This window comes from Camellia sinensis, chromosome 7 (genome assembly GCF_055761805.1).
Source record: "Camellia sinensis isolate YWXY chromosome 7, ASM5576180v1, whole genome shotgun sequence".
In the NCBI taxonomy this organism is placed as follows: Eukaryota; Viridiplantae; Streptophyta; class Magnoliopsida; order Ericales; family Theaceae; genus Camellia; species Camellia sinensis.
This window is the reverse complement of record NC_138967.1, coordinates 113,758,488-113,830,576: the sequence shown is the minus strand read 5'-3', so window position 1 is coordinate 113,830,576 and position 72,089 is coordinate 113,758,488. Positions and strand designations below refer to the sequence as shown.

Genomic DNA, 72,089 nt, shown 5'->3' with positions numbered 1-72,089 from the left:
GACGTTGTTTGAGCATTTTAGTATGTCAACTAGTTCAAAAAAAGAGTTTCTAAAGGACAAGTATTCATAAATGGAAATTAGGCTCTAGATTAAAAATCGGGAATCGGTTTCCAGTCCCGCCTTTTCCTACAACTCATTTATGCCTAGTTAGTCACGTGTGTCAAGTTTCATTGACATCCGAAGAAAAACGTTTCGTGTCTAGTTGAAATTCCTAAAAGATAGGATAATTCCTCACTAACTTACACCCACTTCGACCGCCACAACCATCTGTCCCACAATTGTGACCTATGATCCCATCCTTGCAACCCAACCCCCACCACAGCAACCCAGGCCCTCTTCAACTTCCCACCACCGCGTGGGAGAGATAAAGAGAGAATTGACCTAGGATAGAAGAATGAAGAAAAGCAAGTGGGTCACAGCAGTGGTAGAAGAGGCAGCAAATCAAGCAGAAGGGTGACAGGGAAAGGGCCATGCCGTGAGGGAAATGGGAAAGTGTGGCAGGGGAAGGTGTTGCATGGATAGGGAAGGGAATGGGGAGAGGTGGCAGGGAGGAACAAAGAGGAAAGCTTGTATATTAGTTTTGTGTTGAACTGAATCTAAAACCACACTTATACAAGAAAACTTTCATGTTTAGAGATTAAAATCCTTTTCATTTTACACTTTTATCAGCAACCAAACAAACCACTAGAAAATACACAAGGAGGATAAATGTATACCTTGGTTAGAATGATGTCAAGAAGCTATGTATCTGATTTAGAGTCAGAAAACTCAGTTTGATGATTGGAATCTATTTGATAAAAACAACGAAATCAGAAGGCTTAATCATAACAATAAAGCGAAAGCAAAATAATAATATCAATTAAATCGTTGTGATAAAGGTCAAAGAACAAGGAGCAAAAACTGACACAAAAATCAACAAAGAAAAATGTTGTTAAACAATTTATTTAAGTGATAACAAGTGAAATTTTTAAGAAGTATGTATTCCCTAAGCCAAATCAAATCAAAAACAGAACAAACATAAATATGGATGGAGGAACCCTCATATGATCCAAAGAGTAACGCTAAGAATACAGTTATTTTGAAGAGCACCAACCAATTTCCTTTCTTAGAAAGATGCCAAAATAAAATCCTTCATAGATCTCATTACATTATATCATTCTTAGCTATTAGTTAATGTACGCGTGAAAAAGAAAAATAATGATGAAAAATTCATTATGTAATGAAAAAGGCACAAAGAAGCAGTGAATAAGAAAATCTATAAAAATAAATAAATAATTTTTTTTTTTTAAAAAAAAAAAAGGCAAAGCAAGTTGTGTGGCCTAGCTAGAGATTGATGAAATTGTGAAGGAAGGGGTCACCAACTGTTATCTCATTCAAACTCGATGTCATTACCTGCACAATTAACCAACTTTTATCATTAAAAAAATTTTAAAAAAAACTTATATATAAATAATTAAAAAAAAACAACCATGCACTTGATTGAATAAATTTTGAAGTCTATTAAGCTTGTTGTTTTCAAGAAATAGGCAATTCAAACATTGACCAAGAGAAATCCAATTAAAATTTCGGTTATGTATAACAACTATAATATCGATTACAAAAAAATTTATATGGAAATTGGGTGATCTTTATTCAAAGAAAAATCAATTTAAAATAATGTAAGATTGAGCCACATCTTTATTCAAAGAAAAATTAAATCTTCAATAAATGCATCTAAAAGCAACAAACAGACTAAATTTTTTGAGTCACTAATGAAGAAATTGAGTCGCTGATGAAGCATCAAACTAATCATAATGAAAATAAACAAACTAATACCCCAAGAAATGATTGAGATAAATGCAATTGAGTAGATTGAGACGAATGAGATTCCACAAAAAATCACTACCAAAGGATTCAATGTAATTTGCATGCAATATCCAAAGATAGATGGAAAGACTCTGAGCCTAAAAACAAACTGCAACAACAAATGATAACCCTTGAGTTTTGTGGATCTCTAATATTCTGCACCAGCAAATTTAGTTGTCAAGTTCTTCAGAAAACAACAAACCATTCCCTATTTCAACCATAGCTAGATGCAAAATCTAAACTAAGCGATTAAAAAAACACAGCTATTTTTAATTAGAATTCTTTTGTTATCAATAATCAACAGTTACAAATAATGTACTCTTTTATAATGAACTCTTTTGTATGAATAAACCACCTACGTTGTTTGAATTACTAGCGAAAGAATCATTCATATCATACGAAATTTGAACGGTTATTTCATTGATAATGAACTCTTTCTTTTATGAATAAACCACTTACGATGTTTGAATTACTGGTAAAAGGATCATTCATATCATAGGAAATTTGAATGGTTGAATAACAGCTTGTCTAAAACAAATACTAATGATTTTTACCAGAAACTACTAAATCAATCTAAATGAACAATGAAAAATTATATTAAATAAGAACTTGGTTAAAACAAATACTAATGATTTTTACCTGAAACTACTAAATTATATTGAATAACAGCTTGTTCAATCTAAATGAACAGTGAAAAACTACAATTTCTTCTATTTTAATATACATTTACACATCTATCAACATTAACCACCTTTCATTGAGCAGTAAATTAACATTTCCCATATAATAGAAAGCCCCATTTGAAATTTTGACCACAGCCCCAGAAAGTACTGGACCAGCCTTGCCGGGAAAAAAAAAAACAGTTGAAAATAAATAATAATAATAATAATAATAATAATAATAATAATAATAAAAAAAAAGATAAGAATTTGAAGTAGCAAAGGCACCCAAAAAAATTGTATGCTTGTAATATTTTCTATGATCTTAAGCTATTTCACTACTACCATATTATAAAGCACCCAACAATTACCCATCATCCGATTCCAACTTGCTAACAACCTTCCCCTTTATCAAAAAAAGTGGACGTAAAAATAAAAATTATTAAAAAATAATAGAAAAGGCAACCAAAAAAAAATCTTATTATTTTATACTTAGCATATTGAAACACTCACCCATCTTCTTTAATCTTCTCCAAAGAAGCAAACAGAGCCTTCCTTTAATAGACACAATAACAAAAGACACAATAACAACAACAACAACAACCAAAATAGATGAACACCTTAACCGTAGTGATGCCTTCCGTTATCACATTCACTATAATAGCAAACACCCGACCACCCATGAACATTCACAGAAAAAAAATATATAAAAAAATATATATGTTTAAGTATAAAATGTAGAAAATGTAGAGTTTAAGCAGAAAATGTAGCAGAAAAAAATATACAGATGGAGGCATATAGGTGTGGTTCTCATGATTGTTTATTTGAAGGAAGATCATATGATTTTCCATGTCTTAAAGATTATTGGAGTAAGAATGAGGATTATTAAAACAAAATGGGCTTATCAAGAAAACAGATCATCTACACGTCGTGATTTTTTTTTTTTTTTTTGGTCTATGAGCAATCAATTTATTAAACTAGGCTATGAACAAAATTAGATCTTTGATATAATAAAACATCATCAAATCCAAAAATCAAATAATAAAAAATCTATCCTCTGTTTGCGATTTTTTTTTTTTTGGTGCTATGAGCAATCAATTTATTTTTATGTTTTTTTGATAAATAACAAATTTTATTAAGAAAGTATCAAGAAGATGCAACAAAACCAAGACAACAAAAAAGAAGAAAACAAAACTCGCCTAACCAATTACATCATCTAAAAAATCTAAGAAATAAAATATATCCGGATTCACTTTACATTCCAACCAACTATACAAAGTAACTAAGAACCGATCCTCCAACACGACACTAAACGCTCAAGTCCTTGGAAAATTCTCCTATTTCTTTCCAGCTAGACCAACCACATTAAACAAAAAGGCACCAACGACCACACCCGTCGCCGATGCCTCCCAACTCGGGCCCCCCTCCAACTCCACAACATGTCCACAACCCCCTTTGGCTGCACTCATGTAAACCCAAAAAGAGAACAAGCCAACCCCCAAAGTCGAGAAGCAAGAGAACAATGGAGAAATAATTGGTCAATGGTCTCCGCGTCTACACAGCACATACAACACTGATTCACTAACACGTGCCCTCGACAAACTAGATATCAATAGTAAGATTGCGGCCCAAAGCAGCCATCCATAAAAAGAAAACCACCTTAGAAGGAACTTGAGGCACCCAAATACTCCGCCAAGAAAACACACCTCCCATCTCTCCCACCAAACACCGATAAAAGGACCGAACAGAGAACTAACCTTTAGCACCCACCACATTCCAAACCAACACATCTTCCCCCTTATGGAAAAAGCCCAACCCATACAGAAAGGCAAATAACTCCCCCAACTGATTCACTTCTCGATCCTGAACCTCACGCCAAAGCTGGATGTCCCAAACCACCACCTCCCCTGCCCCCAAATAAGAAGCAACTGTGGCCTCCCAATCCCTGGCAATGCTAAAAATTAAAAGGAAACGCACCACCAAAGCCATCGCTCCACACTATTTATCCAGCCAGAATCTAACCTTCTCCCCAGTACCCACACAAAAAGTCACCCTCTCCCAAAGCTTCCCCTTTCCCAAGCAAATTCCTTTCCATAAGCCTCGTCCATATGATCCCATCACTTCCCCCGACCGCCAATCCCCCTCACCAACACCAAGCTTAGAATGATCAGTTCAAATATTAGATACCCGAGAGCAAGTGCTACGGGGAAAAACTATACCGTTGGTAAAGGTGTTATAGAGACATATGGGGTTGAAGAAGCGACGTGGGAACGGGAGACGGAAGTCCGCTCTAAGTATTTGGATTTGTTTGAAAATGCTTAAGTTGTTTTCCTTATAATATTCCCTAGTGTTTGAGGGAAATGTGTTAAAATTGTTGACCACATGTTGTTATGTATGTTGTTATGTTAAGCATGAAGTAGTTACGGATTGTCATTTCTTTGCTTCATGTTTAGGTTGCTGTGGACGGTCGTTGTTGATGAGATAACTATGGTGGAAATGGCAAAAAAAAATTGGTTGAGAGTTAATATTGTGATTTAAAAATAAAATAGCGTGGTTTTAATCGCTAGAAACCCCTTTGTTTGGGTAGTTTGATTTGAAATTTCGGGGACGAAATTCTTTAAGGGGGGAGGTTGTAACGATCTTAATTTTGACCCGGTCAACTTCGGGGGTCGAGCTGCCAGCCAGCTCGCCGAAAGCAAAAATGCAAAATGCATTCGAAATTGCTTACGAGAAAGTGTATTTCACGCTCGAGTGACCTTGTTATATCAGTCCGTAAATTAGGGTTTCAGATCACTTTTTGCAGCCCACTCTCTCTTTAAAACTCTCCAAATTTCCAGGTCTAGAGCTTCTCACTCTAGAAGTCATCTTCTCTCTTTGATTTCTCCAAATCCATTGGGATTTAGGCCTAAGTTCTTCACCAAAATTGGTTATCACCTCGAGGGCTTCATTGTGTGCGATGGAGATCGAGTTTCGACACCGTAGATTTTGGAGTTTCATCTAAGATTCTCTTCAAAACTTGAGGTAGGGATTTTCTACACTCTAATATAGTTTTTATCTTAGTTATTTGCTATTGTGTATAGATGATGAGATTTGGTTGTGGTTTGGACAAATCTAGGATTTGGGTGTGAAATAAAAAGAGGGGTTTGATGAATATGAGGTAAATGAGTATGAGGCTTGAATATAAGATCATGTTGTGTCAAAATAGTTGATTTTGGTGTTTGGGTTGATATTTGGTGAAAAGGGGATTCTGCCTAATTTTGATTAAATTATTATTTTGCATAAATAATTGGGATTAACATTGAAAACGTGAAATTGGAAGGTTGTGATTATAAATGGTGATTTGGATATGTATTATCTCACCTATGGAAGTTTTGAATAAACTATTTATTTTGATATTGAACATCTCTTTAGAAATAATTGCATTGGGTTATCGGTGTAGGATAGCTATGATTATTGTAGAAATTACATGAAGATTAGGCGATTTAATGCTAATCCATTGTTGGTGTCATTGAATATGACCATGTTATAGATACATTGTATATGTATGTTTATTGGGAGGAGAAAGGGGATGTACTCCATATGTGATTATGTTTATAAATACATTGCATATGTATATTTGTTTGGGAGGAGAAAGGGGATGGACTCCATTTAAAGCAAGTTGGCCGGAGTGTCCTGGGTGAAAGACCCGAAATTTTATATATAAATGGGTGCCAATTTCTTTGGACGAAATATCCGTAAAATGGCAGGTTTGAAGTGTTTATGTGAGTTTTGCATAATTGGAAAATCATTGAGTTGTAGTCTCATTTTGATTGTTGAAAGATAATGAATTTAACTCATGAATTGAGTAGCATATATGAATTGGAAATGAGATTAAAGGAAAATGGAATAAGATTGGTCTTAATGGCATATGGATATGTAGGTCTTGTGGATGTTTCAGGATCGGTATTGTTTATGTACGTGGTATTTATAACTTTGCTAAACCTCATAAATTGTGTTAGATTATTTCCACTGGGTTGTTGGCTCACCCTATATGGGAATACCATTTTCAAGTACAGGTGAGATGCTTCCTCTAAGGCAATAGCATGGATGGAGTTTTGGGAAGCATGAGCTTCTTAATTATGCCTTATGTGTGTATGTTTGTTATTTGTAAAGCCAAGGGCTTAAGATGTGATGAGCGAGACTCAATTTGTGTAACCAAAAAGGTTCTTGGATAAATTTGCAAGCCTGTAGGGCACTTATTACCTATTTGGCTTCCATTTCATACTTGTTGTAAAATGCATGTTTGGGATTCGAACTGGGGCATTGAGATGTGAACAACATGTAATTGGTATTTGGGATTTAATGGAAATGGGTGTATGGATTACTTAGCAATATATATGTGTTTGTCTATCATGTGGGTTTTGTTGCATAAATAGATATATCCTGCCCAAACTTTCGAGGCGTTACAGGTTGCTAGCACCCCTGTGAAGCTAGAGTATAGTGGAAAATCTCAAGTGAAACTTGAGGAATGGACGTAGGCTGAGTTAAACTGAACCATTATAAATTTGTTTATCTCTCTCTCCTTTATCTCTTTATTTTATTTAAATTGTTGTAGCTATATTTCACATTTTCACTGGGCTAAAATCATTAACTGACATGGTTGTTAGAACACTTGTTTTAATTATTTTTATTTCATTAACTATATTTATCTATTGTGCTAGTCATAATTTTTATTAGGGTATTATTAATTTTTAATTGTAAAAACTTAATTCACCCCCCTCTTAGGTTGTCTTTTGGGTAACAATTGGTATCAGAGCCTAGACTCTTGTTTTAGATTTAACCATCTGGGAGTGTCGATCCATGGCAACCTTAGCTGAAGGACAAGCCACAAGTAGGCCACCATTGTTTGACAGAAACAACTATAGTCATTGGAAAGATAAGATGACCCTATACCTTCAAGCCACTGATTATGCCATGTGGATTATTGTCACCAAAGGTCCAAAAATTCCTACTAAATTAGTAGACAATATTAGTGTACCTAAAACAGAAAATGAATGTGATGAAAGGGATCACAAATCACTAAACAGTAGCTAGTGATCGATAGGCGATCGATAGTCGTTTAAAGCGATCGATAGTTGTTTAAGTGATCGATCGGTCAGCAATCACTAAACAGCAGCTTGTGATTGATAGGCGATCGATCACTTTTCCACTTTTTTTTTTTTTTTGGTTTCCTAATTCTATTTGTCTAGGGATTGTTTTTTCTCTATAAAAAGCCCATTCCTAAACATGAGATTAGGGATCTCAACTATTGATCTTTCATTATAAAAAATAAAATTATTCTCTTTTGAGAGTTAAGTTTCAAAAATCCACAAAATACTTTAAACACTTTGCATTATTGCATTAGTCATTCTATACTCTTGGCCGGTTGAGTAATCGGAGCCGTTCGTGAACGGAGATTGGAATTGAAGTTTTGTGGAATCCTGAAGATCAAGAAGGCGTACTGGGTCATATTGTGCTCATGGAGTTAATACAAAATATTGTCTTAGGTAAACCTAGGTGAAGGTTGTAAGTCTTCTCGGCTTTGTGTTTGTTTTCTTGGCTCTTAGTGAATTTTCTCTGAGTGTTGGGACCGTAGTTTTTCATTCTTTTGGATTTTCCACGTAAAATCTTGTGTTCATGTGTTGTTTGTTTATTCACATGTGAATCTATAGCGATCCCGGTTTTACCCTTGTTGTACAGTAATCCGGACATGTGTCCGTGGATGTTGGTAGTTGTTTATTATTTTGTTTGCATCCTTTTTACTTTGTATATTGAGTTATAGGATGTGTTGGGCAGGTTTGTTACAGGTTGGTTGTGTTTGGAAGCCTAGTGCTGTTGCCCAGATTTTTGGACCTTCGCTCGAGCGAGGAGTTGGTCGCTCGAGCGAGGAGTTGAGTTCATGTCTGGTGGATCGAGCCAGAGTGGCTTCGCTCGAGCGAGCGATTGCGTCTGGTTCTGGACCTGAGAACTGCATTTCTTGGCTCGAGCGAGTTTTCTTCGCTCGAGCGGTCTTGTTTGTTCTTCGCTCGAGCGAGAAGTCTGTCGCTCGAGCGTGCTTCTGGTTGCAGACTTGAGGGTTTGAGTTGTTGGCTCGAGCGAGCATTCTTTCGCTCGAGCGCACTTCTGAGTTTTCGGCTCGAGCGAGAGTTTTCTGTGTCTGGTCGCTCGAGCGACAAAGTCTTCGCTCGAGCGAGCGTGTTTTATATCAGCGGACAGTAGCATTTTTGAACATCAGTTTTTCACTTTCTTTTTCTTTCAAACCCTAGATCCGAGACTCTCTCTCTCTAAACTTACACTCTCTCTAAGATTTGATCTCCCTAGAGTGTGAATCTAGCCTAGGGTCTTTGTTAAAAAGATAGAGGGCGTTAAGAGCTTCGACTTAATCTGAAAAAGTTTGGATTTGGAGCACGTTGATCTTCGAGTCTTCATCTCCTTTTTGGCTCAAACTTCGAGGTAGGGATATCCTACTCCTCTCTATGGATTTTGTCTTTAAATTTTAGTATTTTGAGATGTTGGAGTTGGTTTGGTAATTTGGTGAAAGTTCGGGGCTTTTGTGTAATTTTACAAAAGTTGGGGTTTTATTTATAATAAACCTAGATGCATGTTCGGCATAGAGAAATGGAATAAATGTTGAATCATTGATGAAAATGGGACCTAAGGGTTGAAATGTTAATTATGGAAAATGACCTAATTACATTGTTTGATTAATTGGGATAATTAATTGTGAGAAATGAGGAAATGAAATGAGATTGTTGAGAGTGGGAATGTATGGGGTTAAAGGGTGTAGTTGAATTATTTATCACTCACCGGAATGAAATGTTGATTGAATATCCATTTGTGCATTTACTTTCTGTTTAGAGATAACTGCTTTGGGCTATCGGTGGAGGATAGTCGTGATTGTTGTAGACAATGCATGATGATTAGGCAAACGGAAACTAATCAATGGAATGTGTCATGAAATTTGACGGTTGATAGAATACATTAACTGTATGTATTGAGTGATTGTATATAGAACCAATGTGTTTGTATACGTTATATGTAGAGGAGGAGATGGGGGATGTACTCCGCGGTTTAGGGGAAGATGGAGGATGTACCTCTAAACCGGATAGTAGTGGGAGAAGATCGGGGATGAACTCCGTAGATACAGCTCATATGCTTGTCTAGAGAAGTGAAGATAGAGCTTATATGCTTATCTGTGAAATTGGGATATTGTTAATATACATATCTGTTGAGAATGTGGATAGAGCTTATATGCTTATCTGTGAATGTGAGATATATTTTTTTTACATATCTATTGAGGTGATGATAGAGCTAATATGCTTATCTGTTGAAAAAGGGAAAATGAAAAGTAACTTGGACTCATAAGTCGTATGACATAAATATGTGATTTATGTGAATGTATCAGTGTTGGCCATCTATCAATTGGTAATCTTTTAGTCATTGTTCATGGTTGGTTTAGTGTATTTCTACTGGGCTGTGGCTCACCCTATATGGGAATATCATTTTCAGGTACAGGTAGCATGCCACTTCCAAGGACATAGCTTGGGAGGCTAGAGGCGGGCATACTTTTGTCGTTTTATTTTTGATGTATTACATGTAAATTCAAGCCAATGGCTTAATGTGTAAATGAGTTAGTACTCTTTTGTTGTAACCAAGTGTTAACTTGGAAAGCTGTAAGCCCATAGGGCATTTGCTTTTGTTGTTAACATGTAATACTTTTTGTAATGAAACTCTGATAAATGGAAGAATGTGGAACTTTTACATATCAATGCATATCTTTATTGATGGGTTTAATGTTGTTATTTTGAGGGCGTTACAGAATCTATTTAATCAACTTAATTTACCATTAAATTTATCAATTTTGTTTGACTAAATTATATTGGGACTTCATAATTTCAGATATAAATAATAAATTTGGTTACTGCTAAAAAGCTATGGTTCTTTCATATATATTTGACCTAATGTCTCTCTCAAATTCCTTTTTCTTCATCGTATTGAACGTTAATCTATCCTTGATTATTTGATTGAATTTGATTGGAACGAAATCGAATATAATGAAATAATCATTTTTTAAAACATGGTAAATAATAATTATATTTATAATAGATTTTTGGATAAATTACATTTTGTCGCTTTTATGTTTGGTCAGTTTCTTACTTTGACTCTTAAAGTTTATTTTTTTCTCATTTCGACCCTTATTGTTTCAAGTTTTCCTAATTTACTCCTAAAGCTAACTTCTATTAAAAATTAGATAGAAAATGACATGTCGGTTTTTATTGTGGTTTGAGAAAGTTGAAACTGAAATTTTGAATCTTTTCATGGAGTTGTATGTGGACATTACTGCTCATACTGTTTGGTAGTGTTTGGTTGACTAGAATGTAATATAATGTAACGATCCTTCCATCAAATTGTTTATTCTCATTTGCTGACTAAAAAAAGTAATGAAAAATGTAAGGTAAATTACATTTTGCTTTGTTTTTATTTTGTCACTTTCTCACTTTGGCCCTTAAAATTTGTTTTTTTTCTCACTTTGGCCTTTCACATTTCTAGTTTTTTCCCAATTTACTACTAAAGTTAATTTATGTTCAAAATTAGGCAGAAAATGTCATGCAACTATCACATAATATAAATATATATATAAATATATATATTATATTGGAATGTGAATTTGTATCATAGATGTAAGTTATATATAATAAAATATTTTCCAAAAAAGGGTTTCACATGGGTAATTTATTTCTACAAGTCCCCTCTAAGTTCACTGGAAGATTGAAGAATCTCATTTCTTTCATCCAAACACACTATAAGATTGTCTAACAGTGTATTTGTATCTTCGATTTGTTATTTTTAGAATAGTAGAGAGAGAAGAAATAATATGTATTGTATTCAATGAAATTAATCATATACAATAGAAGGCATGTATATATGTATTGTATTGTCATAGTTAGGTTTTTTGTAGGATACTCTTTCTCAGCCTATATACACAGGCTTTCTATTGTATAGGATTAATTTCATTGAATACAATGCATATTATTTCCTCTTTCTCCCTATTATTCTAACACGGTATCAGAGCTATAAGTTAAGCTCTTGGTGTTCTCCGCCATACCCGTGAGCAGTAACCTTAGCTTGGCCGCCTGTTGGACCTCAACTCATTCCGCTGCCATATTTTTCTTGCAGTATCGCTTTGTGGTGATCTCTTCCTCTGTTCACTGGTTTATTCCTGCCCCAAATATCTCTATTATATTTTTTTTTTTAACTCGTAATCTTTTTTGTGTGTTTGTGTGTTTTTCTACTCCATTTTGTCTTTTCCTCTGTTTCAACCTCAAATAGGTTTCCATCTTCAAACCTATTTGAGTTTGAGGGGGGTATTATACCTATATCATGGTGAGCATGGTGATATATCATGTGAACCACCTAGCCCCCCCCTCTCCCGGCACACAACATATTGTACCTATATCATGGAAGCATGGTGATATACCATGCAAACCACCTAAGCCGCCCCCTCTAGCGCACCATCCAAGCCGCTTCCTAGCGCACTCAGTCATCTGTTGCTATCATTGTTTAGCACCATGTCATAAGTTATGCGTGTGCCACGCTTGTTGGTTCAACATCCATTTCTCTACATCAGTCTAGCATGACCACTTTAAACTGTCCTGACATTGATTCTGGTCAATTCCTACAACAGTCCGGCATGACCCCGTAAATTGTTCCGACATTGATTTCGGTCAGTTCCTACAACGATCTGGCATGACCTTAAACTGTCTTGGCATTAGTTTAGGCCAATTCGTACAACAATCCGACACGACCATAAACTATCTCTCGGCATTAGATCTGGCCTCGAATGTATCTCAAACGCCATTGCGCTCCCGTTCAAACTTTTCAATCTATTTGTTATTTATTTTATTTAGTTTTATTTCATGTTTTTGTTTCTCTCTTCATACTCAAGATGTTTATCCTCCTTGAGTTTGAAGGTATAACGATTCCAGTTTAGACCCAACCAGTTTATTGTTTTAGATCCAGGATTTCTTGTCTTGAATGATAGTTCATATCTTTATTCATCTTATTCCTTGTTGAGTTTGGTTGTTGAAGTATCGTTGTTGCGTTCAGAACAGGTTGGGAGTTAGTTTTTCAAAAGAGTTGCTATCTAGAATTTGGCCTGTTTGCTAGAGCGGTCTTTGAGACCTTCCAATATTTTTGCAGATCTGCAGAAATACTGGGAGTGTGGTATTCTTCGCTTGAGCGGTGTTTCTTGCGCTCAAACGGTATTGGCTCGATTAGTCCTTCTTGTGCTCGAGCAGTTAGCCTCTATCTGTAAAACTTCTAGAAGTGTGTCATTGTGTGCTCAAATGGTGAGTCATTCGCTCGAAGGGTCTCACTTATTATGGTCGGTCACTCGAGTAGTCTGTGCGTATATCAGTCTGTAAAACTCACTTTTTTGATCACTTTTTCATTTCTTGTGTCTAAACATTTCAAAAACCTAGATCTACTCTTCCTCTCTCTAAAACTCACCTTTAAACCTTAAATACACCATCACCCTTTGATCTCTAAACCTTTGTCCTTTGGAGAAAAGATAGAGTTCATTCTAATCTGAAAAGTTCATGTTTTTGTCAACGTTGACTTTTGGGGATTTTGGGCTTTCTCCTCTTCTACAGTGAAGGTAAGGATTTTCTTAACGGTGTGCATGTTGTTTAGCTTTGTTATATGTTATTTTGTTAGTTATAGGTTTTTCAAAAAAGTAGTTTTGAAGATATATTTACTGATGCACAAATTTGGGGAAAAAGACTTATTTTTGGTTATGGTTTGGGATTGGTATCCAAGTGATTGTTTTGTTATGAGTTTTTTAAGAAAATTGGGTTTTAAAGGGTTTTTCAAAGGGTTTTTCGAAAGTAAATCGAAAACTAGGGTTTTGGGTGTTTTTATGGAAAAAGAAGGAATTTGAATGGTTATGGGATTTTGATTGAAATGAGGTTTGGTTGAGAAATATTTTGAATTATTAGAAAATACCAAGTATTATTTACTCTTTTGAAATGGTGATTTTGTTGGAAACGAGATGAACATTTTTGGAAAAATTGTATATTTTTGGTGAAAATTCATAAGGCTCGTGAGAAGTGGGAATGTTGTTTTGGGAATCATGAGATTTTTTTATAAATCATTAGGATTCCAATTTGGTTAGGATTTTAAGAATATTATTGTTGTTGCTGTCTTTTACTTAAAGATAATTGTTTTGGCAACCGGTGAAGGGTTGTATTGATTATTGTAGAAACTGCATGGGATTAGACAATTGAAATGTTTATAAATCATACATCGTATTGTGTATATCATGGATTTGTAACTGGAGATTTCATGTTTCGGAAAACATATTGTTGTTTTGAGACTCATGTATTGTATTATTGAAATGGTAAATAAAATGGTGAAGCTGTAAAGGGGTGTTAAAACAGTATTAAGTTGGTCTGTGTGTCCTTGGTGTAAGACCTAAACCTGCGCGGTAGGTGCCGAGCTTTCTAGTTAAAACCGGTAAAAATGGCATAGTGACTTGTATAGTTACTATTATGAACACTAGCCCTGGAGATTAATTCATTATTTACCACATGATTGTTTTGAAAGAATACCGTTGACTTGGAAATCTCGCATTACATTGTTTCAAAGGGAGAAAATGCATGTTTTACCATGACATTTCACGTGTATTCCTCTTATGACTTTGTTAAGCTTCATGCATGTCATTAAGTTTATATTTATTGGGCTTTATGCTCACCCTACAAGGGAAACAACTTTTAGGTGAACTAGTGTGCCTTCGACAAGGTGATGACTTGGGAGGATCTTGGAGCTTGAGGCTCGTACTTATTGTTCTCCTTGATTATTTGTTAGAATTTAAGCCATTGGCTTCTTTGTGTTAAGTTGTGACTCATTTGCTGTAACCGGGCAAGGCCTTGGAAATTTGTAGCCTTTAAGGAATTAACATGTAATAATTTAGTTTTATTCGTCATAGATAGAATTCATGTTGTAGAACTAAAAGAATATACAGAGGCATCTGTACAAAACAATGTTACATAATCATGTTGTTGTGTTCCACATGTTAGCAATATTATAATGGAGTACAATGTTTATTTACTTCGGGGTGTTGTAACTTGGTATCCGAGCGTACCGGATTTGAATATTTTGGGTACGTGGGAAGTGGTCCTTACCACAATGGGTTTGTCTCGCTTAATAGAGATGTTATATGCTCAGTATGCTAAATGATAACATGTTTATGTGGGTAAGTGGGTATGGAATGGATCCTTAGGATGTGATTTGTGTCTTTTAAATGCTTGGAGGTTTTATTAGGACATTTGATCAATGTTCATTCTAATAGGAATTCTTGGGGTGTTGTGGAACAAATCCTATCTTAAGGACATGATTCGTATATGACTATGTGACTGAGTGCTTATGTGGAATGCATTGTGCGTTTTAATACTAGTGTATGAGATTTTGCTGGGGGGCACCGTAGGTGTGCACTAAATTTGTTGCATTTGTTTTGATTAGGATGTCTATGCGAGGATGTCACGACTTTCCTCCTTCCACACGGGAAGAATTAAGGAAGCAATTCTTGGAGTTGCGCCAAGGTACTACACCTTTGGCACAATTTGAGACGTGATTTATCAACCTATCAAAGTTCACTATATAGTTAGTGGAAACCGAGGAGCTTCATTGTGCGGAGTTTGAGAGTAAGTTATGTGATGATGTTCGAGGAAGGATTGCCAAGTCTTGGCATAGGAACTATCATGCGCTTGTGGAAGCGATGGCTCACGTGGAGGCTATAGTTCTAGTCATGGGACAGAGTGGGAAGGAGACCACTTCGGCAACTCCTGAAGCTTAGGGTCATGGTAGACCTAGTAAGAACCAAAGGAGAAAGACAAGATTGTTGCCTCAACCAATAGTTACACCAACGGGATCATCTAACCAACCAGGACTTAGGGTGATCAAGTGCTCACCGAGGGAGCATTCATTGGGATCCTTACCAGTTCAAACTTTGAACCTGTCACGTATTCGGGGACCACCTATTTGCTATGAGTGTGTAATCAACCAGGTCATACTAGGCATTATTGTATGCAACTGGGGACTTCCTTGGGTGTTTCGCAATCTAGCAAGGTTCAACCTTATCCGTCTGGACAAGGACGATACCAATACCAGAACTGAGTAGACCAGACTTCGAGGGTCATTGGAGGGCCAAACTTTTATCCTCAGAGCGGGGAGATGCGTGCCTGTTTCTAGTGTGGCTAGCTGGGTCACATCTTTAGCTCTTGTCCATGGCGTCAGAATTCTGGAAGTGTTCCAGGGGCTAAGAATAACCAGTCTCCATAGTCTGGTTAGAAATGTGATGGTGGTGTTGGCGGAGAGATGGCTGTTTTGGGTAGTTAGTTTTGGTTATCTTGTTTTGTGACTAGAGGGTAAACGGTTGTAACTATTATGTGTTCGTTTTGTTTTGTAACCGATACGGTGTGAAACGTTGAAATGTTATGACTTTTGTTTATGTATGTATGTATGTATGTATGTATGTATGTATGTATGGTGGGTTGTGTATTCTATGAGTTGGGTATGTTTTAATGTTGAGTTTTCCTTAATGTGATGAGTTATTTTGGAATTTGAAAATCTTCATATTGATGTGTACGAACTATTACGTTTTGACTTGGGAATGTGATGGCCAGAGAGCCTTATTTTGACTTAGGGATTGTTTGCTATGTTAACTAAATTGTTTTTGGCTGAAATTGATTTAGAATGAGTGGACAATAGAGTTGGTTGTGGAAGATGGGTATTTTGAGGGTCATTGTGACTAATTGGGCTATTGCGAGGGTAGAGTTATACCAATCAGTATGTTCAGTTTGGTTGATGTTGGCTATTGGCTTAAGATAGAAGTATAAGTTGTAATTTATTTACAGTGGAGGCTTTTTAAGGGAGTAAGAGGGTTGTGTCTGGTGGTGGCAAGAGCAGTGTTGTGGTTATTAACGGATGCATGTGGATGGGTATGGGTAGTGAGCTTATCATGGACCTTATCGGTCTTTAGTCTAGTGTGGTTGTATGTGATTTACGTTAGAGGTGTATATTGGTCTGCAATAGAAATTATGGGTTTTGGCCTCAAGAAGTCCACTTTGGACTTAAGGGGGTGTGGGAGAGGTTGTAGAATCCCATATAGAAGTGTTTGGTGTTGGAATATCGTTGTTTTTGTGCTAAGTGAAAAGAGTGGTTGAATGGATAAAGTGTTTGAGTCTAATGGGTCGGTATAGAGTACGGTGTTGTTGTTATCATACCAAGAAGTGAGTTAGATGAATCAGCATTCTTCGTACATCTTTAAGAATTCCTTATCAGGTCATTAGAAGTTTATAGTGTTGGTGTTTGAAGTAATTAAGAGTGGTTGATGCGAAGATGACTTGAGTTTGGTTTATGGAAATTTCTTCCTAGTCTATTGAGGGTAGTTAGTTTTCTTTTGTGGTGGTTATCATAATAATAGATTCACATTTCAATTTGGATTGGCAGTATGCGAGAGTGTGTTTATGTGGTTTGTTGTGTGTTTCTTGTACTAAAGGTAGAGTTCTTTTTGCAAGCTTTGTCCACGAAATAGGGGTATTTTGTATCAATGCGATGGAGGTTGTGAACCAGGGAAGTAGACTCCTGGTTTGATTAAAATCGGGAGGTACAATAGTTTGTAGTAGAGCAGTTCATTTAACAAGGATATTTTGAGATGGGTGGTAGTGAGACACTAAGAGAATTAAGGGAAGTGTTGAAAGTAATTATAAGAGCCGAGTATGTGATACGGTGACCTTTTTGTCCTAGGTTAACAGGGTCCATTGTAAGTTCTAGATTTGGTAAAGATTACTTCCTTTGCCTTGAGCATGTGAACAATTTGTTAGTATTTGCATTCTTGATTAATTAAGTTTGGGAAGTGTGATTTTAGACTCACGAGGTGAAGTTTTTGGGAGACGTTTGGCTTGTTTGGTTTGAGTTTTAGAAAAAAATTTCCAAAAAATTGTTTGGTTTGAGATTTTTCTCAAAAAATTTTCAAAATCACTTCTCTCTCCTACATATCAATCAATCACTTTTTCTCTCACACACATCTACTCAATTCTTCCAAAATATCAAATCATCCCAAACTCCCACAAAAAAATTTTCTCTCAAAATATACAACCAAACAAACCAAAAAAATTTCTAAAACAACTCTTCCAAATTTTTTTCAAAAACAACTCTCCCAAAAACAAACCAAACAAGCCCGTTGTATTTGAGGGAGGGCAGGAAATGGAGTTAGTGGATGGTGAAGGGTTCAAGTGTGTTATTAACAAGGGAAATCAAGGTACTGACCGATATCTTGAGTGGGAAGTTGGCTCGAGTCGTAGTGAGCCTAGTCCTTTTTGGTAATCTTGTGAAGCGGGGAAAGTTAATCCTTAGGTGTTTTTAATCTTGTGTACATCTTAAGATCTTTTGTTCAGACTGTGATTCGAATATACATTTTAATCTATGTTATTTTTCCCTAAATGGGGGCAATTGTGGTAGTTTGTTTGCTTAAGAGGGTGTACTAATGGGTTCTTGGCAGATATCATAGTTGTAGTAATGAATTGTAATTCTCGGATGATTTTCAGCTGCTGTTTAAATTTCTTGTTGTTATGTTTGACGCGTTCTATGTATATGTCGTAACTAGATTACCATTTTATTTTCAAAATGATAGTATCATTGGTCGGGTGACGGTTGGGAGCATTATCAATTAAAGTATTTTGGAAAGGAAATTGGGGAGTAAAACTTGGTTTTATTGGGAATTTGGTTGTTTCGAGATGGTGGTGGGTATTTAATAATAGTTGAGGTTAGTTTCGGGAGTTATCTTGTAGATGTTATGGTTTGGGTCATGGCGTGACAGTGATGTCGTTTTTATGGAAAACAAAACAAACAAGAACAAAAGTTATTATGGGTTCTTTCATTTTATTTATGTTTCGAAGGGATGATGTGTTTGATGTGGTAGGTCTTGATTATATAGTAAAAGTTGTAACTTAGAATTCAAGAGGGTGCTAAGGAAGATTTTATTAGGTTTTGTGTGTGGTTCTGTTTCCCCGGCGTGGTTGGGTTAGTATCGGTTAGAACTTCGCATTTTGAGAGCTCTTGTTTTGGGAATAAATATATTGTCATGTGGAGGGAAGGATGAAAAGTTTGGGTGAATAAAGTGTTTGGGGTAGTTTTACGAGTGGAAGTGCTTTTGAGTTCGAAATGATTGAGAGTGATGTGTGTTTGAATTATCTGTACCTCATTGTGTTGTTATTTGTAAACATTGTATATGTGGAAATAGGGAATTGTAATATTCAGTATTGAAAGCTTTGTTTATCATTGTTATGAGAATGGATGACTGGTGGATGGATCATCGTTATGCATTGAATTAGTTCACATTGTAATGGCTGATTTAAATACCGTGTTGTTAAATTGATTTTTAAATTTTTGGGATGAAATTTCTAAAGGGGGGAGGTTAAAACGATTCCGGTTTAGACCTGACCCTCTTATTGTTTTAAATCCAGGATTTCTTGACTTGAATGGTTGTTCATATCTTTATTCATCTTATTCCTTGTTGAGTTTGGTTGTTGGAGTGTCGTTGTTGCATTCAGAACAGGTTGGGAGTTAGTTTTTCAAAAAAGTTGCTATCCAAAATTTGGCTTGTTTGCTCAAGCGAACTTTCTTGCACTTGAGTAGTCTTTGAGAGCTTCCAGTATTTTTGCAGGTTTGCAGAAATACTAGGAGTGTGGTGTTCTTTGCTCAAGCGGTGTTTTTTGTGCTCGAGCGGTATTGGCTCAAGCAATCCTTCTTGTGCTTGAGCGGTTAGCCTCTGTCTGCAAAACTTCTGGGAGGGTGTCATTGTGCGCTCTTCGCTGGAGCGGTATTTTGGTCGCTCGAGCAGTCTGCTCGTATATCAGTCTATAAAAGTCACTTTTTGGATCGCTTTTTCATTTCTCTCTCTCTCTCTCTCTAAACATTTCAAAAACCTAGATCTACTCTCCCTCTCTCTAAAACTCACCTTTAAACCTCAAATACACCCTCACCCTTTGATCTCTGGGCCTTTGTCCTTTGGAGAAAAAAATAGAGTTCGTTGAGAGCTTCATTCTAATCTGAAAAGTTCGTGTTTTCATCAACGTTGACTTTTGACTTTTGGGGCTTTTGAGTTTTCTCCTCTTCTAGAGTGAAGGTAGGGATTTTCTTAACGGTGTGCATGTTGTTTGGCTTTGTTATATGTTATTTTGTTAGCTATGGGTTTTTTGAAAAAGTAGTTTTGAATATATATTTATTGATGCACAAATTTGGGGAAAAAGACTTGTTTTCGGTTATGGTTTGTGATTGGTAACCTAGTGGTTGTTGTGTTATGAGTTTTTAAAGAAAATTGGGTTTTAAAGGGTTTTTCAAAAGTAAATCGAAAAGTAGGGTTTTGGGTGTTTTATGGAAAAAGAAGGAATTTGAATGGTTGTGGGATTTTGATTGAAATGAGGTTTGGTTGAGAAATTTTTTGAGTTATTAGAAAATACTGTGTATTATTTACTATTTTGAAATGGTGATTTTGTTGGAAACGAAATTAACCTTTTTGGGAAAATTGTATATTTTCAGTGGAGATTCACAAGGCTCGTGAGTAGTGTGAATGTTGTTTTGGGAATCATGAGATTTTGTATAAATCATTGGGATTCCAATTTGGTTATGATTTTTGGAATATTATTATTGTTGTTGTCTTTTACTTAAAGATAATTGTTTTGGCAACCGGTGGAGGGTTGTATTGATTGTTGTAGAAACCGCATATAGATTACGGAATGGAAATACTTACAAATCATACATCGCATTATGTATATCATGGATTTGTAACTGGAGATTTCATGTTTCAGAAAACATATTGTCGTTTTGAGATGCATGTATTGTATTATTGAAATGGTAAATAAAATAGTGAAACTGTAAATGAGTGTTAAAGCAAAATTAAGTTGGCCTATATGTCATTGGCATAAGACCTAAACCCGCGCGGTAGGCGTCGAGCTTTCTAGTTAGTACCGGTAAAAATGGCATAGTGACTTGTATAGTTACTATTATGAACACTAACCCTGGAAATTTATTCATTATATTTACCAAGTGATTGTTTTGAAAGAATACCGTTGACTTGGAAAAATGTTTTGGAAATCTCGCATTACATTGTTTTAAAGAGAGAAAATGCATGTTTTACCATAACATTTCACGTGCATTCATCTTATGACATTGTTAAGTTTTATGCATGTCATTAAGTTTATTTCTACTGGGCTTTATGCTCACCCTATGAGGGAAACAACTTTCAGGTGAACTGGTGTGCTTCCGACAAGGTGATGACTTGGAGGATCTTGGAGCTTGAGACTCATATTTATTGTTTTCCTTAATTATTTGTTGGAATTTAAGCCACGGGCTTCTTTGTGTTGAGTTATGACTCATTTGCTATAACTGGACAAGGCCTTGGAAAGTTTTAGTCTTTAAGGCATTAACTTGTAATTATTTAGTTTTATTCATCATATATAGAATTCATGTTGTAGAACTAAAAGAATATATCGAGGCATGTGTACAAGACGATGTTACATAATCATATTGTTGTTGTGTTCTACATGTTAGCAATATTATAATGGAGTCTATTTATTTCGGGACGTTACAGAGGGGGATATTAATGTATATATGGTATATATTCCTAGATATATTATGTATTGATTTCCTAGATATATTTATACTGTCATAGTTAGGTTTCTAGTAGGATATTCTTTCTCTGCCTATATATACAAGTCTTCTACTGTATAGGATTAATTCTATTGAATTATTTAAATTCCTCATACTCTCTCTCTCTCTCTCTCTCTCACTGTCCACATTGATTCCTTTGTTTTGAAGAGTTGATTCTTTTGAAGCTATTTTGAGAATGGATTAAGAAGACGACCCAGATGACCAATTCTACCTCTGCCGCTAATGTGAGCACGACCTTGCAGACACTGACGAGCTAGTTTCCAAGGATATAGTGATGGGGGCGGCATCTTCAACAGTTGACGCCAAGGGGTGGCTTGGATGTTGCGCCAGGGGACAGCTTGGATGGTGTGCCAGAGGGGACGGCTTGGGTTGTGCGCCAGAGGGGGTGGCTTAGGTGCTTCACATGGTATATCACTATGCACACCACAATATAGGTATAATATGTTGTGTGCCAGAGGGGGGCGGCTTAGGTGATTCATTTGGTATATCGTCATACTCACCATGATATATCGCCATGCACCATGATAGTGGTTCACATGGTATATTATCATGCTCACCATGATATAGGTATAACGGTTATGAAATAGAAGTTAAACTTTTCACTTTTCTCTTTTCTTTGACTCTACAATTTCAAGATCCGAACACAAGTTTAAAAATTATAATAAAAAACGAAAAAAAAAAAAAGAAAAAAAGAAGTAATAATAAAATTCAAAACAGTAGAATAGAATTTCTAATAAATGCATTGAAAACAGTAGAATTCACTAACCCTTGTGGGCTTATTTTGCTTTAACACGCTTGTACTCAAAAGAGATGTACGTGAAAATTTGAACAATGCACAATCCTACAGCAAAACCATAAACCAATTACATTGACTAAGACAACAAAACAATACATAGTAAGTAACAAAACAATTGATAGTGCTCAAGCACATCCATGTTTTTTTATTTTAGACTTGAAACTGGACAATACAGTGCTCTTCGCCTGAGGAAACAGTGGCAGGATTGCTCCATAGTTGTGACTTGTGATCGAAGAATGAATCTGTGAAGAAATGAGAAAATTATAGATATGCTCCTAATCAGCAACAAGGGCTTGGAGCAAACGAGGAATTGGAGACGGGTTCACATCTAGAATCCCTTCAAGGATCTGAACTACCTGACCCATTGACGGCCTATCATTCTCATCATCTTGGATGCACCAACAAGCAACTTTACAAATTCTCCACACCTCTTCAACATCAACATGTTTCTCCAACCTATGGTCTAGCAAGCTAAGGACATCGCCACCTTCTATGACTACACTTGAAGCCCAGATTGGAAAGAATTTAACCATCCTTTCTTCAGATCGATCAGTGTTTCTTCTTCCTGATATCAATTCAAAAAGCATCATACCATAGCTATACACATCAGCTTTGGCGGTAATGGCCAACCCTAATATCCATTCTGGCGCAAGATAGCCCATTGTCCCTCTCATTGTTGTCAGAACCCTGCTGAATTCTCGCCCAAGAAGCTTTGCCAGACCAAAATCTGCTACTTTTGGGCACAAGTCAACATCTAATAGAATGTTTGCTGGCTTTATGTCACAATGTATGATACAGTCCCTGCACTTTTCATGGAGATAAGCCAACCCCCTAGCTGTCCCTAGTGCAATTTGGTACCTTGTTTTCCAGTCCAAGACCTTTGACTCCTTTTCATGAAAAAGATGGGAATCCAAAGATCCATTCTGCATGTAATCGTATACCAGCAACTTCCTTTTACCATCAGAGCAGAACCCATGAAGCCGAACAAGATTAACATGTTGGATAGTCCCAAGGGTGCTGACTTCTGCTCGGAATTGCTTCTCCCCTTGGTTGATGCTTTCCAGCTTCTTCACAGCTATGACAGTAGAATCAGGCAATGTCCCTTTGAAAACAGAGCCAAAACCACCGCCTCCCATTTTCACCGAGAAATTTTTGGTTGCTTTTTGTAGATCTTTGTATCTAAATGCAACCAATGAACCATAAACTGTTGTCATCCTCTCTTCATGTAGAAAGCTCAACCATGTGTTTGGCCAAAGCAAACAAAGGGTTTCCACAATCTTGTTTTGTTTCTTCCAGGGATGAACACACATGAGGCCCATGACGACTACTATTGCAACTGAACCCACAACAGCACCAATAATAATCCCCATTTTACTTTTAGGCTTCGAAAGCTCGGAAGCAGCAAGTTTGAGATAAAGAGTGTTTTCAGTACCATCTTGCAGATTCATGAGCTCCCCAATCCAAATTGAACACCCCATACTATCATAAGCATACGCAGTACAAGAGCAATTATTCAAGCAAGATGATTCACATTCAGCGACACCGCCAACAACCACAGATTGACGATTTTCAGGCAATCTCACGTTGGGAATTTCCCAAAACCTGTCTTTCTCTTGATTAGCAACAGTAGTATTCCCACACAGAAACTTGGCTATCCTCACACATCCTCCAGAATAATCACTCAAATTCCAATCATTGGGTGACTTAGGATTGAAACCAGTCAAACAATTACAGAAGGGTTGTGTATTCTGATTGCAAGTTCCAAATGGCCCGCATAAAGCATAAACCTCACATTGCTGTCTCGGCTGAGCCCAAAACAAATTCCACCGCTTTGTGCTTTCCAACCAAGTGAGTTGTTGGACTTGCCCCGAAATATCCATAATAAATCTCGAAATAATCGAAGAATTATACATGGAATATGTGAAGTAACTCTCATTCTCGTCGTCCTGATAGCTATAATTAAAGATATAATTAGCTCTCACTTCAGGTACTAAGCTGGAAATTTGCCCATTCCAAGGACCACTACTCCAATACTGTTTAGACCCATTCCAAAATACAACATACTGACTATTATTTGAATCAAGTTTAAGAGAATACAGTCCTACTGAAGGGTCTTCTGAGTTCTTCCATGAAGTGAAACTTTGGTGTGTGTTGGTACGCTTATTGTAAGCAAGCTTGGCACCAGGCAACCAAGTGTGAGCAGGGTGATCAAAGCTTTGCCAAATTGGTTGATTTGAATTAGACCCATCTCTCAAAATCAAGTTCCCATCGTCCCCAAGAACAGCTACCACAGAATTTGAAGTGGTAGAGTTCTGATTTGTGGACCAAATTTTGGTTTGGGACTCATTGAGAAGCACTAAGTTTCCATCTATGATTTTCAGTTCTGAGGAATGCTTATCAGAGATGGGTGTACCTCTATTTGCTACCCAAACTATAGTTTTAGTAGATACTTTCTTGTACCACATGGATATGTAATAGTTGGAAGACTTACCAGGTTTGTAAAAACCCATTTCAAAGTTTCCACCAGCAGAGACAATGGTCTGGTCCCCAGAGAGAGATTGGTTTGCAGAGATGGTGTCAGCTCCATGGGAGGGCATGTTGGTCCAAAAGAAGCAGCATATGAAGAATACAAAAAACATGAAGCATGGACATTTTCTGATATCCATATATTATCTGCACAAAAGGGAACATTGTATGAAACAGAGGATGACTCACATCTTCATAAGAATGGGTCTCGAATTAATTACATTTTTATTTTTATATATATTATTTGGTATTCTTTTCAATTTTTTAGCATCTCATTGTCTCCAAGACCAGGAATAAGAAGAAAAAAAAATACAATTTCACAAATGTGTCGATATCAAATGCAGTCATCCACACTTCGAAGTCAAAGAACATATAGCAGAGCTGCGTCAAAGTGGGGTATGTAGACCCACTGCAATGTGAACCTTTGACTTTCAATTGACAATAAAACAAATTTAAGCCAATTTAAGTCAATTAAATAAATTTCACAAATGTTGATCTTTTTTTTTTTTTCTTTCCATTTTTGTCAATTTTTAAAAAAAATTACGAGACTTTTAGTCCCTATAAATATCGAATAAAAAGTCAACAAAATTAAAAAAGTCCCTAATCGGATGTAATTGAACAAAACACTATTTTAACACGTTTTGGTCTTTAATAGACTTTTTTATTATTTTTTTATTTTTATTTTTATTTTTATTTTTTTAACTTTCAAAGAGTTGAGTCTCAAAGTTCGAAAAATATAACAAAAAAAAAGGGTCAATTAGCCTGATTTCTACTGAGATTTATGATAATTACAAAAATCTGTCCTCAAGTTTTTAAAATCGGTAGTACTACATGTACTAATTAGTATACATATTAGTGTACTAACTAGTGTTGTGATATCATTAATAATCTCATTGATTATACAAATTATAAATATCCAAAATCTCTAAACTTATACCACATCACTAGTCGGTACACTAGTGTGTACACTAATTAATGCATATAGTATTATTCTTTTAAAATTACACTTACCTTGCATGTCAGTCATGTCTGCCAAACAAACAGAGAATATCTTTTTACCTTTTTACCCTCATTTGTTTATTCATTTATTCATATGAAATTCAAAAAATGTTCAAAAAAAAAAAAAAAAAAAACTGTTTATAACACACAATCATTGTCACATTTCTTATTCCTCCACTGTTTACATTTTTTCAATTTGTTTCTCATACAACAAATTGTTATTATCATTGTAACACATGCATAAATCCTACCCTGCATAAATGCAATTTGAATTATTTATTTATTTTCTTAACTTTTGATTTATTGAACTGAAAAAGCCATTTTATCACCCAAAAAAATTAATTAATTAATTAAAAAGTGAAATGAACTGACTTGTAAGCCTTAGTAAAAAAAGACTCCATAATCCATTAATTTTCATATTGTTATATTTCTTTGATCAATTTTAAAATAGTGTTTGATTTATCGTAATAAAAAGAATAGAATAACATGATCATTTTTAAAACTCCTTATTTTATGGCCACTCTCTTACAATAGTTAATGTTAATTTCATTTTTAATAATACACTTTTTATAAATTAAAAAAAAAAAAAAAGAATTGAGTGAACCAAACATCCCACCCCAATAGACCAAACACAATATAAGTTACTTTTTCTTCCAAATATTACTCTAACTAACATAATAATATAAGAACAAGTTGTAAAAAGGTTTATATCATTTAATTAATCTATTCAGAATTTTATTATAAAAGTTAATGTATAATCTAAATTCAATTTTTACATAATAGGGTCTATACTTAAATGAATTTAGATCACATATTAACCTTTCTTTAATAAATTTATGAATAAAAGTTTTAATTATATTGCATTTAGGGACGGAACTGTGTAGGGACCGAGAGGGACTCCAATCCCTTCCGATTTTTGACAATTTGTTATTAATTTTATATTTGTGAGTACTTATAAAATGTATAATACAATGATTTTTTAATTTTATAAGAATTATTTTACTAACTTTTTATTTCATTAGTATTTTGAAATGTCTAATAAAATGATTTCTAATTATTTCATATTTTAAATAATAACATCAATTTTATCGAGTCGATTTTATAAAAACAAAGCGTTACATGTCAATTATGTTTTGAATTTTAAAAATCTATGTATTTTTTTTTATGAGTAAGGTTAGAGACCCTAGAATTTCACCTTTATATTTATTCACAAAGACATGGCAAGGGTTAAGACTTAATTGATTGATTTCTAAATAAATCAACTAATGTATAAAATTTTGTAGCGATCCCGGTTTTGACCCGTCTCTTTGTAGTGTTCCGGGCTCAGGTTGGTATGGTTTTGAACGGTGTTACGTATCTTAGTTCCTTGTATTCCCCTTATTTTGGTTATCGGGTTGTAACAGTGTTTGGAACAGGTAATGTCTCATGTTTGTATCGGGTTGTAGCGTATCTTTCATGTTTTGCCACTTCGCTGACTATGTCGGGGATCGAGCTACCCGGTCAACTCGCGGGGGTCCAGGGGGCAGCATCCTTTGGCGGGTCCGAGGGCAGCGTCCCCGAAGCAAAAATGCAAAATGCATTCAAAGTTGCTTGTCCGCTCGAGCGGCCGTTTATGCACTCGAGCGGAGAATGTTTGGTTCCAGAAGTTTGACATATCTGCAAAAGTACTAGGGAGGTGTATTTGACGCTCGAGCAGGGCTTTCCACACTCGAGCGGACCATGTTATATCAGTTCGTAAATCTGATATTTCAAATCACTTTTTCAGTCCCCTCTCTCTCTCTAAAACTCTCCAGAATTCTAGATCGGGAGCTTCTCTCTCTAGTAGTTATCTTCTCTCTTTAATTTCTCCAAATACATTGGAATTTAGACCTAAGTTCTTTCACCAAAATTGGTTATCATCTCGAGAGCTTTGTTGTGTGTGGTGAAGATCGAGTTTAGGCATCGTTGATTTTGGGGTTTCATCTCAATTCTTCTTCAATACTTGAGGTAGGGATTTTCTTAGAGTTATATATATATATATATATATATATATATATATATATATATATTTGCAAGATCTAGATGATTTTCGAAATCATCCTTTAATAGCTTTGAAAATTGATTGTGGATTCAAGAAGTTAAGCGATTTTGAAAGTGGGTTTGTCTCTTATTTTTTTAAAATGATCTTATGGGTTTTGATTTTCATTGATCGAAGAAAAGAGATTTTGAAAGTTTTTTTTCAAAAGATTTGAGTTGTATTTACCGCCCCTTGAATTAAATTGTTAAGTTTTGAATAATAGACATTTCATGGCATCATTGAGGATGATGGTTTTTAAAAGATGAAGATATGATTTATTTGCAAAAAGACATAGCATGGCATGTGTATTCATTTCTTAAGACTTGTATAAAATGTATATATTTTGTTAAGGATTTCCTACTAGGCTTTATGCTCACCCTACGGGATTTTTGTGCAGGAAAAGATGTGGTGATTCCGCCTAACTAAAGGCAAGGAAATATGTGTAGAGAGTACAAGGCTCTCATTTTGCTGTAACTTTGTTTGTAAGCCAATGGCTGTATTTGTGTGGGTTTGAATAACTATTTTGCGTAATCAAGCCTAAACCTTGGAAACTTGTAAACCCTTGGGAGTATCTATTTGTTTATGTTATTTTGATTTAAAGTGAATGTATTATTGCCTGAAGACTATTTGTATCATGTAAATGCAAGTGTGGGGATTTACTTTCAATTTTATTTTAAAGAACCATGGTTATTGTATTATTATTTGGGTATAAAAATTGGAACATTACAAATTTAATATCATTGAGTGTAAATTTAAACATTTTTCAAGAATCTTAAGTATTTTTCACTTTTTATTTATCAGATTATATCAATCAATAAATTGCTTAAAACACTGGTTTAACTAATTGTATATTGAGATATTCAAAACTGAAAAAACTATTTATTGGACTTATTTAGTTTTCTCAAGAAATACTTTTTTCACAACGCTTATATAAAAGATTGTATTCAATTAATAATGCATCAAAACTAATTCAATATAATTTATGCATATACATTGGCCCGCCCGAACAAAATTCCTGATTCCGCCCTCTAGTTGCATTGTTGATAGAAAAAATGTTTGAATCATGTTAGGTCCCTTAGTCTTGTCAATCCCGCGAACAAGCTTGTGTGATTGAGTTGTAAATTTCCTTGTTGTTTTGTCTTGCTCGCTCGAGCGAAGGAGTCCTTGCTTGAGCGAGGACTGCGTCTGGCAAAAAATCTAAGAGATGTGAATGTACGCTCGAGCACAGGTTGCGTGGCTCGAGCGAAGCCACTTATGGAAATCACGCGAGATAAGTTCCTCGCTTGAGCTAGAGAGTCTTCGCTCGAGCAAGCTTCGCTGTTCCAGTTTTCTTTAAATACTTGTTTTAGTCCAAAACTAGGATTAGGTTTTTGGGAGATCTACTTTAAGGTTTTCTAAGGTTTTCTTTGAGAGGTTTTTCCACGTAAAAAATCGTTTGTGTCGATTTATTATTTATTTCGAAAACAACAATCTAAATCACTTTCGTAAGTGCTTGATGATTTAGATTGTGTTTTGAATGATTGGGAATTGGAATATTTAAATCTTGATCTAACCACGAATCACTTAGGATTTTCAATTGGTATCAGAGCAGGTCACTCTTTGTTTTTATCAAAACTACAGGAGTGTGATTTTGTGTGATTGGTGATATAGATTCAATTCGTGAAGGTAACTCGACCGATAGACCTCCATTACTTGATGGTACAAACTATTCTTATTGGAAAGCTCGTATGAGAGCGTTTTTAAAATCCATCGATGAGAAAGTTTGGCACTGTGTGATCTATGGGTGGAGTGAACCTATTGTCACCATTGATGGTATTGATATTCCCAAACCCCTTGATAAATGGGACACAACCGATTACCAAAACTCGAGTTGGAACAGTAAGGCTCTCAATTCCCTTTTTTTGTTCCGTCACACTTGAAGAATTTCGTCGTATTTGCAAGTGTGAGGTAGCAAAAGAGGCTTGGGACATTCTAGAAACGATTCACAAAGGTACTACTTCTGTCAAAAGGTCAAAACTTCAACGTCTCACCTCTACCTTTGAAACCCTTTTTATGCATGATGATGAGAAGTTTGATGATTTCTATGCTAAACTTAGTAACATCGTGAATTCCTGTTTCACACTCGGTGAAAAAATCCCTGAAGCTAAAGTTGTTGGAAAAATTTTGAGGTCATTACTCGAGAGGTTCCAATCAAAAGTGACAGCCATTGAGGAGGCTCAGAATGTTGATACCCTTAAGCTTGATCAGAGTTGGTTAGAAACCTGCAGACTTATGAAGCCCACCAGATTTCCAAGAAAAAACAAAAAGATAGTGTGGCTTTCACTAGTGCTCATGAGATTGCAAAAACTCCTGAGACTGAGTTTGATTTAGAGTCTGAGATGACGGCTATGTGTACTAAACAGTTCAAAAAAAATTTAAAGAAAAAGAAACCTAATTTCAGAGACCCTATTTCAAAAGACAAGAGTAATGATAAACCCAAAACTTTTCCACCAAAACTTGCTCCAAAAACTGAATAGAAGATTGTAAAGGGGCAAGGGGTCAAGTGTTATGAATGTCAAGGGTTTGGTCATATTGCCCTTAAATGTCTTTCGAAAAAGAATCGGAAGAAAGTTTACACAGTAACTTGGGATGATGAAAGAAAGTCGAAGCAAGAACCCGAAGAAACTGAATCTGTTGAAGACGGGGATAGTGCTTTCATGGCATTTTGGTCCACTTTCGCACAACTTCTTCGGAAAACAGTGGAATTTGCTCGTGGTCAGAATCTGTATCATGCTCCCACCTTTGATGGAAGTAATTATTTGTATTGGTAGATCAGAATAAGGGCATTTCTGAGAGCTTTTGACCCAGAAGGCTGGCAAGCCATTGAAGAGAATGTTGAAAGTACTGACAATCCAAGTAACCAGAGAGTCCTGATTACTATTCATGGAGCAATTTTTGATGAAGAACAACAACGGGTTGCTCACTGCACAAAGGCTAAAGATGCATGGGACATTCTAAGCCAATTCATGAAAGAGGAGATTCATCTTCACCACCATCTAGCAACTTTCTTGCCTTAGTTGCTAGATTGGATGAGATCAAGGAGAATGAGGAGCAAAAAGAGGATGATAAAACATCAGAAGACAATGATGAGATTAATGGTGATGATCTACAACAAGCTTACGAAAAGCTTTACGATGAATCTCTGAATTTGTCCAAAATCAATGACAAACTCACTCTCAAACTCAAAGCATGTGAAAGCGAGAATGTCAAGCTAAAAGGCGAACTTGTAACAGCAAAGCAGAATGTCATCAAGATCTCCAGTGACAGGCAAGACCTATGTGGGAAACTTCTATCTTGTGAAACCGAAGGGAATGAACTCCTGAAAATGTATTCCACATATGAAGAGAAGCTTGAAAGTCTTGAGATGTCACAAGCTACATTGGAAGAGCTGGTTTGTCAGAAAGATAAAGAACTCCGAATTGCTAGAGCCACAATTGCTATGTGGAACAAAGGTTCCAAATCATTAGAAGACATCCTCAAGTCTCAACAAATGGGTTGTGACAAAAGTGGGCTAGGCTATGGTGCGACAGCTCACATGGGACAGGCCTCTATATCACATGACCTGAAGACTCAAGCAAAGGGAAAGTTGAAGGTAGACCAGGGTGATTCCTCTCTTCATCTACCTAAAGGGGGTAAGATCAACAAAAGGGAGGTAAAACCTGTTTTTATTTGTCATCACTGTGGTAGGTATGGCCACATTCATCCTTACTGCTTTGAATTATTTGGTAAGGTGTCTCAAAAGGGTAGAAATTCAAATACTTTTTGGGTTAGGAGACAACCTTATATGTCTAGGCGGAACACTAAGATTCATGAGAGTGTTTACAACGCCAAGACATTCACCAAGACCACCAGACTTGATTTTGTTAAGACCAAAAAGATTTGGGTGAGAAAAGATGATTTGACTTGTTTAGTTGTTCACACTGTCCTAAAAGCATGTGACTCACACATGTGGTATCTTGATAGTGGGTGCTCTCGTCACATGTCAGGTAATAAATCCTACTTCACCTCCCTTGAAAAATATGAAGGTGGAATTGTTACCTTTGGAGATGGTGGCACTTCTAGAGTCATTGGTAAGGGCTCTATAAGTGTAGCTGGTCTTCCCAAGCTTGAAAATGCATTACTTGTTGATGGTCTTAAAGCAAATCTTTTGAGCATTAGTCAAATGTGTGATTCCCACCATGAAGTATTGTTTTCAAAAAATAAATGTGAAATTTTGGATAAAAAGGGAAATATTGTCTTACATGGGGTTCGCACATCTGATAACTGCTAGGGGATTGTTATTACTAATGATCTCACTTGTCATTCTACCATCATAAGTAACATTGATTTGTGGCATCAAAGATTAGGTCACATGAATTTCACAGACCTAACTAAGATAACCAACAAAGAGCTTGTGAGAGGAGTACCTAAACTTGGTAAGAATCTGAACCATGTGTGTGGCCATGTCAACTTGGAAAGCAAACCCGTGCCCCTCATAAAAAGGTGAACAGCTTTACAACCAAATGTCCTCTTGATTTGGTTCACATGGATTTAATGGGTCCTACTCGCACTAAAAGCATTGGAGGTAAAAGATACATTTTTTTTACTGTTGATGATTTTATTCGATTTTCGTGGGTAAATTTTTTAAGGGAAAAATCGGATACGTTTGATGCTTTCCAGGCCTTAGTCCTTAAAATCCAAAATGAACAGGGTGTTTCCATTGGGCGTATCATAAGAATCCAAACTAATCATGGTCGTGAATTAGAAAACAGTTCGTTTTCGGATTTTTGTGATATGCATGGAGTTCAGCATGAATTTTCTGCACCTATTACTCCACAACAAAATGGAGTCGTTGAGAGGAAGAACAAAGTTGTTCAAGAAATGGCTAGGGTCATGCTCCTTAGTAAGAAACTTCCTCCAAAGCTTTGGGCTAAAACCCTAAATACTGCTATTTATGTCATAAATCGCGTGTATTTAAGGCCCGACACTTTACAAACTCCATATGAATTGTGGAAGGGATTGAAACCTAATGTAAAATACTTCAAAACTTTTGGGAGTAAGTGTTACATTTTCAAAGATAGAGAGCTTTTAGGAAAATTTGACTCCCGAAGTGATGAATGTATTTTTCTAGAGTATTCAACCACTAGTAAGGCTTTTTGAGTCTATAACCTGCAAACTTCTTCTTTAATGGAATCAATCAATGTGGTTATAGATGACACAGGTTCCCCTACTCCAGCAACAAATGAGGATGACAATGTTGAGTCTCTAATCCTGGATACTGAACCACAAAGTCAAAGAGAAGCTGAGGTCCAAGCACAAGAAGTTGAGACAACACCAACTTCTCAGGTAAGTCAGAGTCCAAAGAGTGCACAGAGAGACACCACTTCTGATGCTTCTGTCACCACAAGTCCTGAGTTCAAACCATCAGCAAGGGTGAAACTGAATCATCCAGCTCAACAGGTGATTGAAAGTGTATCAGATCGAATGAAAACTCGAAGACAGATTCGGGATGAGGTATTTCATATGTGTTATGTTTCATTAATTGAACCTAAGAATATTAAAGAGGCCTTACTAGATGATAGTTGGGTCAATGCTATGCATGAAGAATTTGGTCAATTTAAACGTAACAATGTTTGGACTTTAGTTCCCAGACCTAGAGATATAAATGTGATAGGTACCAAGTGGATTTTTAAAAATAAACTTGATGAGAATGATACTGTGGTTAGAAATAAAGTCAAGTTGGTTGCTCAAGGCTACACACAAGTAGAAGGTGTTGACTATGATGAGACGTTTGCCCCAGTTGCACGTCTCGAATCTATTCGTATTTGACTTGGTGTTGTATGTTTTCTTGGTTTCAAATTGTATCAAATGGATGTGAAAAGTGCCGTTCTGAATGTGTACTTGAAAAAAGAGGCTTATGTTGAGTAACCAAAAAGGTTTGAGGACCCTAAATGTCCAAACCATGTCTACAAGTTAGACAAGGCTTTGTATGGGTTGAAACAAGCCCCTCGGGCTTGGTATGATAGGCTTACTACCTTTCTTCTTGATAATGACTTTCAAAGGGGTAGTGTGGACAAGACTTTATTTGTGAAACATACTAAGTCTTATATTCTTGTTGCTCAAATCTATGTTGATGATATTGTGTTTGGATCCACGGCTGATTATCTTGTGAAATATTTTTCGGATTATATGACACATGAGTTTGAGATGAGCATGATGGGAGAGTTGTCTTATTTCTTGAGTCTTCAAATTAAACAGTCTCCTTCTGGAATGTTTGTTTCTCAAACTAAGTATGCCAAAAATCTTATGTCAAAGTTTGGTCTTGAGTCTGCCAAACATGCGCGTACTGCCATGAGCACCAGTCTTCACCTTTCCAAAGATTCCTCTGGTATTGGTGTTGATCCTACCCTTTATAGGAGTATGATAGGGAGTCTTCTTTACCTCACAGCCAATTGTCCTGATATTGCCTTCAGTGTTGGTGTTTGTGCCCGTTACCAAGCCAGTCCTAAAGAGTCTCATCTTCTTGCGGTCAAACGCATCATCAAATATGTTAATGGGACATTGGGGTATGGGGTTTGGTTTTCTACTGATACTACAGCTAAAATTACTGGTTTTTCTGACGCCGATTGGGCAGGGTATGCGGATGACAAGAAAAGTACATCCGGGGGGTGTTTTTACCTTGGGAATAATTTGGTTTCCTAGCATAGTAAAGAGCAAAATGCCATCTCTCTTTCGACTGCTAAGGCTGAGTACATCGCTGCAGGGAGTTGTGCACAAATGTTATGGATGAAGCAGATGCTTCATGATTATAGGATAGAACAGAACACTCTCACTCTTTTTTGTGATAACACAAGTGCATAAACATTTTAAAAAATCCTGTCCAACACTCTCGCACCAAACACATTGACATTCGTCATCATTTTATTTGAGAGTTAGTGGAAGAGGGCCTTGTTGTTCTTGAACATGTAGCTACTGAGCATCAAAAAGCTGATATTTTTACAAAACCCCTTGATCTTCTTCGGTTTGAGTTCCTTAGAAAGACCTTGGGTGTCATGCTCGATCACTAGAGTGTTTCTTGTTCCTTGAGTGGGTGTGAGTATTTGGTTTTATGTGTGCTTAGATGCTATAATCTCATTGTCATTGATTCCTGTCATTTTTGCATCCAAATTTATATGTACACTACTCATGTTGCTTGCAAGATCTCATTGTTCTTTGTTCATAGCTCATTTTGAATGCCCATGCTCATTAACTTCATGATCTCATTCTATACACATCCTTGAGATAAACTGCTACAAGGGTTTCCGCACAAGTGATCAAAGTTCTCTATGGGCCACTAACAGTGTTTCTTATACTTTTTTAGAGGAATTGACCTATACTAGTATATCATGAGTGGTGTTGAGTCTCTTAACCATCTACCATCATTTTTCACTTCTACGGTTTCTTCCACAGTTCCTTGAAGTCCGAGCATTAGGAAAAGGCTACCTCAAAGGCACCAACCAGGCCATCCTTTTTTATTTCATTCTTCTTTGGTTTGGTTTCCATACTCATGAGCGTGAATGCCACCAGTGAGTGCCCACAAGAAAGAAAGAAAAAAAAAAAAAAAGGGACTCATTGATTGAAGGGGAGCCTCCGCCTTTACTCAACGGATACCCCATGATTCCTAGTGGTTTGACTTTTCTCTATGATGTTTAGTTACTCTTGCCGGAGGTCCAGCCATCCGATCACTACGAGGATTAACTCTAGCTCTGTGGCCTCTCAAGGACAGCACACACACACATTCAGTATGTGAGCTCTCATGTTGATCTTTTGAGTAGTACATTCTCATGAAGCTTATGATCACTGATTATCGTATCTAATTTTCTCATGCTTACAAGTGTCATATTGTCAAAAGTTTGCAGGTCTTATGGTTTGTAGATTATTTCATCTTAGTCTCATTTTTGGCTAAATGTGATCATCTACTTGTGATTCAGGTCTCGTTTCATGATATTGAGTACAGTGTTTTTGCTCAAAAGGTGTTTTTTGGTTTTGTTTTTTTTTCCTCATTCGTTCGAGCGAAGGAGTCCTGGCTCGAGCGTGCTTCTGCTGCTGAGTTAGACCTGAGAGCGTGCTTTTCTAGCTCGAGCAACAAAGTTTTGGCTCGTGCGACCCCGTGCGCATAAGTGTTCTTGCTCGAGCGAGAGACTCTTCGCTCGAGCGACCTGTCGTGGTTTTAATGCTGCTACTGCATCTTTTCACTTCAGTTTTGCCCCTTTAGCTCCGATTGTTGTCTCTCTCACTCTCATTGGGCGATTTCAATTCCATTGTTGCTTCATCTCTCTGATTTCACTCGCTTTGGGGGTGTTTGACTTCATTAGACCTACATCTTCATTACTAGTAAGTCATTTTGTTTTTATTTTCTTTGTTTTTCTTCGGTTTGTGTGTTGCTTTGGTTTAGTTGTGTTTGTGAGTCTGCTCTGTTTTAATCTAGGGTTCTTCATTGTTGATTTTGATTATTTCATAATGTTTAGTGTCTCTCTCTTGCATCTAGGGTTAGTGTTTTTGGTACATTTTATGCTCGGTTTGTATGCCAGGGTTTAAAATTAGGGTTTTATTTTATTTGTCTATTATATTGTCCTGTGCTTCATCTATGAATGTGGTATATTTGACTTGCATCTACTGTTAATTGCTTTCACTCATTTCTACATCTGTGTTTGTTGCTTTTTAACCTAGCCCTGCTTTTTCATGACATTTATATTGTGCTAAGGTTATGAGTGTTATTTGTTCAAACCATGTTGGACTAATGGTGTTGTGTTGGCTTTTGTTGTTTTCTTTTTCTTTGGGTCTTCTATAATTTTCACTAGGTATTGTGTGTTGTGGGTTGGTTAGTCATGGGTGAGCCTTCAAAACGTCGCAAGACTACTGTTTCCCGTCCTAAATTCAACACTGACAAGTTTGAGTCCAAAGAAAAGTCTAAGCTGTTTAGGGAGTTTTATGCCACTTGGAAAGTCCATCTAGAGAGAAATGTCCTCCCCAGTGCTTTTGAGCTACTACCCATTCGTTCCTTGTTTGATACCTTAGGAGGTGATCAGGTGTTAAGTTTCTCAAGGCCTCAAAATCTGAGTCTTATTCGTGAGTTCTATTGTAACATACACTCCATTCGCAAAACAATTCCTGCATCATTTAGCACTTAGGTTAGGAAGAAGTCTTTAGTCATTACTGGGGATGTTTGTAGGTAGTTTCTTGATCTTCGCGAAGTCCCACATTTTCATTATCCTCTCCTTACAAGGACTGGTGTCGATTTTGATCGAGTTGCGTCTGACCTTTGTGGTGTTTCCCAGACTTGGGTTGACGGGGCGCTCATTCAACAAAACGAGCTTCTTCCTCGGTTTCATCTTCTTAATATCATTGTTTGTGCTAATCTTCATGTGACCACTCATTTCTCGCACATTACCCAAGATCAGGGTTATGTGTTGTATTGCATCGATCACAGGCTTCCCATTGACCTACCCGAGATGATAGTCACCAAGATGATTTCTGTTTTTGAGGGACGTAAGTCCTTAGGTCTTCCGTATGGATGCTTGCTCACTAAATTTCTCACTTCTCTTGATGTTCCTGTTTATGATGATGATGAGTTTGCTTCTCCAATAAAACCCGTTACTAAGTTGACAATCTACCAGAGTCAAGCTCATGTTTGGGGGGGTGTGTCGGGAGTTAGGATGTCTGATGCAGGTGATGATCCACTTGCTGAGGAGGAGGAGTTTGAAACAGCCCCTGCTAGTGCATCGGATCTGCCTAAGCTGCGTTTTAGATCATTTCGTGGCTAGTTGCAGCAGTTTGAGCAGTCTGTCACGCATCGGCTTGACCAGTTGGATGCTCGGATGGATACCCTTGATAGTCGACTTGATGAGCAGAGCACAATGCTTGCACATATTCTTTCATTACTTCAGATGCAGCATCCCCCTTCTTCCGCCTAGTCTTTGACAGATATTTGACTCATGGTTTCTGGACAGTTTGTTTTGTTCTTTTCTTGGATAGTTTTTTTTTTTGGTTTGTCTATCCTTGTTTCTTTTGTCACTCCCGGACAAAAAGAGAGAGTATGTTTTTGGGGGGTATATATCTGATGATGTTGCAGGGTATATATATAGATGTATATGATGTTGCAGGGTATATATATGGATGTATATGGATATATGTTGCACACTCATGATGGTTTTTTGCAAGAAGCATTGGAATAGCATTGGAGTAGTATTGTTCTGATGTTTTGTATGGGATATTGTTCTGATAGTTCAAGATTGTTTGATTATTATTAGTTGGCTTGTTTAGTTCGTACATTTGTGTTCTAGGAAATTATGTTAGAAAGTTTTGTCCGGGTATTGACAAAGGGAGAGATTGTTAGGTCCCTTAGTCTTGTCAATCCCGCGAACAAGCTTGTGTGATTGAGTTGTCAATTTCCTTGCTGTTTTGTCTTGCTCGCTCGAGCGAAGGAGTCCTCGCTCGAGTGAGGACTGCGTCTGGCAAAAAACCTGAGAGATGTGAATGTACGCTCAAGCACAGGTTACGTGGCTCGAGCGAAGCCACTTATGGAAAACACGCGAGATAAGTTCCTCGCTCGAGTGAGAGAGTCCTCGCTTGAGTGAGCTTCGTTGTTCCACTTTTCTTTAAATACTTGTTGTAGTCCAAAACTAGGATTAGATTTTTGGGAGATCTACTTTAAGGTTTTTTAAGGTTTTCTTTGAGAGGTTTTTCCACGTAAAAAATTGTTTGTGTCGATTTATTGTTTATTTCGAAAACAACCATCTAAATCACTTTTGTAAGTGCTTGATGATTTAGATTGTGTGTTTTGAATGATTGGGGATTAGAATATTTAAATCTTAATCTAATTACGAATCACTTAGGATTTTCAAATCATTTAGCCCATGTTTGATAAGTGACTAGTTTAATTGGCTTTTTAAATTTTTACAAAAAGACGTATAAAAAAATAAAAGACAATGTGATAACTTGTAATATTTTTTTATTAAAAACCAAAGTCTCCAAAATAGTTGGAACCCATTGTCTATTGTTCTGTTTTTTTTAATATATATATATATATATATATATATATATGAAGGATTTGGTCAAAACCCCTTCATAACAAAACGTTAGATAAATTACAAATGCACCCCTTGAGGTTTACTTCAAATACAGATTGCGCCTATAGTTTGAAAAATTACAAATATCCCATTGTCTAAAAATTTTATTTGTCAGAATTAACTGACAAAATAAAATTCTTAACCATTGTCCTATATAATAATAAAATTATCTGAACTATTAATTGAAATAAAATTTTAACATTATTAAAAACTATTAATTAATTTGATATTTTATTAATAAAAGCGGCTTATCTTTATGAAATTAAAAACTTTAGGAGACGGGATGTAATTTCCAGAACAACAGGAGGTAAGGGGGTGTGTTTGTAATTTATCCTAAAACTTTGATGAATTAAGGACAAACACAAAATTTTCTTAAAAAATCCAACACATACAATTATTATTAAAATATTAAACTTTAAAATAATATAACTTTTGATGTAGATATCGATTTTTAATAAAATTAATATTTTTAAAATTCTCTCATCAAAATTTATCAAATAAAATTTATATTGACTATAAAATTCTTTTTAAAAAATAAAAAATCATTACCATCAAAAATTGATATAAACAATAATAGTAACATATTCTGTTTGATAGTAACATGTTACTCTGACTTATAGTAACATGTTACTTTGGCAATATTGTCCAAGAAAAAAAATATATATATTTTACAGTCTTTACTCAATCATGTGTTTTTTCTTTAAGGAGTTTATGAAGAAAAATAAATTAAATTGTCCTTTTCACAAAATAAGAGTCTAATGTGGAATTTTGACTAAATTTTTCTATATATAATGAGAAATTCTATAATACACCACATTTTGCAATATTTACCATGCCTCAATTATGACGTTTGTAGTATTTGGTTATATCATATTATAGTGTTAGTTATTATGACTTGGTTGTAACTTATTATGATATTATTATAACTCATTGTGATATTAATTATAACTTATTATGATTATTATTTTGGTTATGATCTAAAAATTCTTTGGTTATATATTATATAATGTTTGGTTATGACTCCCTTCTTTAGTTAGGGCTGAAAATGATTTAACTATGTCATTTTATGATATTCAACACTACAAAATATCATATCTTGTATATGATTTATGTATGATTTCTCCAACCCTGAGAGGCTTATTTTGTTTTTGCAAACTTACAATTTTGAAAACCATTAAGAGTGGTGGCCCAATAGATCACACATCTCCCCTCCACCCAGCCTGCCTAGCCGGAGTCGATTCTCAGAGGTGCCAATTTGCTTCGGCTTATCACACTGTAGTTCAATTGACACTTTGCCTCCTATGTAACAGGTGGGTGAGGTCTATTTGTATGCCCTAGTAGTATGTCCCTTCCTTTAAGGTGAGTTAAATCTGGCCGATAACCGATTATCCAGGACTATGGCCTATGGATGCTATAATGTCCCACGGAGCGTTTTTTTTTTTTTTCATTTCTCAAAAATAAAAAATAAAAAAAAATTCTAATAATTTTAAAAAGTACCTAGATGAAAAAATTAAACGCTTTCTAAAGGAAAACCATACCAAACACATTTGACTAAAACGATGAAAAACACTAATATCAATGAATATATAAGTAACAACAGATAGAAACTAACACAAGAAGCCTTACACCACCATGGGTCTAAGGCCTCCGTAAAATTGCAGAATATATATATTGTTAAAAAATGATGTATTATTGATTGATGTATTGAATGTTGTGTTTTACAAATGGTGAGTGGCTCATTATATAGGAGAGGGTGAGTGTAGTAGGTGAGTGTAGTAGGTGAGTGTGTGGTAGGTGATGGTAAGTGTGTGGTAGGTGATGGTAAATTTTAACAGCCCCCCGCAAACTCAAGGAGGATAGAAACTAACCAACTTGAGTTTGGAGAGAGTAACAAAACAAGAAAATACATAAAATAAAAGAGGATAAGAGACACTGTATGGTCGTGTCAGACCATTGGTGAAGACACTGGATGGTGGTGTCATAACGTTGTAGAGGACACTTTATGGGGTCATGTCGGACCGTTGTAGAAGACAGTTTATGGGTCATGTCGGACCGTTGTAGCAGACAATGTTGTGACAGTTGTTGTGACAGTTTACGGAGTCTTGCTGGACCCTTGTAGAAACTAACCGGAATCAATGTCGGGACAGTTTACAAAGTCTTGTCGGACCCATGAAGGAGCTAACCGGAATCAATGTCGGGACAGTTTACAGAGTCTTGTCGGACCCATAAAAGAGCTAACCGGAATCAATGTCGGGACAGTTTACAGAGTCTTGTCGGACCCTTGTAGAAACTAACCGGAATCTATGTCGGGACAGTTTACAGAGTCTTGTCGGACCCGTAAAAAGTCGCACCCTCAAAAGGTGTGCCCAATTCATAAAAAGGCGTGCCATCAAAAGACGTGCCATCAAAAGGCGCGCCCAAGTTGTCGGCGAGCACCAAGAGGCGCATGATGCGCGTGTTTGCCTCTTCATCAGGGTCTTTATAAACTGAGGCTGAGGCTTGGAAGCAGAGACAAAAAAACCTGCTAGAAAAACTCTGAAAAACTCTTCGTTTTCTGAGAGAGATTCCTGAGAGAGACACTCTGTTGCGAGAGATATTCTGTAACACTCTGAAAAACTCTTCGTTTTCTGAGAGAGATTCCTGAGAGAGTCTGTAACACTCTGTTGCGAGAGATATTCTGTAACACTCTGTTGCCCAGAAAATGGCTTCATCTTCCCGTGGTCTGTTCACTCTCTTTCCAGACCTTAACGAGTCCACAAGAGAAAGAACTGGTGCGGTGGCCAGTGAACCTCAACCAAACACCTCTGTGTTTACTCCGTTGAACTTTCCGATGCGGTCGGTGGAGCAAAAAATGGCGGTGCAAACTGATATTGAGGCCAATCAGTATACTTTGAAGTCCTGTGTGGAGACGATGACGGCAGTCACAAACTTGTCGCACCGGCTGCAGAGTAGGACAAATGAGGTGCAGCATTTAAACGACCAACTGGCTCTGCTCCAACGCATGTATAAGGATGCGCGAGCAGAGATAAGTGTGCTAAAGGCAGAAAACAAGGAGCTGAAGCGGAAGGCCACCGTGATGTTTCGATTTGGAGGTCCGCCATATGCTGCAGTGGAGGACTATGGGGGAGTGAACGTGCCCAGTGGACTAGGAAGCACGGAGACCGGACTGGCACGGGACACCCAAGATAAAAATAAGAAGAAGAGACCTGCAGTAGAGTAGAGAAGAAAAATCCCGCTGTGGGTGTGGTTGTTTTGTTTGTGTGGTTTTTTTTTTTTTTTTTTTTTTGTTTTTTTTTTTTTTTTTTTGGATGTAAAATTGTGAACGGGGGGAACCCCGACATGAATAAAAGGAGTGTGGTGTGCAAGTTCGTCGTCTGCCTGTTTTTTTTTTTTTTTTAATAATAATAATAATAATAATAATAATAATAATAATAATAATAAGAGGGGACAAGACCACATGGGTGGCTTGGAAACTATATGCTGGGTTGGATCAAAACCGTGGGCGTGAAAGTGAAAGAGAGAAGAAGATGATGGTCTGTGCAATATAATAAAATAAACATAGATATATATATATATATATATATAGAGATATATTAAAATAAGAGAAAATGAAGTAGGGTTGATTAAAAAAATGTTGGCATCAGAAAGTGCATGTGTGTCCCGTGGGTGTGTGTGTGAGTGTGGGTTGTGAGTGCCGTGGGTGAGAGTGGAGGGAGTGTCAGATCCACTTGTTTGTGTTTTTTTTTTTTTTTTTTTTTTTTTATTTTTTTTTTAGTGGGTAGATACATGCGTATATCTCTCTCAATCACAGACACTAGTAGTAGGAATGTCCGTGTCTCTGGAGTTCGGACCTTGAAATAAATACAACTGCTTTTCTTCCACCGACGCTAAATCAGAGAGAGAGAGAGTGGTCGGTCGTTGGTGGTCAATCTGATCATGTCTTCCGGCAGGTATATGGCCTACTTGTTAAAGAAAAATATGTCCAGATCCCTCCCCATGTGTGGGTCTTGGGAGAGAGAGAACCTGATCAGCCATAAAGACGTCCAGCCGACACCACAGTAAGCCGTAGACCCACCACAACCACCTCTGCTTCAGTGACCAGATTACACAGCACAGTCCCACCAAAACACACCACCGTAGCCACCAAAGAAGGTCAAACCCCAACAAAGGGCACCACTGACCCACGACGAGAAGACCATCGGAAAAAAAAAAACTTACAAGTGGCATGCCAGCGAGACAAACTAGGACGATCTGAGTTGGCACGGCATGCTGGGTTCTTAAAGTTGATCGTTGGGTCGTCTGCCATGGTGACGTGAAGGGAGTCCAGGAGTTGCTGGACGATGGTATTGATGTAAATAGCATAGACTTGGATGGGAGGACTGCTTTGCACATTGCATGGCACATTGCTGCCTGAGATTGAGTGGGTGCTGGTAATGGATGAGAAGATGGTGGCTCGATGTCGCCATTGATGAACAAATATGTGTGAGGCAGAGAAGAGTTCAGCTATGACTTTCTGGCAGCGGAGTGAAGGTATGTGTAGAAAATAAGCGGACTAGGTTGAGGTCCGGCGGGCGGCCAAGGCGAGGTTGCCGCCCGCCGGTGACGCGAAAAAAATACTAAATTCTTAACCTTGCTCTGATACCATGTTAAAAAATGATGTATTATTGATTGATGTATTGAATGTTGTGTTTTACAAATGGTGAGTGGCTCATTATATAAGAGAGGGTGAGTGTAGTAGGTGAGTGTAGTAGGTGAGTGTGTGGTAGGTGATGGTAAGTGTGTGGTAGGTGATGGTAAATTTTAACATATATAGTAGTTAAAAAAGTATAGAGAAGTGCGCAAGGACATACTTGTTTTATTGTTCGATTTGAAACTAGACACGCACAAGGATTGCTCCATGGTTGTGAATTCCAACTGGAAAGAACTCAATGAAGAAATGAAAAAACTGTACACTACTAGCGGTTGACAAGGGCTTGAAGAAATCGAGGAATTGGAGGTGGGTTCACATAATCCCTTCGAGGATCTGAACTACGTGACCCATTGATGGCCTATCATTCCCATCATCTTGGATGCACCAACAAGCAACTTTACAAATTCTCCATGCCTCTTCAACATCAATATGTTTCTCCAACATATGGTCTAATATGCAGTGGACATCACCTCCTTCTATGACTAAACTTGCAGCCCGGATTGGGAAGAATTTAACAATCCCTGCTTCGGATTGCTAAACCAAAATCTGCTACCTTTGGGCAGAATTCAACATCTAATAGAATGTTTTCTGGTTTTATGTCAGTGTACAATGTAGTCTCGGCACTTTTCATGAAGATAAGCCAACCCCCTGGCTGTCCCTAGTGCAATTTGGTACCTTGTCTTCCAGTCCAATACCTTTGACTCCTTTCCATGGAAAAGATGGGAATCCAATGAGCCATTTTGCATGTAATCATACACCAGTAACTTCTTATTACCTTCAGAGCAGAACCCACAAAGCTGAACAAGATTAATATGTTGGATGGTGCCAAGTGTGTTGACTTCTGCTCAGAATTGCTTCTCTCCTTGGTTGATGCTTTCCAGCTTCTTCACAGCTATGACAGTGGAATCAAGCAATGGCCCTTTGAAAACAGAACAAAATCTCTGCTTCCCATTTTCTCCAAGAAATTTTTTCTTTGTATCTAAATGCAACCAATGAACCATAAACTGCAACTATTCGATCTTTTCCTAGAAAACTCAACCAACAAGTGTTTGGCCAAAGCACACAAGGGGTTGCTATAAGCCTCCTTGTTGCTTCCACATAACATAAACGAGGCCCAAGACTACAACTGAACAGACAACACCAATAATAATCCCCATATTATTATCTCTGGAAAACTCAGAAGCAGCAAGTTTGAGATAAAGACTGCTTCCACTACTGTCATTTCCCAAAAGTTGTTGCAGGTTAACGAGGTCCATAGTCCAAATTGAACACCCATTCCTGTCATAAGCATAAGCAGTGCAAGAGCAGTTCTTCAAGTAAGAAGATTCACATTCCGTAGCATTGCAAGAAGCTACAGATTGAGGATGTTCAGGCAATCTCATGTTGGAATATTCTTGAAACCTGTCTTTTTCTTGATTAGCAGCACTGGCATTTCCTCATTGTAAATTGGTTCTCCTTACACACCCACCAAAGTAATCACCCAAATACCAATCATTGCCCCGACTTAGGATTGAAACCAGTCAAACAATTACAGAAGGCTTGTGTATTCTGATTGCAAGTTCCAAATGGCCCACATAAAGCATAAATGTCGCATTGCTGTCTCGGCTGAGCCCAAAACAAATTCCACTCCTTGCTGTCCTCCAACCAAGTGAGTTGCTTGAGTTGCCCCGAAACATCCATAACTCTAGATATAATGTAAGGATCGTAGGGAGAATATTTCAAATAACTCTCATTTTCATTGTCAACAAAGCTAATATTAAACATATAATTTTGTCTCGTTGTAGGTAATAAGCTAAAAATATCCCCATTCCAAGGACCACTAGTCCAATTCTATTTAGATCCATTCCAAAACAAAAGATAGCTATTGTTTGCATCTAGAATATGAGAAAATAGTCCTAGTGAAGGGTCTTCATAGTTCTTCCAAGTTAGACTTTAGGGTGTATTGGCTCGCTTGTTATATGAAATCTTGCTACCGGGCAACCAAGTGTGAACAAGGTAATCAAAACTTTGCCAAATTGGTTGTGTTGAATTAAACCCATCTCTCAAAATCACATTACCATCATTGCCAAGAACTGCTACCAGAGAATTTGAAGTGGTAGAGTTCTGATTTTTTGACCGAGTTGGGGTTTGGGGCTCGTTGAGAAGCACTAAGTTACCATCTAAAATTTCAGTTCTGAAGAATACTTATCAGAGATGGGTGTATCTCTATTTGCTACCCACACTATGGTTTGTGTAGATACTTTCTTGTACCATATGCATATGAGATAGTTGGAAGACTTACCTGGTTTGTAAAAACCCATTTCAAAGTTTCCACCGGCAGAGACAATGGTATGGTCCCCAAAGAGAGATTGATTTGCAGAGATGGTGTCAGCTCCATGGGAGAGATGGTTGGTGAAAGAGATGTAGCATAGTAAGAATACAGAAAACATTAAGTATAAATATTGTCTGATAATTACCCAATGATATCTGCACAAAAGGGAAAGGAGTATGAAAAAGAGGATGACTAGGATGTTTAGAAGAATGGGTCTCAAAATTTAACAAAATGCGCACAGATCATGTCCTGATAAAAGAAACTAAAGGCTGATTGTCTTCTATGGGGATTTAATCACACTTTATTTTAATATTTTTTGGTATTCTTTTCAATTTTTTAGAGCAGGAAAAGATGAAAAAATATACATTTCAATACATGTGCCATGGTTTTTCAATGTTTGGAATATTTAGTCATTCGACATTTGATAGACTGGAAATACAAAATGCAGTCATCCACGTGCTTGTCACTCCAACGAGAAGTCAAAATGAAATTTAATAGCAGAGCTGCATCCAAGTGGGGTTTGTAGACCCACTTGAATTTGAAATTTTGCACCTCTGACTTTCAATTCACAATTCTAGCATTAATAAGACTAACGGAAATTGGCATACATAAAATTTTCTAATGGCACAATCAAAAGTGAAAGGACAATTTTGGTGAAGGTGCAAGGGACCAAAGTTTGAAAAAATTAATCTAAACATTTAGATCATATTCACAATATTTATCACATACACAAGTATCACACCACAAAACCTATCATTTCCCTTTGTCACTTAGAAATGGCAAAGGCCACCCCAGCAGCACAAGGGTTCCTCGATTTTCATATCTCTCCTCTTCGCCTTTCTCTCTCATCATATAAATTATTTATTTTAATGCTATTAATAGTTTAGTAGAAAAAATGTTAATATTTAACAAATTAATTAGCCTAGCAGGAAAATAAATAAATAAATAAACAAAATATGAATAGAGTTCAGATTTGTGGGTAAATCAGACAATTCAAACCTAGCCCAAGTTGAATTTACTATGCTCAAGTCAGGCTTGCACAAACAAGTTCAAGTAGAAGGTTGGCCTCGAACAACTCTTAGCACAACTTGGACTGGACCTAGGCAACTCCTCAACGGACCAAACTTACCCGAGTTGCACACCTACTGCTGAAGGATGAGAAGATACACCCAGTTTGAAAAAAATGGACTCCCATGGGAGATAGGCGAAACCACACTAATCGCACCAGTAACATCAAAGCTTGCTGGACTGATCAGCAAACTCTTGTTTTCACAAATCTTTCCTCCTCCCATGGAAACACACCAGTGAAACCAAACTATGAAGACCAAACCATCGCACCAGAGACCTAGCTTTCGCCATTCGCAAAGAATCAATTGCCGATCACATGACTAACTAAAGGCAAAGCAGCTACTAACTCATCAACTAAAGGTGTGGATGAAGCCCTCAACCATTTGGAGGATCACAGATCCCCATGGAAACCTCTTTGCCCTCAATTATAACCTCCATGGAAGCAACACTAGATCTATAAAGGGAATAATCTGTCACTGTCATATCAAAGAGACTACAATCCAATCACAATCACCAAAACACCTTTGTTGTGGAAGATCTACAATCCCAAAATTGAAATTCCAAAGAAACCTAGCTACGTAGAGAAGAAAACCAACATTGTAGTGAAACTATGATCTCCATGGATCACACGACATTGAATATACAAGTATCAAATACATAACAATTATTAAAAGCCGTACACTAAGTATACAAAAACACTAAATAGATATAGTTAATTGCATAGGTAAGTGCTCAAGCACATCCTTGTATTATTCTTTTTAATCTTTAAACAATATAGTGCTCTTGGCCTGAGTAAATATTTGAACAAGTATTACTCCATGGTTATGAATTCTCAACACAATACAAAAAACTATAAGTTCCTAGTCATCAAGGAATTGGAGAAAACGAGCAATTGGAGGCAGCTTCACATCTGAAACCCCTTCGAGGATCTAAACTGCTGGACCCATTGTTGGCCTATGATTTTCATCTTGGATGCACCAACAAGAAACTCTACAAATTCTCCATACCTCTTCAACATCAACATTTTTCTCCAACTTATGGTCTGATAGACTACGGACATCACCGCCTTCTATGGATGCATTTGCAGCCCCAATTGGGAAGAATTTAAATTTCCCCTCTACAAATTGATCAGTGTTTATTCTTCCCAATATCAATTCAAAAAAGCATCATACCATAGTTGTAAACATCAACTGTAGTTGTTATGGCTAACCTTATGAGAGGGTGGTTTATGACCTGGTATTGGGCCGAGGCAACGACCGAGCAGGTTGAGAGCCCAACCGTGCATGGGGCCGAGATGATCGACTATCCGCCCGAAGATGGGCTGCCAGAACTTGTCCCGGGTAGGAATTGGGCCAAGTGTGCGCCGCCCCGGACCATAAAGAAGCTCGGCAAGGCAGTGCTCGGTTGGGCCGAGCTGCTTGATCAGGGGATGGCTGAAGCCAGACAAGCTGAGCGACCGGCGCCCGGAAAGGCGTGGTCAACCGAGGAAACCGTTTGATCGGCAGGAAGGCCAACCACAGGAGGTGTCCCGGGCTTGGCTTAGCCGAGATGCCGCCTAGCCCGGTCCTCCCTGGGCCTAGCCAGTGAAGCGCTTGGGTATGAAGCACAGCACAGCCGTGGATAGAGCAGCCCGGCTGCCGAGCTCCAGCTGAGAAGACAAGCAGTTGTGATTAGGTGATGATCGGCAAGGTTTATGCTGACAGATGGGAAAGCGGAGCCACGTGTCAGGAGATGACTGGGAGTGGATATGGGGCGCAGAGGGTATATAAGTATGTCTGCGCCCCCCATACGCAGGGACGAACATTCTGTAAGGAAATTCTGACACTCATTCACTCCTCTTTCTCTCTCTCTATATCCTAAGGTGTGTGCTAACTTGATCGTCGGAGGGTTTTTCCGGCCACACACAGCCGGGTAGCTCACCCTTATTGGCTCGCAGGTGATCGGACAGAGACGGAGCTCGGAAGAAAGGAGTACGGGCTTGCCGGAATATTTGCTCCCCGCACACCTTAATATCCACTCTGGCGCTAGATGTCCAATTATTCCTTTCATAGTTGTCAAAACCCTGCTAAAATCTCACCAAACAAGCTTGCCAGACCAAAATCCATTACTTTTGGGCAGAGTTCCAACATCTAATAGAACAATTTAAGGTCATGGTATGTCCCTGCACTCTTCATGGAGATAAGCCAACCCTATGGTTATCGCTAGTAAAACTTTGTACCTTGTTTTCTAGTCCATAACCTTTTTTTACCCCTTTTCTTGGAAAAGATAGGAATCCAAGGAGTCATGTTACCTTCAGAGCAAAACCCACAAAGTCAAACAAGATTAACATGTCGGTTAGAACCAAGCATGCTGACTTTTGCTCGAACTTCTCCCCTTGGTTAATGTTTTCCAGCTTCTCAGCAGCTATGATAGTGGAATCAAGCAATGTTCCTTCGAAAACATAACCAAAGCCTCCTCTTCCAAATTCTAGTTGAAATTTTTGGTTGCATTTTGGTTTTGGAGATTTTGAGAATGATGACTGATAGAATGGGACAAGGTGGTTTTCTTGAGGATTTTGAGATTGGAAAACTTGATGGCTCCATGCTTAGCCTCTCATCTTCTTTATGCTAATGTTACTGTTATTTGTTGTAGGGTTAAGCCTCAATAGTTAGGTTATCTTAGTTGTGTGATGTTAGAATGTGTCCCATATTGTCTGGAGTTGCCCCATTTATGTTGGTTATAAGGCTACAATTTCCCTCTCCTTAATATCTAGATTTTAAGGAGAAGTGTGGGTTGGGCTTTTCAATTTAGTATCAGAGCTTGGTCGGGCCCGTGACTAGTTATAAGGCTCTAATACCAAATTGAAAAGTTCAACCCACACTTCTTATTAAGGAGAAGGAAACTGGAGCCTTATAACCAGCACAAATGGGGCAACTCCAAATAATGTGGGACACATTCCAAAACACCCTCATAGACCACAACATACAATAGCCGAACAAACGACATACCAATTACAGGCCCAACCCACACTTCTCCTTAAAACCCAAGTATTAAGAAGAAGGAAACTGAAGCCTTATAACCAACACAGATAAGACAACTCCAAGCGATGTGGAACACATTTCAACACACCCTCCTAGACCACAATATACAGTAGTCGGACAAATGGCACACCAGTCATAAGCCCAACTAAGCTTTGATATAAAATTGAAAAGCACAACCCACACTTCTCTTTAAAATCCAAGTATTAACTGAGGAAAATTAAAGCCTTATAACCAGTACAGATGGGGCAACTCCAGGCGATGTGTGCTTTTGTGCTTTGAGGACTTTTTAAGTTCGAAGGTGAATTTGGGAAATACAACCTTACTCTGGTCAGGGAGGTGCCTCATGTTGCAATCTTGGCTGACATCCTAGGTTGTAAGGTGGAGCATTGACCTTCTTATCTAAGACTTCCTTCAGGAGCCACTTTTAAAGCAAAATCAGTGTGGGATTCTATGGTTTAGAGATTTTAGAGGCAATTGGCAAGATAGAAGAGTCTATATCTATCAATTTAAAGATGATAGAATGACATTGAATCAAAGCATCTTGTCCAGTCTTCTCAAGTATGTTATGTCCTTATTCACTATCTTAGCTTTAGTTGTGAAAAGGTTGGAGAAATAGCAACATGACTTCCTTTAAGGAGGTATAGAAGAGGAATTTAAGTATCATTTGGTAGATTGTTAGACTGTGTACCACCTAGAGAGAAGAGGGTCTACGTATTCGCAAACTTAACCAAGATGCTTGTGATTTAATCATTGATGTAATTAGAGAAAGGGACAACAGCATCATATAACTTACATTACCTTCAATAACTGAAATCGAGAAGAATAAGCTTCTTGCTATCTCATGGTCATTCATCACCATCCTTTTGTACAAGGAGTTGCAATAAAAGTCATGTAAAAAGTGTATTTGTCACCATCAACAATGCAACTAGGTGGTGATGGTGTAAAACTCAGTAAGCAATTTCAAATGATCCTATACTTGAATTGTAATACCATGACATGACATACATAAACAGTGAGATGGTTAATGCAAACCTTTTGAGCCCACAGTGTAAGAAAAGTAAGACATAATAAGGTCCAATTATGAACCTCAAGATTCATATCCATTCTGATAGTCCGTAGTATCAATCTGTGCACAGTTCATAACTCTTCTTGAAACAAGAGTACCCACGAAGCCATATTAGCTATTAACTACAGAATATTAAATGGGAAAAAAATATAATTTGCAATACCTGTAATTTCACTGAATTTCGGAATTTTATACAGGTATTCTCAGATGAAGTAGCATACTCAACATTATCCATTTAGTTTCAGTGTAACATAACGCCAAAATTCAACTCTTAACTATTCAAGTCAGTCGAGTTCCAATATTTTTGCACGCCTTAGTCGTCTCAATATACTAACTCTACTCACATGAACACCTAAAAAATCATCTTTCTTGCTTCTTTTCTTTCCAGCTTCAGTAGAATTATCACTTCGAAGAGTAGATTTGTTAAGGACATCTTTAACTCTTTCACAGCCTTTTGTCTCAAAATTCTGACGTAAACCTTGTGACTGTAGATTTGCTCCCAAAAGGTGGCCAAAATAGTAAAGAGGATCAACATAAGAACTTGAGGAAGACACAATACCTTTCAGGTTGGTTGGCTGGACAAACTTAACGAACTCCTTTATCTCAGCAAAGCATGAATGATCAGAATATGGAACTGTATATATGTATTCATGATAACTTTCCACAACTTTTGAATTATCATTAGGTTTATGCACATCCGAGTGGCTCCCAACTTTTGTACTCAATTTGCTTCTGCTATGGTGAGGAGACGAACCAAAAACAATGGTGTTCCCTTCAAGGGGTTTCCACGGAAGACCAGATGGCATAATCCCTATAGTTGGACGCATCATATTTAACCCCTCCAGTGTGTTGATACTAAAACTGTAGCGAGGGACAGCTCGCACTCTAGTTAGAGAAACTTTAGTTGTGAAGATGTCGTGGAACCCAAGAAGACGCATAATTTGCAGGCGTTCTGGCCAGACCCAAATCTTTAAAGAACAAAACAAGAAAATATAAGGAACTACCAGTGATAGCTCATAAGATTACTTATATACATATAAGAAGGATAAAAATGATATTATTTCCTTTCTACCACACCAAACTTCTTTTTCGGTGAAAAAATGAATATACAAGTCTTCATGACTATGCACATTATTACAAACCAGAAAAGAAACATTAAATTTAAAATGCGGTAGGCTGCATCCTGTATGACATCACATGACACAAGGAAGTGCAAAAGAATCACTAATTTTTAGTCTAAGCTACCAGGATTGTAGGCTTACATGTAGTGTGCAAAAATAGTCAAACAGATGAAAGTATGAACTCTCCAGATTACAGTATTTATGTAACCTACACCGTATAGAAATAGAAAGCATGCAGAACAGAGGGAAAAAAAACGAGTAGGTACTGTAACCTATACCATATAGAAATAGAGAGCATGCAGAACAGAGGAAAAAATTAGTAGGTCAATTAGTTCCAATCTTGAACTAATATTATAAATTATGGTATTTCTCCAGTAGCTGTAGACTAATTTTCTGAGATAGCTCTATTTTCCCCAAAACTTATATTATAAATAAATAAATAACCAACAAAGTTGATGTGAAGAGCATCTGGGTTTGTTCACATTATTAAAACTAAAAGCAAGTTTGGGTGGCCATTCTACTGTATACGCCCCGCAAAGATTACACTCTGCATAGAGACAACCCTAGCTGACACTTTTGCTTTCAGTAAAGAGTGAGCACACCTTTTTTTTCAGTGCTTGTGCAATGTGAAGAAAAAGATCTTTTCCCAAAGAGTCTATACCGATAATGATGTCATGTTCAGGATGAGGGGCAATCACATCAACAACTTGTAACTAGTCATTAAAAAGCAAATGAATAATTTCCATATACATAATCACAAAATGAAGTTCAACAGCGGATAAAACCAAAGCTCCATTCAAAACATGAAACTTATGTTTGAAACTATTATTCACAATTGGAAATTCAAGAAACAAGTAAATAGACATGCTAATAATTTTTCTTCATCCACATATTGTTCGAATAGAGAGAACTCAGAACATATTGTGCCCATTTCTAAGATTTTTGACATTTTTACTTTAGTCTGATGAAATCATGATGAAAAGTTGAAACTAATTTAATTAAAGTACTTACAAAAATTTTCTTTCAACAATTAAATATCCAATAAATTTAGTTTTTTTTTTTTTTTCATATTGATCATGTACCAACAACACATTTCTATTAGCATTATATACATTTTTTACATTCTATCCTGCTAAAACTCCACTCTCCTCAGATTTAAGTTTATTATATTTGATTCTTTTTTCTCTCAAGGAAATTTTAAAGAAAACATATTGGAAAAATTGCTTAATTCATGTTTTTGGAATGAAATTGTACCACATTTTAGAACGTGCGTTCTAAAATGTACATCACTAAGGTATCGACATTTTTTGGTGACACTGCTCCTAGTCATATGGTGCTAGCTAGTGTCACATGTCAGAGTGGATCAACAGCATAAACATCTCTTTAATGTCTAAAATGCCTAAAATTGAAGCCAAAATTCTAGATTGCCTCACCTAGCTGGACCAAGATCTCTAGGTTGCCTCACTCGCTTGGTCAAGATCTCCCTAAGCGATCACCATAAACCCATCTCAAAATTGTGAATTCCATGACTTCTCCAACATGTCTAAGGTCTCAAAACAAGCTACCCAGGTTGGGAGTAGAGCCAAGGATCTTTGCACAAGATCATTGAAGGATCGTGGCTTGGAGACTAGAATCAATGGACTGTTAAGGGTCCTTTACCCTACTGATTGTGGTGCTCCCTTAACCAGCCTTAATAGACAGAATTGTTAACTGATCAAAGACATATGAATCTAAGAAGCACAAACACAGACAAGCATGGATATGACACGGACACACCAACTCGGCAATTTTCAAAAAATACAGGACACAACATGTCAAAGACACGTACAAAATATATAATTTTATATATTTATTATATGTTATATATATGAATATGTCATTGAAAAATATTAGAAAAAAAATACGATATAATACTAATTTCAATAAATTTGCATTATTTTTCTTTTATCTTGTATCCTAAGTTATTTTGTTTAAATTTATAATTAGTTTCACATTTCTAACCAATGGACATGTGTGTTTAAGGGATGGACACGTGTGTTCTCCAAGTGTCGAAGAGTGTCCACATCTAAAAAAAATTTAAAAAAATAGTACATGTGTTGACAAGTGTCGGACATGTGTTAAGATGTGTCAGACAAGTGCCAGTGTCCAACATGGGCACGCTAGCTTCTTAGAAGTGTCCGCACTTCTTAATATATGATACTCTAATACCTCTACGATGCCTTGACATACTAAGGTGAGGAACTACCCTGCACTATTAGCTAAAGAAGGTTGAGGGACATAGATCCCCCATGTCACGGGATCCCTTGTCAAGAGATCCCAAGACAAGCATCTTAGGGCAAGAGATCCCCAATTGTCGCACCAAGGGGACCAGGCCACCTATCCTCCCTCAGTTGACCTCAACAACCTAAACTCCCTATAAAAGGAGATGTCATGCATATAAGACAAATCAACAACACTTCTCTGCAACATAAGCTCAAAGCTCTCTCCAATACCATTTTCTATCTCCTCTTCTAGGGCTTCCCTTGGCTCTCTCCTTCACCTTGGATATTTTTTGAGTTTATTTAACAATAACAAACGACATTAGGAATTATTCAAAGCTTCTCACATCAAAAACATGTTAGACAAAACTAGTTAATATGAGCCTTACCAAAATTTTGGTTAAAAAATAAATCTTAACAAATAAGTTAGGAGCTTCCAATAGTAATCAGGGTAGTAGTTTAATTCTACTACATAAATTTAACTACAAAACTTCCACAAGAGAAGTAAACATGCACCTGTTGAGCAACAACTTCTCGAGAAGGAAAAGAATATGATGGATTACAATAAGTATTGTCCTAGTAAAGAATGTCAACTTTATCATTCCCAAGAGCACTAAGAAGCATGCTCCTTCCAATCTCTGCCCTCTTACTAGTTGTTTCCCAGCAAAAATCCCCTGTATAAAGCATGCACCCAAACTCACCACGAAACAAGTACATGACTGCGCCTGTCAAGTTGAAAACCATGAACAACTTAATTATGAGGCCCTTTGTCATGGCTATTTCCCACAAGAAAGAAAAAGATAGAAGAAATAAAAATCCTTTAGCATGGCAACTCAACCTAACATAACATACATATTGATAGATAGGATCAAGCACACAGATAGGCAATCTAGGATAAAATAAAGTAGAAAAATTAAAATTAAAAAGATTAAGCTTAGTAGTACACTAGTTGCTTTTGACACTTGAAAATTCATTTTTGCCAATTATAATTACCATGGTAGATGTGGTGGCTAAAATTTATATATAAAACTTGGTGGACTTTTAGGAAAACAAAAGTCCCTTCCATTTTCGCACTTGATGCTTTCTTAATAAAACAGGGGAAGCTTTCCAACACTAGAGTTCCCATCTTTATTATCAACCTCGACTAGTTGATATTTGAAAAGAAGACAATTTGTAGAAGTCAATTACACTTAAATATTCGAATTGTTGTTGGTAAAAAAGGAGAGGCATCAAACTAGCGTTTTAACCTTGATAAGTTTTAATCTTAGAACCAAAATTTGTAAGGTTTTTCATTCTACATCAGCAAAAGCTTATGGGGCATATCATAATTTGTGGCTGTTCAGTATGCCTATTACAAGGAGGCAAGAACAGTTCAGTATGCCAATGGCACCCCCATGGTACTTCATTCATCGCAATAAACTTGAAGTTTCACCTTCAAGTTCAAACAAAATGCATTGTTTAATTACAATGAATATAGTCCCTAGACAAGATAGAGTCCCCCAGGCAGCTGTCTTCATATAAGATGCCAGCATTGTAGAAGGATACTGGCATAGTGCTAGTGCATTGTACTTGTCATAGGGGACTCAAGCCCTAGTCAATTGAGAGGACTAAGCCCTTTGCCTCACTCTTCAATAGCTACCATGATACTCTCATTTCTAAAGGACAAGACTCACCAAGATGAGAAAAGGCTGTCCAAATATAGAGCCAAAGACTACCTTTCGAGCTTTCTACTACAAGGCTTCAATTAAGAACAAAGGTTGATTTAATTGAAATCAATTGAAATGCAAAGAGGAAAACATTCTTTCCAACCATACCGCTAAGAAGGCACGTTGTTTGATGGAGAAAGATATATATGAGCTAGTTGACCTTATATATCTATTCCTAAGTCAATCCCTTGCTCCCCTCTCTCAAGGACGTCTAAACTAAGAATTGAGGGTTCCCAATCTTGCTCCATATCAATCTAGTCTATCCCTCTTTCCCAAAACCTTATGGATGGTTTATAATAAGACCAATGTTTAAAAAATATGATTTTCAAAGCCCTAAAGTTACACAATCTATTGAATCTTAGACTTCAAGTAGTTAAAAAAAATAAAAAAGTTCCTCCAAAGTGGATGAATTATGTACGTGCATATGTTCTTCTACATCAACGCATTAATAGGCATGTATCATTGATAATGTACTTTCCGGCATGTAGCAATTTGCTGTCTTTGTGGTAATCCTAGTTAACAACATATAATGTAGATAGCAAAGGTTAACCAAAAGAATTTTAAAAATGAAGATGTAATTTGGTTATTAATTTCAACAATTATCTCCTTGATAAAATAGGCTCTCATTACCTACCTACTATGAAGCACAAACACTTTAAACTAGTTATTGTAGTCATTTCCGACACCAACACACCGAGACATGTAACGGACAAGCCAGGTGACTTTTGATATTTCAACAATTATCTCCTTGATAAAATAGGCTCTCATCACATACAATCATATGTCCTGCCTCTGGGTACACCCTTGGACACATTTGACTTTTGATATTTATGCATGTTCAAGAAAAAAGGAAATTTAAAAGAAAAACTAATTACACAACTATAATAACTATAACCAAATATTAATAGAGGTAATAATAATTCATTTTCCACATAACACATATCTGACAGGAAAAAAAAAATTAAAATTAATAATAATAATAATAATAATAATAATAATAATAATAATAATAAAAAACAACTAGCAGCTTAATTATGATCAATAAAGATAGTAAATACAGTCATGTTCACAATTACTGTTGTGGCCAAAAAAAACTGCAGTCTTGATCACCACAGCCTAATGTCACATTCGAACAAAAACAAATTCCAAAAACCAAAGTTAAGCTGAGAAAAAGTGTACCTGGACAGTGATGAGCATCGATGGCGATGACATCGACGGTAGTGTTCGATTCAGTGGTTGGAGAGACCAAAGGGATTGAATTCCATTGACCGATATCTAAAATTCGAAGCAGAGAGAGCTTGAAACCGGGGAACTTAGAGGAGAAGAGCTTGGCGGTGATGCGAGAGCAAAAGAGAGGGCCTCGTTTCCAGGTTGAAGACAAGCCATTTGTGTGATCGGCGTGAAGGTGTGTGAGGAAATACACTTGGCTGCCTTTGGACCACCGGGCCACCGATATCATTTCTATATCCATTCCCTCAATTTTGGCCTAGAAAATCTAATTCTTATTCGATTTGAATTTCCATGGAGATCGGTGTAGAGAGAGAGAGAGAGAGTTTCGAATTCTAGGGTTTGAAGAACGAGTTAGAAAGATGGAGTGAAGAACATGGTGCGAATGTAGGATTCGTTTGGCGGGGTTTGTATTTTGAATTTCGGTGGCGCTGTGTTTTTATGAGCCGTTTGAACTTGAGAAGTTTGGTTCTTTTTTGCCTGCACTGTTTGAATGGAATTTTAAAAATGTAATTTAATGTATATTTCAAAATATATTTCTCTTTTAAATTTAGGGTTGGATTGGCAAGTTTTAAAAAAATCAAAAAATCATTATCCTGTTTAAGTTATATCATTTTATTTAAGTCACATCACTTCTCTAACACATCACTTCAAACCCAATCCGCATTCAACTCAAATTTCATAAAAAGTCAAAAAATACACTTATTTAGATCATCTCAAACAACCTCTTAATAGATTCCTTTCATCTTTTCTATTCTAAAATCACACATTTTAAAATATATTTCTCTTTCATGTTTAATAGATTCGTACATATTCTCTCTCTTGCATCTTTTCTATTCGAAAATCACGCATTTAAAATATACTTCTCTTTCATGTTTGGTAAATTCATACATATTCTCTCTCTTTAGTCTTTTCTATGCTAAAAAGCGGAGAAATTTTTGAATTTTGGATCTACTTAGTCATCCTTCCAGACATCCCCCGGACGTTCGACTAATATATCGGCTAGTTGATCGAAGCAGTGTAATTTTTCTTTTTCTTTTCTACAATTGCCAATCGCCACATGTTATTTAGAGAAAAAAAAATTATTTGTTTTTGATATTTTTTAAACATACAAATTATTATTTTGAGATAAATTTTAAAAAGAATTTCGTTATGAATTTTGAATAGAATTATCAGTAGAGTTTTGAATTGTATGTTTAGTTGTGAGTTATAAATTTTTGAATTAAATTTTGAAAATTCTTTTCAAAACTCATAACCAAACAACTTTTCTCATTTTATATGTCACATCAAAAATTTAAAACTTAATTAAAAATTCATAACCAAATAAATTTTCTCTTTCAAATCATAATTTTAAAATTTATAAAGTCAAAATATAACTTTATTCTTAAATCATAATTTTAAAACCCTATCAAACACTTGCTGTGTAAATTATGTTATTAACTTCTAAATGATGAAAAGATAAGCTCAGGTTAGACAAATGGTTGGCATTGTCCAACGTACAAGTGAATTTTTTTAATGTAAAGTTGCTTTCTCAACTCTTGTTTATCAGCAATTAAATAGGGTGTCAATCATTGATGTTGATTATCTAATAGGAACATGTTTTTATAGAAATATCACATTAATAGAACCAATCTACAGCACAACAGTAGACACAGGATTAAGAATGCATAAAAAAAACATAGATGAGATTTCAAAAAGTGGGGGCCGAATAAGTTATTACATAGGATAGCTGAATAAGGTAAAAAAAGGCAACTAGATCGTGTACAATATGGCTCCAGCCCTGAGGGATAGAGGCCGAATATCCAGATCGGCCTCTACCAGTTGTAGATAGGGCCAAATAATCAGATCGGTCTCTATCAGTTGCAGATAAGGCCGAATTTGAAGATATAGCCGAGTGAGCGATTGTTTATTGGACGAAAAGTGGGCCCAACCATCAACATCAAGAACGACTATAAATAAAAAGAGTATCAACCAAAAGAGGTATGTGAGAACAAGTGAATATAACTTCTGCCACAAGCAACCAAGAGAGTAAATATTGACTTATCCGTCGGAGTACTAATTCCGACACCCCCGACCAAAGTGTTCATTCTTTCTCAGGTGATTAACTGAGGATCACGAGCGCCCCCAGGATCGGAAGAGTATTTCCAAACCACTTCGCTACACAAAATCTTTGCAGAAGTGAGTGTGGAAAGAGATTAGTAATAGACTAATAAAAGCGTGTTATTTTATTATCTTATTTATTCTCACAAATTGAAAAATGAAAAAAAAAATACAAAAAAATAAATAAAAATAATGCAAGATTTCACTAAGGCATTTAAACAAGAAAAATGAGTGGGAGCACTAATTAGTGTCGTTGTTCAATCACATTATTGAAATCTTTCATCCCTCTATCCCTTCTCGAGCACCCAATGCGTTCTGATATAATCTTTATTTCATTAAAATCACCCCTAAGCACCATGGCCCCAGAAAATTGGACTTCAATCTAACTAAAAGATCCCACAACTTTTTTCTATTCACCACCTCAATAGGACCATAAACATTTATAATAACACACTCAAAGCTATAGAACAAAGTACCTGACAGTAGGAGGAAATTATGATTACTGCAACAAGCTTGCAACTGAAACACCTCAGGGTTCCAAATACTCAGCAATCTTCCAGCTCTACCAACCGCATCTACTGCCATAAACTCAATTTGATCCCCAAGCCACATAGATTTTACCAATTCAAAACTGATTGCAAAGAGCTTAGTTTCTTGAAGGAGAACAATGTCCACTTTCCTAGCAGCAAGGCTTTTCTTTGACTTTATTCTTTTCTCTGGTCTGCCTAACCTCCTCACATTCCATGATTGTATCTTCATTAACACATTAGATCACTCTTGCTCACCTTGGATTGCTAGTCTAGATAGCAACTCCCTCTCTATGCCTTACTTTCTCTCTGTCTTGGCTTCAAGTGCCTTCAATTTGCTAATTACCTCATCCTCTTGACCTTCATAATCAAGTCCAAGAGTTTTACCAATTTGAAGTGAAGTTTCAGCCTCTGACAACGCTCTCTTGCCTCTGCTGGTTCCACTAGCCATTGATAATGAAATGGCAGCTACAACTGACCTGAAAACAGCCTCATTTCTCAAATTCAATGATAATGTCCCCAGTTTCTTAGTAGTCACAAACTTTCCCTTCTTCTTCTTTATATGTTTTCTTTTGCTTTCCTGCCCTTTCTCTTGCACAATAGCCTTTCTTGCTGGGCCTGGACTTGTAGCTTGATCCCCCCCTTCGATCCATGTGGTTGAGAAGACCCACTACTTGGCCTGGAGCTTCCTTCGACGAAGAAGACCCACTACTACCCGTATGAGCCAGCCTCCCCTGTCCTTGGTTCAACCCATCAAAGTTTAAATGGCCCTTATCACTATCCACTTCAATTTGAATCCCAAGCCTACTCTTTGCTGATCCACTCAAGCTTTTGATAAAACTAGGTGTGCAAATTTCCCCATCTATCCTACACTTACCACCACCACTGATAAATTTGGAGCTCATCCCTAACTCTATAGAGTCACCCTCGCATATGCCTTTCACCTCTGACACTTCCTTCATCATCTCTGTTTCAGCCACCACAAAGACATCCTTCAACCTATCCTCTCCCACCATACTATATTCACTAGCATGTGGAGTCCCTTTATCCATTCCATCCATATCACTCCTATCATCAACAACATCGTTCTCTTGCCTACTACTTTTGTCTACACACTGATTCTTTTCAACCCCCTTTGAAAGATAAATGTCACTCGTCTTCTGGTCCTTCAATTCGCAGTCACACTACTCTCACACAACATTGGAAACTATGATTTGTTCACATACCCTAACAGAGTACATTATACCTTTGCACTCTAGCTAGATAATTTGGTTAATGGACTTCATACAGCTTGTGGCCATCTTCACTTTCCCACAATGTAGAGAAATTTGTCTGCTAGTCTCATCATCCATGCCTATCACTACGCCCCAAACATTCCCAGTGCTACTGAATGTATTATTACTCCACAAATTCAATGGGACTCCATAACAACTAAGCCAAACGTATCTTTTCTGTTCAAGGGCCATCCCTTGTCTCCATTCTAGAACTGATTCGCACCAGTCATACAACCACTCCTTCATTAACACAAGTTGTTCCTTCATAACTGCTGCTAATTGAAAGGAAAGAATAGTATCTCTCCCACTTCCAAGTTTCACTTGTATATCCCCACAACCTCGCCTAACCAGCTCATCTCTAAAATCATCCACAGAAGCTGATGCTTTGAGTCGCACTACAGCACTTTCATATAGCCAGCCATTACCTTCCTCACAAACCTTAATGGTTCTGCTTACCATTAGTTCAGCACCTCTGCCTCTCACTACCTCAGCAAATGACTTGATTCCCCTATAGCCAGCATTGTAAGTGTGGTTTGCCTCCATTTTCTCCTTGACCTATGGTATACGAACTGAAAGGGTAATTTATATGAAAATTGGGCCGAGCTGGGTAATGGGCCGTTATAGGTCACAGTACGAAGGGCTGAGTAAAAAGGCCTTAAAGTTACTCCGGTCCAAAGGAGGCTTGAAGTTACTCCGGTCCAAAGGTAAGCTCGGTCGTAACACAGAAAGTTATCTCGGTCGGGACCAGGGTTATCCCGGTCGAGACATACTATGGTTAGCATTAGGAAAACCGAGATAAGAGCAGTGAATGGGAGAGCCGAACTAAAGTTAGCTCGGTCTAGTCTGCAGCTTAGCATAGCCATGCTTACCTCGGTCATATTAGAATCCGACCATGGTAAAACCATCTCACTTGGTTTAAGCAGTGAGGAGGGTGTTGAAGGATAAGTATTATCTTTCAGGAGTATGACTCCTAGGAGGACTCTACATGGAGGAGTAAGAGTCCTATTAGGATTGTACCACGTGGAACCTATAAAAGCTCATAGCATCACCTATGGAGAGGTAACATAACTTTGATTCCTGAACATACAGAGCTTTTTGTCTATTTGTCTATTTTGCTGACTTAGGCATCAGAGAGGTATCCGGCACATACCTGCCGGCTAGCTCACGTTTGTATTTTCAGGGAGTAAAGTGACGTCGTACGGAGGAGTGCAGACTTGATCAACAGGATTATAAGAGAAGGTTTATTTCTTTCCCGTACAATTGGCACCGTTTGTGGAAAGATCAGACTAGAACAAAACCTCTTGATCAAGCTTTTCCTCTTTATAAGCAATGGCGCACAACAAAGATTTACTGCAGTCCGCCATCGACGGACAAACACCAGAGGGAGGTGCAAGACGCGAAGGCCTACCTTCTATCCCTCCCATGGTAGACTTGGAGCCACAGCGACAGAATCCCAGGAGGGATGCAAGAGGGAGGAGGCGGACTAACAGCCCTCATCACTTTCGTTCACAAAGTCCTGACAGACAAAGGCGGAGGATTGATCCTCAAGTTCTGGAGGACCGCGTGAAGGAGCAAGATGAATTGATAAGGAAGATGGCGGCAGACATGGAGGCCATGAAGCGCCAGATCAAGGGAAAATGGGTGGCGACAGGAGTGGGGCGCAAAGGCAATGCGTCTCCTCGCCATTCAGAAGATCGTAGTAGGCACACCACGACATCGCAAGCAGAGAGTAGAAGCCTCAGGACGAGTGACACTCAAACAAGGACTTCTAGAACTCATTACTCCAGATCTGAGAGAACGAGATCATTGAGGTCTTACACTGAGGGAAGTACCTATTAGCCCTCACACTCGCACCAAGCATCATCCAGGCAAACGGAGTTGCCTAGATCGTCCGACTTACGGACCGTGCTTGAAGAAAGATCGCGACAGAAGGAAGATGCTAGGACATGCGACCCGCACAGTGTTTCAGCCCTTCGGCGGTTGGCTCCTCGGACGCATGGAAGCGTCGAGGTTGGAATGCCAGTACCACACCTTGTTTACGAACCAACAGATAAAGCGTTGGCAAGACTACATAGCTCGCCGTTCGTTCCGGCGATTGAGAACACATCATTACCCTCAGGCTTCATCCAGCCTAAATTTACTACGTACGAAGGGAAAACAGACCCTTGCATGCACCTAAGCCACTTCCGCCAGGTTATGGCGGTATATCGACGAAACGAGGCTTTGATGTGCATCCTCTTCCCATCAAGCCTTGGTGACCTAGGCTTGACTTGGTTCGAAAAACTTCCAGAAGGCAGCATAGCCTCCTGGGCACAATTGGCGGAGGCGTTCGTAACAAGGTTCAGAACGAACACCAAAACCCCGATGAAAATTGATCAACTGCTCTCCATCGACATGGGCGAAAAAAAGTCATTAAGATCCTACAATAGCCGCTACTGGGAGACCTTCAACCAGATTGGGGACTGCACCACCAATCTCGCCATCGCACAGTACAAAAGAGGTCTTCTAGTCGGGAACAGACTAAGGGACTCAATCACTATGACACCGCCTCTCACGATGGAGGCCTTAATGGAGAGAGTGCACCAGCACATTCGGGTTGAAGAAGATGGCGCCCGTGCTAAAGCAAAGTCTAGCACAACCGCAGTACCAGATAAAAAGACTGCGGCAAAGGTCAACACCGTAGAACGTCCGAACAAAAACGGACGAGGTAGGCAGGACAACGGAGAAGACCAGGATAAAAGATGGTTGAGAGTCCGCACTGCCATTACCACGGTATTCAAAAAGCCAATCTACCGGATTCTAAGCGAGAAACGCGATGAACCTTTCGTCAGATGGCCTGCCAAGCTAGGAGAGGCTCAGAAGGATTACGACGAAAGATCACGGTGCACCTTCCACAAAGAAAAGGGGCATCGCACTGAAAATTGTACACCATTGAGACAACATCTAGAGGAGTTGGTGGCGGCCGGTCACCTGGATAAACACATTGAAAGAAGGGCGCAGCCAGCCCTCCAGAATGACAACCACCCGAACAGAATGCCAATCGACACCCTCCCTCAAGGCGTGATAAACGTAATACATGGGATATGCGAACCTGAGCGCGTATGTGAGCTCAGGAGCATGATCAAAAAGGCTGAGCACTTGAGGGAGGTTCTAAGTGCACAACCCACTATCAAGAAAGGAAGAACGGAGGCCACCAATGTCATCTCTTTTTCAGACAGAGACTTGGCGAGGATATACTGCCCTCACAACGACGCGCTGGTCGTCACACTCCGCGTTAAGGATTACAACATCAAGCGGATTTTAATAGACCAAGGTAGCTCGTGTGAGATAATGTACTACGACACCTTCAAACAACTGAAATTGGAGGACAAAAACTTGGCACCAACTGTATCCCCCCTGATCGGATTCAACTCAATGCCAGAGTGGCCAGTTGGCAAGATTATCCTTCCAGTCAGGGTAGGAAGCGTGACAAAACAAGTGGAATTTTGGGTGTTGAAGGTCCCTTCCACTTACAACATAATCTTGGGAAGAACATGGTTGCATGCCATGCGAGTAGTAGCTTCATCCTACCATCAAGTAATGCGATTCCCCAACGACGCCGGGGTAATTGAAGAGGTCTTTGGAGACCAGATTATGTCCAAGCAATGCTTTGTCACAGTTAATGGCAGCCGCGCTGCCAAGGGATATGTTCATTCAGCGGAAGAACCTGAGAGCAATGAACTGTTCGCAGATGTCGGCAAAGCAGCTGATCAAAAAGCGATGGGGGACTTGGTAGGGGTAAGAATAGATGAAAAGAATCCGGATAAGTTCTTTTTGCTCGGTTCGTCGTTGTCCAGCACTGAGAGATTAGAGGTCTTGGAATTCTTGACCTCTAATATCAAAGTGTTCGCCTGGACACCCTACGACATGCCAGGCATTGATCCAAACTTCATCTGTCACCAACTCAATGTCCACCCATCCGCCAGACCAATCATTCAGCGCACTCATAGATCGGCACTCCACCACGCCGAGATAGTGGCGGAAGAAGTGGGAAATCTGCTAGAGGCAGGAGCTATCAGAGAGGTGTACTACCCTAGATGGATTTCCAACACAGTCGTGGTGCCAAAGAAGAATGGCAAATGGCGGGTCTGCGTCGACTATAAGACAGTCAACAAAGCATACCCAAAGGACAACTTCCCCTTACCGCGGATAGATCAACTGGTAGACCTAACGGTGGGGCACAACTGACTTAGCTTTCATGATGCGTACAGAGGCTACCATCAGATCGCCATGTACGAACCAGACTAGGAGGTCACGTCCTTTACAACTCCAAGAGGACTGTATTGTTACAAGGTCATGCCCTTTGGCCTAAAGAACGCAGGGGCAACATTCCAGAGAATGATCACCAAGATGTTTAAGCCGTTGTTAGGCAGAACAATGGAGGCTTACATCGACGACATGGTGGTCAAGAGCAAGGATGAGAACGACCATCTAAGGGATCTAGGTGAGATGTTCCAGATTCTAAAGAGGCACAAGTTGCGCCTTAATGCATCTAAGTGCGCGTTCGGTGTAGGATCTGGCAAATTCCTGGGCTTCCTGGTGACCAATTGGGGTATAGAGGCAGACCCTTCCCAGATCAAAGCTATTCAGGATCTGGAGAGGCCTAACTTAGTAAAGGAAGTGCAGCATCTCACCGGTATGGCAGCTGCACTCAACCGATTCTTTAGCCGGTCGTCAGACAGACTACGACCATTTTTTCAAGCATTAAAAGCCAAGTTCCAGTGGGACGAGGAATGCGACCGCGCTCTGGAAAACTTGAAAGAATACATGTCTTCTCCACCACTGCTTGTCACCCCAATGCCTGGAGAAGAACTCTTCCTGTACCTGGCGGTCTCTCAGTACGCAATTAGCGCAGTATTGGTCCGTGCAGAAGGAATCCAACATCTGCCCATTTATTATGTCAGCAAAACATTGTTGGGTGTCGAAACGAGGTACTTGCCACTGGAAAAACTGGCCTTGGCCTTAATGATGGCCTCAAGAAAGTTGTCGCACTACTTCTACGCCCACACCATAGTCGTCCTCACAGCTTTCCCATTAAAAGCTTTGTTTGAGAGGGCAAACTTTTCTGGGCGAATCTTGAAATGGGCAGTAGAGTTGGGACAATTCGACATCAAGTTCCAACCCAGAACCGCGATAAAGGCCCAAGCTTTGGCAGACTTTGTCGCAGAATTTACTCCTGAAAGTCATCATATCTACCCAATCGACCTGACTAATGCAACCGAACTAGGGATGAAAATTGACGCCGGAATAGCGCAACCCCTGGTGCAGGATACTCAATCGGACCCCAAGGCAGACCAGAGTAAAGAGAGCAAGGCAGAAGCGAACCATGCTACACCAAGCCAAGACTCACCAACAAATAAAGACTTGGTTCAATCCGATAGCGAGGGGCAAACAGCAAATATGGACCTTGAAGAAAACACCAGCAACATTCTTGACCCCACGACATCATCTGATCCCTCCACTTGCTGGAAATTATTCGTTGGAGAGATGCGGAAGCTCTTTGTGGACGGAGCATCCAACTGGCATGGTGCAGGACTTGGCATAGTCCTCATCTCACCAGACGGCCTGGTTATGGAGCAAGCAGTCAACCTTGGATTCCCAGCATCAAACAACGAAGCGGAATATGAAACGCTTCTTGCAGGTCTCAAATTAGCATTCTACATGAAGGCCACCGAGCTAATGGTCTACAGTGACTCACAGCTGGTGGTAAACCAAATTTCTGGTGACTATGAAACAAAGGATGATAGGATGGCCAAGTACCAAGAATTGGTCAGAACAGAGATCAAGAAATTTGAAGTAGTAAGGATAGAACAGATTGGCAGAGAGAAAAACAGCAGAGCAAACAAACTAGCAGGATTTGCTTCAATGGCAGATACATCCATCCCTCACCCACTGTTAATTGACTACCTACCAAGACCAAGCATTGAAGACCCCGAAGCAGAAGAGGTATGTTGCGCCGAACTAGGCCCTTCATGGATGAATCCCATCATAGCATTCTTAAAAAACGGCATATTGCCGGAAGAGAAGAAAGAAGCCAACAAAGTTAGTGCAAAATCGCAGCGATTTTGGCTCTACCCTTCTATGGCATTGTACAAAAAGTCATTCTCAGGACCTTATCTAAAGTGTGTTCATCCCAGTAAAGTTGAAGCATTCTTGTTCGAGATACACGAAGGTGTGTGCGGAAGCCACCAAGGAGGAAGATCGTTAGCCTACAAAGCCATTTCGCAAGGATACTGGTGGCCATACATGCAGGCAGACTCAGAGAAGTATGTGAAGAAGTGCGAGAAATGTCAAAAATTCGCACACCAAATACATCAGCCAGCCAGAGAGCTCCTACCATTGACCAGCCCATGGCCCTTCGCAATGTGGGGCTTGGACATAGTAGGACCACTTCCAACAGCACCCGGAAATAGGAAGTTCTTTCTAGCAGCAACAGACTACTTCACAAAGTGGATGGAAGCAGAAGCATTGGCATCAATCAAGGAAAAAGATGTGAAGAAGTTCGTCTGGCAGAATATCATTACTCGATTCGGCATACCTAAAGCCCTAATATCAGACAACGGCACTCAGTTAGCAGAATCTTTAGAGGCTTTTGTGAAGAATACAAGATAGAGTTCTACAATTCTACACCAGCATATCCCCAAGCCAACGGCCAGGCGGAAGCATCAAACAAGGTCATCTTGGATGGACTGAAAAAAAGGTTAGAAAGAGCAAAAGGCAAATGGGTTGAGGAACTTCCTCATGTTTTATGGGCTTACCGCACCACACCTCGACGATTAACAGGAGAAACACCATTCTTCTTAGCCTATGGCATGGAAGCAGTAATCTCGCTGGAAGTAGGCCTCCCCACAATTAGAAGCGAAAATTTTGACCCAGACTTGAATGGAGAAGCCATAGCATTAGAGCTCGACCTCGTCGAAGAAAGAAGAGAAAAAGCACTGGTTCACATTGCCTCATACCAACAAGAGTTATCCAGGAAATACAACCAGACAGTACATCCAAGACAATTCAAAATCAGAGATTGGGTACTGCGCAAAGTAATGGGAAACACCTTGGTCCCAGGAGATGGCAAATTAGGGCCTAATTGGGAAGGACCTTACAAAGTGGTTGGATTAGCAGGAAAAGGTGCTTACCACTTGGAAGACGAAGACAGCAAAACAATTCCCAGACCATGGAACACTGCCAATCTCAAACTATTTTATTTTTAACTTTACTTTAAAATACTTGTAATTTTTCTTTTCCCCAATAAAACAAGTAGTTTTCTTTTCAGCATCAATGTTTTTATTCAGTAAAAGTTGTTTCAGTAGGTTAGGGGCATTGAAAGCATAGTTGGCCAGAAAAACCAACTTAGAGGTTGGCTGGAAAAACCAACACCCTTCCTAAGCCTAGGATAAGGATCTAGGCTGCAGGACGTTTGGTCGAAATAACCAAACACTTTACTTTAGGTTGGCTGGAAAAACTAATCTAAAGGTTGGCTGGAAAAACCAACACCCTCTTAAGCCCAGGATAAGGATCCAGGCTGCAGGACGTTTGGTCAAAATAACCAAACACTTTACTTTGGGTTGGCTAGAAAAACCAATCTAAAAGGTAGGCTGGAAAAACCAACACCCTCCTAAGCCCAAGATAAGGATCCAGGCTGCAGGACATTTGGTCGGAATATCCAAACACTTTACTCTGGGTTGGCTGGAAAAACCAATCTAGAGGTTGGCTGGATTAAACCAACTCTTAGTACTCTTTAGCCGAAGTAAGGATATCGGCTAAAGCGTGGTTGGCTGGATTAAACCAACTCTTAGTACCCTTTAGCCGAAGTAAGGACATCGGCTAAAGAGTGGTTGGCTGGATTAAACCAACTCTTAGTACTCTTCAGCCGAGGTAAGGATCTCGGCTAAAGAGTGGTTGGCTGGACTAAACCAACTCTTGGTACTCTTCAGCCGAAGTAAGGACATCGGCTAAAGAGTGGTTGGCTGGATTAAACCAACTCTTGGTACTCTTCAGCCGAAGTAAGGACATCGGCTAAAGAGTGGTTGACTGGATTAAACCAACTTTTAGTACTCTTCAGCTGAGGTAAGTATCTTAGCCAAATAGTGGTTGGCAGGAATACTTATAGTGGCAATGATTAAAGTATCTCGGCAAGAGAATGTTGAACCTCATGCAAGACATCAGTTAGAAAGTAAAAGCACAAGCACAAAGATCAACTGAAATAAGAGTTTGAACAAAAAAGAAACATTCATTCAAAGTTCACAAGTATACAAGGATGTTACTTCAGCCCGGTTCCAATTGTACAAAGGTTAAAAAAAAAAAAAAAAAAGAGTACAGAGTCAAGCAAAAAGGTCGTCTATTTTCTCGTTAAGTACAACTCAAAGTCTAGTTTCATCTGGTAGCCCGGTCTCATCTGGTATCTCAGTTGTCAGATCTTCAACCGGTGGCTCCAACTCAGTTGACTGAACAACAGGTTCATTACTGACCGGGGCATTATTTAGAACGACTGGAGCATTGCCTGGCTCGGTTTCTTCTTCATCATCCTCAGACTGAAGAAATTGTTGCTAAACGGACGCGGCGTATTCCGTCATCGAACCCGGGATAAAATACGGAGGAGGGTTGAAAACCTCGGTCTCTGGTCCATGACCGAGCTGGGCCACGGTAGCCCTCCATCCGCATTTAAAGAACAAGTCTTTGGTTGCCTCACATTGCTTAATGTAAAGAGCCTCCCCCTCCTTGAAACCTTGAGCATCCGCGTCATCTGCCTTCTTTTGTAGCTCGGCGATCTCAGTGTTCTTCTTGTCTTCAAGCTTGGCCAACTCACACAGGTACTTGTCTTTCATCACGGTCAGGGACCTCTGTTTATCAGCATTAGCCGAGGTAACTAGTCCGGTCAGACGGGTTACCTCGGCCTCTAGCTCGGCCGCTTTCAGTTGAGATGCTTTTAGCTCGGTCGTTTTGGCCTCAGCTTCTGCCATGGCTTGCCTTGTAGTCTTACGAAGTTCCAACACACACTTATGAGCGATGTGATTCTTTTGCATGGCCTGCAAAAGAATGGGAAGACTTGTAAAAAAAATCGAGATGAAAGTTGTGCGAATTAGAAAAATCAGCCAAGAAAACTACTTACAAGCACCATGGATTTAGTGGCGGAGCGGATAGCCTTTAACTCGGTCAAGTGGTTGTCGTGCTCCATGTCTGCTGGAAGGCAAACACTCTTGGCAAGGTTGAATGCCATTAAGTGATCCTTTTCAGCGACCATTGAATCAGTATCCTGGATAGCCCGGTTTTGGAAAGAAATCTTTGGAGCCCACTTAGAAGAGCTAGCACGGTCTGTACGCTCCGGCTGAGGGCTCGGTGGAGGAGTTGTTAGAGTGGTTTGTGGAACCACGGTCTCGTCTTCGTCAACCAGATGTTGCTCGGTTGAAGTAGTCCAGGCACGCTTCCTTTGACGAGATGATGAGGGTTATTGAGATAGAAGGGCCACCACGGTCTCCTGAGGTTGACCGGCTGGTGGTACCTCGGTTGGGTTTGTTTCGGTGAGAAGGGCTCGCACGGCTCTCTTCTTGGCCTTTTCTTGTTCGGCAGTAAGTGGGATAAGGTTGATTTGAGGCAAGGATGGGTCCGGTTCGGGAGAGGCTTCTAGCAGAAAGTCGGTTACCCTGGTCCTTCGTTTTCCACTGTATCGATAGGTCGGTTCAAAATTCAACAGGTCAGTCCAACTCCGGTCTGGATATCGCAGAGCAGCGCGAAGCACGTTCAAGTTGGGGTAGCTGTATTGGGACTTAAGAAAGTTCCTGTCTGCAAAAAAGAAGACAACATTTAGTTCGGTTCAAAATCAGAAAACCGAAATAAAGAGAAAAATGTGGTAAAGCCGAGGTAACCCTACCGACTACACCCTTGTTCCAGTTTATTCTGTGGCCTGGGATCTGGGCTTGGTGGTCTTCGAAATTCCCAGATATCCAGAAAAAATCATTATCGTTCAAGTCTTTGTCCGGTGTGTCCTTTATTATTTTTTCACACCGACGCTTTATTCGTAAGAAGTAAACCCAGCCATCTTCGGCTGATCCTATGGAATACTGGTGGAAGAGCTCGGCTAGTTCGAGGTTAAGGCCAGCCTGGCGGTTTAGCTCGGCTATTCCGTTTATTATGCGGTAAGAATTTGTGGAAAGTTGTGTAGGGCAGAGCTTGGTTTTCCTGAGGAATTCGCAGAGTAAGGGCTGTACAAGGAAGCGTAGACCACACTCCACAATGGAAATAACATTAAAAGGGACAAAGCCCTGTTTACCCCAAGGAACGGTTTCTAGTTCGGCCAAAGAAAGGTGGACATCGTCTGGAATTTGATAGTCTTTTCGAAATTCGGCCATGGCACCGAGTGAGTTTACTAAATACCTATACTTTCCCATTTATGGTTTAAGTTATGAATAAATTATACTTGGGTGTTAGCTCGATCGGAGAATGGTGCCGAGTAGCTCGGTTGAGTGTTCAGAGGAGTGTCTGGGCAACCTAAGTCTGCGAAGTGAAAAACAAAGGTGTTAAGCACAGACCGTTGGACCGTGCTAATAGAAATAAAGGCAAGATAAATAAAGTCCTAGCTCGGTTATATGAGATGCTACAGGTCGTAGCTCGGTTGGCATAAGGGGTTTCTTAGCTGGATTTGAGCAGGGGATTTGTTAGCCCGGTTAAGCTTCTAGGGGCAGCGTTCTTGGTTCAATCTGAACTAGGAAGGCTGGTTTAGCCCCAAAATGTAGCTTGGTCGGGATTAAGGCTTTCAAGCGTACTATTGCACAGACCTAGTCTAGTTCGTTAGCTTGGCTAGGGAGAATGAGGTACTTTGGCCTATTGGAGCTACAGGAGTGGCATGGCGTCTTAGTTCGATCGCTTAGTTTGGCTTGGCTTTCATCAACTACAAACAACTTCTTAGTTCAGTTGCGTGTTGATTTTGGATCAAA

At 38.3% G+C, this 72,089-nt stretch overlaps 1 pseudogene across 1 annotated transcript; it reads right to left on the bottom strand.

The window, feature by feature from the left end:
• Nucleotides 1-21,950: 21,950 nt before the first annotated feature.
• On the bottom strand, nt 21,951-57,671 carry LOC114292302 (G-type lectin S-receptor-like serine/threonine-protein kinase At2g19130 pseudogene; annotated as a pseudogene). The gene is made up of 5 exons (XR_014335879.1): nt 57,174-57,671; nt 54,805-55,013; nt 50,876-51,877; nt 43,605-45,910; nt 21,951-24,720 (listed from the first exon to the last, which is right to left on the bottom strand). The product of XR_014335879.1 is annotated as a G-type lectin S-receptor-like serine/threonine-protein kinase At2g19130 pseudogene (transcript).
• Nucleotides 57,672-72,089: the final 14,418 nt, after the last annotated feature.